The sequence below is a fragment of the Phyllopteryx taeniolatus genome, chromosome 5, assembly GCF_024500385.1.
Source record: "Phyllopteryx taeniolatus isolate TA_2022b chromosome 5, UOR_Ptae_1.2, whole genome shotgun sequence".
In the NCBI taxonomy this organism is placed as follows: domain Eukaryota; kingdom Metazoa; phylum Chordata; class Actinopteri; order Syngnathiformes; family Syngnathidae; genus Phyllopteryx; species Phyllopteryx taeniolatus.
The window spans coordinates 15,505,958-15,576,459 of NC_084506.1; the positions used below are offsets into that span (position 1 = coordinate 15,505,958).

Here is a 70,502-nt window from a genome sequence, read left to right on the forward strand (position 1 = left end):
AAAACCTTTATTCATTGCACAGGCACATTTTAAGTAACATTCTAACATATTTAACGACTATATACACGTAAAAAAAAAAACAATTAAAGATAAAAAATTGTGACCTAGTGGTTAGCATGTCTGCCTCACAGCTTTCAGGTTTGAGGTTCGAATGTTGCCGTTACGCGTTCGCACCTTGCTCACGTGAGTTTTCTCTTCCTATATTCTAAAAACATCCATGTTGCTGTTGTAATGGCATGGCGCACTGTTGTTTCATTAAGTGTATTATGAAAATAATGAAGACAATGGAGTGTAAAATTAAATTAACCACTTAACAATAAAGGGTCAAATATGAACCTTAAACGTATTGTCCTAACCTGTCCATGTGAACCTGTTCTATTTGATATCATCCTGACTGTCTTTAAGCACAATGTAATGATCCAAATAATGTTTTATCATTCACCCCAGCGCTAACAGGCACACATCTGCATATCGTAAGTTGCCTGTTCTCTCGACGCTAGCTGGTTCCGAATGCCCCCCCACCCCCCCCGGGCCGAGGCGAACATGCCGAAAAGCCCGATGATCAAAGCGGCCCGTTTGTTTGAACACGCCGAGACAGAGTCATTTGAAATGCATATTACGCGACAGCTATTGCATATTAACATGGCCGGGCGGCCAATTAATCATTAACTCATCAATATCTCATTTGCATGAAATTATTCTCTTTAAAGAGCCCATGTCTGAGGTGACGGGGTGAGCTCATCGATAATGCTAATGCCCACGAGAGCCTGAAGTGTGTGTGTGTGTGTGTGTCTGGGGGGGGGGGGGGGGGGGGGTCGTTTAACACCTCTCTGCAAAAACATATTTACTTTTTAGGTGTTGCATCCAAGCAGGAGTTTTGCTGATGACGTGATATGAAAGCAACGCGTGTCACATATGCAAACACACACACACATACACATTCACGTACACACACACACACACACATTGACACACACAAGACACTATTGGCAAGGCCAGAGCAGCGTGTCTCAAGGTTGCCTAAGGCTCAGGGCTCTTATAGATCGCCGCTGAAGTGTGTGTGTGTGTGTGTGTGTGTGTGTGTGTGGGGGGGGGTGTGTGTGTGTGGGTGTGTGTGTGCCCGGACCATACCTCAGTGTGTGCCAATGCGTGTGTGTGCATGTCGATGGTGCGCGCGGATGGAAATGGCAGCGGCCGGGAACGATTGTGTCAGCCCCTCGCTATAGAAGAAGGTGAGACGTGCCACGCTTGTTATCCATCAAGACATTGATTGTTCACATGGAATGAAAAGTATGAGAAGAAACAAGGGAAGCTCAGAGCACAGTGGCCAAAAAGCACAATGAGTAAAAGAAGCCAACAGAATCTGGATCCAATCTGAGCTGCTATCACTATCAGTTTTTATGAGTTTTTACAGTACACTTATTGTAGCTGCTGTCGGCCACGGCTCACACCCAGACGCTCACGCGCAGGCTTGCCAACGTCACCCCAACAGGCCCCGCCTCTTAAAGGCACGCGGCGGTAGACGGACACTCCAATATGTATCGTACAGTATTTTTTATACATTTTTCTGCTTGCAATTTGTTTTGGATGTAAAAAATAGGCTAACAATGTGTCAAAAAAGCTATACGTAATAAATAAAGTAAAACTTTATTATTATTTAAGTTTTTTGCTTTTATTTTATGTGCACACTTGTGCAACCACAGTTCAGTTGTTTATTTTACTTCCCATCACAAAATGTTTTTTTTTTTGTGTGTGTAAATTTATTGAGTTGTACAGGTTATAGGTCATCAATCCCCGGCCCCGCCTGTGTGGAGTTTGCATGTTCTCCCCGTGCCTGCGTGGGTTTTCTCCGGGCACTCCGGTTTCCTCCCACATCCCAAAAACATGCATGGTAGGTTAATTGAAGTCTCTAAATTGCCCCGACGTGTGAATGTGAGTGCGTATGGTTGTTTGTTTGTATGTGCCCTGCGATTGGCTGGCAACCAGTTCAGGGTGTACCCCGCCACCTGCCCGATGATAGCTGGGATAGGCTCCAGCACTCCCGTGACCCTTGTGACTAGAAGCGGCTCAGAAAATGGATGGATGGATGAAGGTTATAGGTCACATTAATGCTGGGAAAAGTTTTGAAGTGAGTTGTCTTGTTGTATTTATTTATATATTGAATTTTTTGAATATCACAAGAACCTCACATTTGAATTGGGGTGTGTTGACTTTTTAATAGATGAGATTTTGTGCTGCGCTGTGCTTGGCCAGGCTACGTTGGGGGCCGGGGGGGCAAAGTTTTCAAAGAGTCTTCCGGAAGGATCTTTCTTGTCCTCCTGTGTTCTCCTTTAGTTTGTCATCTCCTTCCGCAGCAGCGCTGATTACCAAAACACGAAGAGGCGTGCCCCAAGTTCAAGCCTCTCTATTGATTATCAACCACACTGCAGGCCCTCTCATTGTCAATCCACTCACCACTTTTCCTCTCTTCTCCGGCTACGTTAACTGTGGTCATCACACTGCCGTTTAAGCGTGTGTGTGTGTCTGTGTGTGTGTATTCAAGTTCCCGTCAAGTGTGAAGACTCGCACCAGGCCCAATTAGAGCCCTCACGGCTTCAATGGGAGCCTTCTAATGGCGCATAATGCAAAACGGCAACATTCGTCCGCCATAAAGGCAACATTGATTAATGAAGAGCACTTTGCGATAGCGTGTAAAAAGATGATGTATTAATCCTCTGCCCTTACAGATGGCTCAACCCTCCTGACGGCCGCTATTCTGTCGAGACACTGTTAGCTCGCATAATTATGCTAATTAAGACCTAATTAAGCGCTAATTCTTTGGAGAGCCGCTTTCTTTGGCTGGAATTTAGCGCGACTCAGCATTTAGGACTTCTTAAGGAATCTCACCCCCGCCACGATTCATTTGTAGTCCTCCTTTTGGTTTGTTATATGGTGTGGATACAGTACAGTCACGGTGGTCAAACAATGATGTAAAAAAAAAAAAAACAGACCAGAGTTGAGGGAGAATGGGCCTGGAGCCAAATATTAAAAAAAGAAGAAAAGAAAAAAATGAGAGATGGAACTGCGGTGCATTAGCTTGGATGACGAGGTAAAGGAAATAAATGATGAATTGAAATAAATGAAAAATGCTTCATTGCGAATATTTTGGACGGGTTAACTGTTGCATCACTGACTCATTTCTTTAAATTCGGGACAATATGTGATAAAGGTATTTTTGATCCATGACTTTAAGTAAAAGTAAAGGAAAATTAATAATTAACGGGCAACATCTGTAAGCCTTTTGTTTTTAAAGTAATGTAAGAGGAATTTGAAATGATATTCAAGTGTTTTGTGATCATAATTTGTAGTATATTTACAGTTCCATTTGTTCTGTAACCATTCTTGTTTCTCAAAACACTTAAATCATCTTTCCCCACCGAAATGAATGGAAATGCAATTAATCCGTTCCGGCCTCCCCCCAAGATAATTGTAATATGTTTTTTTTAATAAGAAAACAAAATAGCATTTTATAATTATTGTACTCTATGAAAAACATACAGTAATGACATAATTAAATAAAATATAAGGAATTAAATAGTTTCTGCCACATTTTTTTCACTTCAATTCAATGGATACTGTGCTGCTCCTTCGGGTGTGTGCGCTTTGGACACGTGGGGGCAGAATAATACAGACCTAGAGTGTAGATGAAGCCGGTCAAAGCCAAAACTCCTCAGTAAGTTATTTGCAGAGGCTAAAGAATATATGCCTGTGAGTATTATTTGTGTTCAAATATCCGTTGCTTAAAGAGTTATAAGCCGATGTTATTCGTTAGAGTCTTTATGGCGTTTCGTCTTTTTTGTTAGCATTAACCTCTCAGACTTTCCAAAGGTAAATGTGGTTGTTTTAAAAATTCACCATTCTCTTGGTTTGATGTTTTCTTTGACATTAAACATCAAATGTGAGGGGAAATAAACAGCTTGAAGTCTTTTTTTTAAGGATCTGCTGCACTGCTGCTTGTTGTGACGTGAGTTGAGTTGCGTTCACTGCCTATAGTGTCTATAGTGCTTATATCTGAAATTTTTGCTCATGTCAAAAATTCAATCAGTCATGTTCGGCCACCTTCGGGGTATTCCAGCAAGCAGGTTAAACATACTCTTAACTTAAAACTGAGTTCTGACTTGACATCCCCTGAACAGCATGACCACAAATCCTGTGTGTGTGATTCAAGAAATATGGCCAGAGAATGTAACGGTGATACATGACTAAGCATGTAAAGCAATACTTTTTGATAAGAAATTATTCTGGAAATGTCAGCATATCATTTAAGAGTCAGTTGTGCCTCAATATCGATGAGAAATGCTTCAGGTGGGAGTAGACCGGTAAAAAGTCAGGATTTAGCATTTAAACCCTGCTAGCGAGCAGCTTAGGTTCACGGAGCCTGTTACCACGGTGACTGAGTCGGAATTTCTCTTTGAAACGGATAGTCAGGCTTTCCCTCATCTCAGGATCAACATCCTCTGAGTTTTCACATGACCTGCTCGCTGGAACACCCCTCTGACGCGCCCTGGCGCCTGTTGCTGACAAACGTTACGACAAGGTCGATTCAAATGAAAGCTGAACGTCTACACTGCAATAAAAAAAAAAACAGCAAGCGTATTAAGATGATGATGTGGTCGCTGTAGAAGGTAACTGGTGGAAGTTCGGCTATCACAACATGTGAGGACGCAGTGGGGGGGGGTGAATGACAGACAGGTTTGCGTGTTGCGTCACAGACAAGAGACACTGATCCGGTGTGTGTGTGCGTGTGTGTGTGTGTGACTCACGGCTCATTAAAAGACACCCATTACAAACTTGACATGACATCTGTCACCAGGGCCATCATCACAGGTCAGGACTCTTGACCCTTCCCCCCCACCCCGCCCCTCATGGGGGCGTGTAGCCATCAGAGCAAATGCTGCTGGATGGTCGCACGCAGCCACCAGCACAAAGCTGTTTCTTAACGTCCTCACATGTAACGTGTGGACCTTATTTCAAAATGCACCAATTAATAAAACAATATATGCGCCCAACCCATAATAGACAGTGAAGCCACGTTATATTGCGGTTCATCTGCAAAACCCTAACCCTGAATTATAACCCTAACCCAGTCTTGAAACCCTAATTAGAAAACCCATGCCTTGTTTAAAACCATAATCTATACCCATATTTAAAACCTTAACTCGGGCTTGAAATCTTAATTTGAAACCCTAACTGAGGCTTGAAACTGTGACTGGGGTTTGAACCCCAAACCATGACTTAAAACCCTACTTTGAAACCATAACCCATGGCTCAAACCCCAAATCCAGGCTCAAAACCCTGATTTGAATTCCCAACCATGGAAATGGTATTCTAAAACCCTAACAAGTGTTTAAATACCTTACGCAAACTTGAAACAATAATTTGAAACCCTACCCCATGTTTAAAATCATAACCCAGGCTTGAAACCTTAGTTTGATTTGTTTTGCTATGACACACTTTACACCATATTTAGTCATTTTTATATTTGTATTTTTTGACATCATTGTAGATGGCACGGTGGACGACTGATTAGCACATCTGCCTCACAGTTCTGAGGACCAGGGTTCAAATCCTGGCCTTGCCTGTATGGAGTTTGCATGTTCTCCCCGTGCCTGTGTGGGTTTTCTCCGGGTACTCCGGTTTCCTTCCACATCCCAAAAACATACATGGTAGGTTAATTGACAACTCTAAATTGCGCGTAAGTGTGAATGTGTGTCCGAATGGTTGTTGTTTCTATGTGCCCTGCGATTGGCTGGTGGCCAGTTCAGGGTGTACCCCGCCGCTCGCCCAAAGATAGCTGGGATAGGCTCCAGCACCCCGCGACCCCAGTGATGATAAGCGGATCAGAAAATGGATGGATGGATGTACTGCTTTAATCCTTCTGTCAGGTTTCCGTCCTTTTATTGGGCAAAATGCGCTTTCATTGTTGTGTTTAAGTGCATAAAATTAAATCTGAATGAAAAACAATGTGCAGTATTTAAAATGGGAAAATATTTGTGTAAAAAGAAATTAAAATATACTCTCCAGCTCTGGTAAAAAATGAGAGACCAACATTTTTTTAATATATATTTTGACAATTTTTCATTTTGTGCAAATAAATGTTCCAAATGACAATATTTGGATTTGTAAATATTTGTAACATCAGAGTATTATTATTTTCACAATTAAAAAGTCCACGCTCAGATCCCATCCTTAATTTGAACCTGAAGCCGAAACCCAAGATTTCAACGCTTCGGGCTTGCTGATAGCAAAAAAAATTTAAATAAAAATACTGCAGCAGAGCAAACAGATGCAATTTTGTTGAGCTCGTGTATATATACGGCGCAGCAGTTTGTTTTGGGACACATAATGAAGTGCGAGGAAAGTGTACGGCGGGTTCCTGCCAACGCTGAATAAGAGATTCATCCGCTCTTATATATCACGCTTAGTGTGTGTCAACAAGCTGCCATGCATCAGCTGCTGCCACAAACAGCTTTATGGTGCAAACGCAGTGTGTGTGTGCGTGTGTGTGGAAATTAAAGACCAATAATTAATGGGAGGTGGGGAAGTTTAGCACCTCTTTCAGTCTTTGTTAATAATGACATCTCCCGGTGTGTGCGTGTGGGTGACATCAAGATACACAAAACAAGCGCAAATGTGGCCCTGACTCACTCGGATGTAATAAAGGACATAAATAGTGTACGGTCAACAAGTTAGGGAGCGCTGCATTCACTCACCAAGAGTAAACAGACCTCATTTAAAACCTTAACCCGCGCTTGAAACGTTACTTTGAAACCTTGTTAAGGTTAAGTTAGCAGACTGACTGTCGTTTAAAGAAATAACCTAGAATTAAAAGTGTTGGTTTAAACTGCACTTTGAACAGTGTTAGGGAGTAATATTACATGTAACGAGATTATAATTTAATGACAAAATGTATGTCATTTTAATCCATTATATTACTGGGAGAAAATGTGTAATTAAATGACAGTTGCTTTTGGAAATTTCCATGATTACAATTTTAGTTACATTTGAAAATTAGCCATACAAAAAAGAAAAAAAAAAATTTTTTTTCTTCTTTCATATCACTCCCTCCTTCTTAAACCGACGCTTGTGATTAGCTCTCTCTGGTCATGTGTCAATTTGCTGTCGTCTCAAACATGACATATTTTTCGAAATTTGACCTCGAAGCACCACCTTATGGTGCAATGTATTAGTTTGTCTGACATTTTGAAAAGGTTCGACTCATAGTTCGACTTTGGAACACATAAAAGAATTTTTGAAGTTTTCATCATGTTTTGTTAACAGTTTATTGTTTGTGTAAATTATTGCCTACGAATGAATGTGGTTGGATGTTTCATGGTGGTGGTCAGAGGGGTCGTAGGCACAGAATGGCAACCACACTTACCTGAGGAGCTGTAGGCCTACTATTGATTCATCAAATTTCAGAGAACACAATGACAGATAATTGTGAACACAAACCGTACTTTCCTTCTTTCTGCTGGACGTGTGGCACCAACTACTGCCAAGGAGGACTTGATGTCAGATTTTTTTTTGCAGCCTTCTCGAGTAGCCGATACCTTGAAAGCAAGGCTGGTGTCGGCCCGATATCAATACCTGGTATCGGTACTCGCGTCCATCTCTACTTTTTGTACGCAATGCCACTAAAAAATACACTTTAAAACATTGCTTCCTTGGAAGTTTTCTACTGTGCCGCAGTCTCAAATGCAGCATTAAAGCTCACGACTGATTTGGTCGAGTGTAGCAGAAGCTCCTGATAGGAGAACCTGCTGGAAACTTATGAAGGCAGACAGGCATCAAGTGAAGGAATGTGTTAAATGTGAAGTAGTCTGCGTTGTCTGTAAAGTGCTGTCGTGCGCAACAAGAGCCCGCGTCTGATTCCAAAGTCAACTTGACCAAAAAAAGCGCATTGTTTCCTGCCCCCCCCCCCTTAAAAAAGTCACAATGCATGTCACTCATCGAGGATCTCCGCTCAGCATTTCCGCTGACTTTTTCTGTCGGCCTTGCGAAAACAAAACATCTTCTAATGTCTGTCGGAGCAAGCATGACCGCCACACCCCCTCACCCCCCACCACCCACACGATCCCTCCCCCTTTCCGTCCCTGTCACAGTTGCTCATCTGCAGCTGGCGTCAGAAGGGATGAGCAGGGATGCGCGTCTCTCCGAGAGGAAGGGCCGAGCACCCGAGGGCAGCGTGGTAACGTGGGACGAGACTGGCGGAGGGGGTCGGCGGGGGTGCGGGAGTGAGTGGGCGCTCATGTTCCATCATCTAAAGTGTGTTTTCCACTCATCTGCCTTCACTTGCCATTCTCTTCCTTCCACGTTGGGCCTGCCTGGTCTGGCCGATGCGTGCTGACAGGCGCGAGCTGCGTGCATGCGTACATGCTGACTGACTGACTGCTCTTTTTGACTTTGGGAAAGTGTGTGTGTGTGTGTGTTTGTGTGTGTGTGTGTGTGTGTAATAGCACTCTATTGTATCAAAACATAATAATAGAGAATATAATGAAATACAGTGATCCCCTGCTATATTGCACTTCAATTGCAGGTTCAGTGCACCGTGGATTTTTATTATATTTTTAAGGGTTACACATATTCACAGTCATAATTACCATGATGAAGAATGAGTAGACAATGACCCCAAGTGGACAAAAATAATACTTGCACCTCACATGCATGTACTGTATTGTCTATTGGTGATGACGAGTATACATGAAACTTTAAAAGCTCGGTAAATAATAAAATAAACACTTGGTCACTACTTCGCAGATTTCATCTATTGCGGGGGTGGCCTGCAATGTAACCCCCGCGATAAAGGATTACAGTCAACTGGTTTCATAACATGCAATTGCTGTACATACTTTAGTATTTGCATGTTGGATGTATGCCTTTAAGGAGCGTGACCTAGTTTATGATGTTAGTAGCTGGAGTCGGGTTCGCTGTTTATAGTGGTGCGAGCGTCTGGGTGTGAGTTGTGGCCTACAGCAGCACCTTGCAAGTGTTTTCAGTTCAAATTTTGACTCGCAAAAATTAAAAAGTCAAGCAAGTGACGGCTCGTAACTTGAAAAATTTAGAAGTTGGGCCACTTGTAAGTCAAGGTATCACTCTTTTAAACATACTATTTTAAGCGATGACTACCATCTGCTTTTTCAAGTTAGCCATAAAATGATAAATTTATACTCATTAGCATTACATTTCATAGAAAATGCCATTAAATTATTAGAATGCTTGTTTAAACATTCTCTTTTAAAAAATGACAAATATGTACGCAAATGTTCTACAAAATGAAGTTGGTTCATTGGGTAAAACGTAAATAAAAACACAATACAATGATTTGCAACCTACAGTATATTCGATTGAATACATCTACAAAGACAAGATACTTCATGTTCAAATTGATGAAGGTTATAGGTTTTTCTTTTCAAGATATTCTCTCATTTTGAATTTGATGCCTGCAACACATTCCAAAAATGCTGGGGAAAAAAAACTATTTGGAAAATTTGGTATTCTATCATCTACGGTCCATATTATCATCAAAAGATTCAGAGACTCTCGGGAAATCCCTGCATGTAAGCGGCAAAGACGAAAACAAGTATTAAATGCCTGTGACCTTCGATCCTTCAGTCGGCACTGCATTAAAAACTGGCATCATTGTGTAAAGGATATTGCCTTGTGGGCTGAGGAACACTTCAGAAAACCATTGTCAGTTAACACATTTTGGTGCTACAGCTAGAAATGAAAGTTAAAACTCTACTATGCAAAGCCAAAGTCATATATCAACAACACCCAGAAACGCCGCGTAGGATTCTCTGGCCCCGAGCTCATCTGACATGGACTGACGCAAAATGGAAAAGTGTGCTGTGGTCTGACGAGTCCACATTACAAATTGTTTTTGGAAATCATGGATGTCGTGTCCTACAGAACAAAGAAGAAAAGGAACATATGCTGCCATCCAAGTAACATCTTTTTCAGAGACGTCGACAAGACAATTCCAAGCCACATTCTGCACGTATTACAACGGCATGGCTTTGTAGTAAAAGAGTGCGAGTATTATACAGGCATATTATAAAACGCAAATACAATTAGTATGACTTTTTTTTTTTTTTTACATAATGCAACATTTTTTTCTGTCTCTCCCCTAACATCTGCCTTCACTTGCCATTCTCTTCCTTCCACATTGGGCCTGCCTGGTCCGGCCGATGCGTGCTGACAAGCCCGCGCTGCGTGCGTACCCCGCTGACTGACTGACTGCTCTTTTTGACTTTGGGAATGTGTTTGTGTGCGCGTGTGTCCTATGCGGCCGGGCTTTGAGAGGGCTCTGATTTTTGTGGCAGGCCTGTCAGATCTCTCCTCCCTCCACGCCAGATCAATGCCAGCGCCGGGCAAGTGGCGGCGCGTGATGAGAGCCACCCGCCCCCTCTGACGGGTGCCCGCCAACGACAGGGAATATGTTCTTTCCGAGGAGCAAGCTGGTAGCGGCTGAGTGACGGACACACACACACACACACACACACAAACACACACACACTTTAGTGACAAACTAGAAACAGGAAGTACTTCACTCACTCGATACAAATGCTTCATACAGTAAGTACATACACTCATTGGCCACAAGTTTACACTCAGTATAAGTTCTCTAATTACATTAAAAATTAGGGCTGCAACTAACGATTATTTTAATCATTGATTAATCAGTTTTTCCAGTAATCAATGAATCGTATTATAAAAAAATATTTTAATTTCCATCCTTTTATTCAATAACAGGAAATTATTTCCAATTGACAGTGAAGAAAATGCAGAAGCATAAATCGATTACAATCCAGTTACTGGATTGGTCTGTAACATGTCAGAAAATCAGCAAAAATGTTGATCGTCTTTTTCCAAAGTAAAACCAGATGTTTGCGAATGTCTTATTTTAATTGAAAACACAGATAATCCATCTGCTTTCATGGAGAACTAAAGAAATCTCACAAAATCTTAACTGTTGAGAGACTGAAGTCAGAAGATTTGGACAATTTAAAGTTAAATGATGTCTCCAAATGATTAATCAATTATCAAAATACTGTAGTTGTCAATTAATTTGATGATTGATTAGCTGGCGATTAATCGATTTATTTTTGTACCTCTATTAATAAAGCACAGTGCTGCCTTGAGATATCAGTTTAATTCATTCTGTGACCATCCTCGTAACTTAAATCACTCTTATCCTAAATCAGTTTTCCCCTTTGTTTGGAATGGCAATTGGATTAATCTGTTCCATCCCCCCAAAAAGCACTGACATTTTTTTCAGTCCTCCCCTCTGTACTTTCCTTGTAAACTGATGGTGGCCGGATGTTGTCAAATTCGCAGCTACTGTCCAGAAGCTCACTCATAAGTCAAAATATTGCTTGCGGCACAAAGGGAAAAAAATTACCGTAACTCGAAAAACTCTCTAGTTGGGGCACTCATAAATTAAGATCAAAAAGTTAATGAGCATTACTTTTTTTGGAGGAAATCTTACTAGATTTTTAGAATGCTTTTTGCTAAAACTCTTTTGGAATTGCATTAGAATCATTATTGGGAGGGGGGGGGGGGACATTTAGTTAAGACAAAAATGTCAGTTTTCTATGAATTAGCATTACTGTTTGCACAAAATGACTTACCTTTTCAAGCAAAAAAAAAAGTATTAATAATTGATTTGATTGATTGATTACTTGCAGACAAAAGTATTTTTATACATTACTATACATAATCACATTCCATTTTTACATCGCTTCACCTTTCTGGTACCCATATTACACTATACAGTAGGTAAATGCCAAACATGCACACAAGCCAGCACTTTCTCCTGCTCACATGAGTACCATTTTTCTTTTCCGCCGCAACAGAATATACTTGCGCTGTCAGAATGCTGCTTTTATTAAAAAAAAAAAAAAAAAAAAAAAAAAAACAGCACTTTCTGCATGATAGTAGCTCATGCTGATGGAATGAAAGCCACGCAATAAATTCTTTGGTGACACATTTTTCACAGGGTGGGGAAACCAGATGCAGGCAGGACGGCAACAGGGCGACGCAGTTAATGCATGGCACCAAAAAGCCATAACACTAAGTAGACGCTGCCCACTTAAATCTTTACATACTTCATTCACTTTAGCTCACCAAACACGACAGTCCCTGTAGGCAAGTAATGAATAATCATTAACGAAAGGTCCACAAATTATTGATGTAAAATAAGCAATGATTCTTTTTTTTTATTTTTTTTGGGTGGCGCAATTTATAGCCATTAACAAGTAACTTGCAATCCAATAAATGTCAGCACGGCTTTCAGTTAATTAAAGGGAAAGATATTATACAGTAATGCAGGGTGGCGTTTATATCTCGATTTCCACAGACTGCAATTTACTGCCCGGGCCTTTATTTGAAGGGAGCCACAAATAATGGCCATTAAGCCGTCACAAGACGGACGGGGGGAATCACATTAATGAAATTAGATAAGGTGGGACAGCGATACGCCACTGGAGGCTCTCTGGAGACATGAACACATGTGAGTGCTACTTTTGTGTATGGGCTGATCTGCTCGACTTGTGTGTTCACCTTCTCTTGCACTTTGTCCAAACACCGGCAGGAGTCCACTTAGGTGTGCAACATGAAGGTCTGCCACATCATCAGTCCAACTGGGCAGCAATACAGTCGGTGGACCCGTCAACACACACACACACGGGCAGAGTGGCATGTCTTCCCCGCTAGCAGGGAGGTGTCACTCGGGGAGGCAGCTGCAGTCGCTGGAGTGACGGCTCGCCTCAAATCAGGGACCCTCGTCCCTGTCAACGGCAACTTGGCCCCCAGGCTACCGGTGACACACAGCTTCCCCTTATGATGACCCCCCCCCCCACAACACAATACACACTCACTCTTGAGGAGGAGAAGGAGGTGGCTTGTTTTAATATGGAGGGCTGATTTGGACTGTATGGTTATTAAAAAAAAAAAAAAAAAAAAGGTGATTTAAAGTCTACACATCCCTGTCCAAATGCCTTTTTTTTTTTTTTAATGAGACAAAGATAAATCATTTCAAAACATTCTCCACCATTAATGTGACCTATAAACTGTACAATTCAGTTACAAAAAAAAAATAGATCAATCTTTTCGAGAGGGAACTAGAAATAAACAACTGCGATATTGTGATTGCACAAGTGCGCACACTCTAATAACTGGGAATGTGGCTGTGTTCGAAATGAACCAATCACATTCAAGCTCTTATTAAATAGGAGTCGGCACACGCCTGTCGCCATTTAAAGTGCCTCTGATAAAAACGCCAAATAAAGTTCAGATGTTCTAGTAGGCTTTCTTTTTTTTGCTTTCAAGAAGCTTGAAGGTTTTGTGCTCACACTGACTGCTAAATGGAACTGTTCATAAAATCTTCCAGCCCCGAAGCATGACGCTGCCACCAGTATGCTTCAGTGTAGGTCTGGTTTTATTTTGGTGATGAACAGTGTTATTTGCGCCAAACCTTGTGCAATTATGAACAAAAAGTTCAAACTTGGTGTCGTCAGACCATAGCAAAATCTCCCAAACACACAACACATACAATGTTGAGTGTACATGTTAGAGGTCACAATAGCAGATCACAAAAACCTGGCATTTGAACAGGGGTGTGTAAACCTTTTATATCCACTGTATATACTCTCGTGTAATATTATTATTTTTTTAAAGATACAGGTGCTATAAAGTTTGTGTACCGAGGCTGTTCCAGTTAAAATTTGATCCATGTCTACAATAATGGGTTTTAGATTTACCAGCATGTTAAACTTAAGGAAAATGGTGGGAATCTTGAAATTGTACATGTCATAAATGTGTATATATTTTTTTAGGCAACAGTGGTAACAGAGGTCAATAGGGAGATTGAAACAGTCCCTTGAACAGTTTATGTTCTCACCACATTCGCACTTGTTCCTGCTGTAACATGCACACGTTAGTCTTTGAAGCATCACCGGGCAATCTCAAAACATTGAAAGAGTAAAACAGCATATTAAACAAAAGGAAAATAAGTCAAAGAGGTCAGAGGTCACCTGCACCTGAAAAAAAACAAGCGCCTGTAATTTAGCACAATAAAAATAAACAAAATATTAATTGATAGTTGATGTTTTTAAATCCTAAAAACTACACTTGCCCTTTTCACTGAAACATTGATTCAGATTAATCATCCATTTATTAATGTCAGATAGGCTTTTAATAGATTTTGAAAAGATCTGTACTTTAGTTCGTAATTTCATATAGACAATTATTATGAGGATATTTTTGGCCAGAGTCAAAATTGAAGATGAGCTGCATGTAAGGGTTAAAATGAATGACATTCATGATATCATTAATCGCTTTCTTTGTATGTTTACGGCCTGCTTCCGCAGGCAGCAAAGACGAGGAGCCCCTTGGCGTACATCGGACAAGGTGCTGCTATCCAAGTCATGTGACAGTGACTTCCTGTCTGCGTGCCAGACGGCGAGTGACGGCCCGCACGCCGTGCCGGCGTCCTCCGCTCTCGTCTCCTCAACCTCAAACGAGTAGAGGAAGGACGAGAACAACATCTTCATTCATGGTGCCCGCTTTGTTCATAATAAGTTGAGTGTTAAGGGCCAAGATTAGAATGACATACATCTTATTGACTAATTCATAGTCTATTTACCTCTCTTTTTATATTTTGGATTTGCTTTTTGGAGCCTTTGTTGGGTCACGATATTTCTGCCACCTCACTTTTCCAAGCCAATTAGCAAAAAGAAAACAATTAAAAAAAGATAATTATATTATATATTTCTAATGTAATAGTAAAAAAAAAAGTACCCTTATAAATAAATCTAAACTTAATTACAAAGGGCCATTGTAAGTAGGTTTTGGCTCTGTATTGGACAACTTGAAACTACTGCCCCATTGTCTAATTTTGTTCAGTTTCTGATCCTGCTGCATAAATAATAATAATCAGGTCCAACCATTTATAATAAAGGGGCAAAGTGGAAGGCTCACTATTTGGCAATGTCAAGTCTTAACAAAACGTGTTTAACACCCCCGTCATAAACTAGTTATTATTTTAAAAACGGAATTCTTATTCTTAAAATAATTCGAAAATATTTTTTTTCATTCCAGTATTGTCATTTTTTTCTTTGTATGTATTTTGTAATGTCTGTGCTCGATAAAGTTTTTAGTCGATTGATTGAGTGGGTTAAGAATGAGGAAGCTTTTTATAGGCAAACACTGCCCTCCTGTGGAAGGATGAAACATGTACTAGGCACTCGTTTTTACTGCAGGGAACGCCCAGTCCAAGAAATGTTCAACTTCCTTTTTAGAGTCGCAAACTTATGCCATATTTGAGTCTCTTGCGCCAAATAAGTGCAAAGCATTTAAATCTCACTATGCATTCCGTCCACTTAACATTTGCCATTGATCTCAGCCCGCGGTCCCCTTTGGCCAGTCTAATTTATTTACAACTTGTCACACAACATTGATTAAGTTGTCCTTCACCTCCCTTCCTCCACTGCCGTTAATTATATGCAAGATAAAAGATATTGTCATTATTGCGTCTAATCCAATGACAGGCCTTGTAGTAGTTCAGAGGTGAGCACCGTTGACCCAGGCGGGTCAAGCTGGCCCGTGAATCAGGAGGCCTTTTTAATTTACTGTGACAAATAGTTTTGGATGGGTACACTTTCTATTTGTCTGTTAAATTGACGTTAAAGGTGCAACACGGAAACAACAACCATTTGGTGGCCCGTCCCAGCCTTGTGCAGATCTAGAATCTTGTCCCTGACAAGATTGGACAGTAAGAAATTTATTCCTAGAACAGGTAAGCTTAATACACTTGACCCGTATTGATATTTGGTTGATCATGCACATCCTTGTGCCACAAAAAAAAACGTAACTTTTTTTTCATGCTGGAACTATAGTGTGTGCATTTACACTGACAGCAGCAGAATTGCTCCCTTTGTTTTAACTGTAAATGTATCAATAAATATATATGAACTAGATGCTGGTTGATTATGATGCTGCTAGGTTCAATATTCATCTGTGATGTATGTTCAGCCTATTGCAAGAGCGACATGTCATTTAGTCACTGGGTACTAGTCATAAGCACCACTAGAGAGCAGCAATGTATTGTCATATGGAAAGTACTGAACATCGTGGGGGACACAAAAAGAGACTTCGGAGGTTAAAAAACATTTTAAACCCTCAATTGGTTATGACACTAATTAAATTCAGATTAAAATTGTTCTCTATGTCGTAGTTATGAAGTCAAATGATTGAGATTTTTTATTCATTAAAAATACAAACCGATATAAGGATTTCATTTAATTCACTACATATTAAAAACATTTTTATTACATTAATATGACATCACCTTTATTGGCACAGGATTATTTACATAAAAATCAGTCTTACCTTAAAGCATACTTTTTTTTTTTTTAATCAAAATACCCAGAGAATCAAGAATGACAGAACGTTTCACCCTTTTTTGAGCCTCGCTGAAAATCAGCCAATTTTGAAAGGGCAGTCCTGTCTCTCCTAGCCCCCTCAATTGCGGGGTGTGTTGATGCTATAGTTGTTGGGTGACTGAAACTCGGCCACCCTCATCGTGTTTTTGGAGCAAATTTTCGTTTCGTTTCTAAAGACCCACAAGTCATTTTTACATATGACAATGGAAACAGTCCAAAACACAAAAATATCCTTTAATTAACTGAAAGCCGTGCTGACATTTATTGGATTGCAAGTTACTTGCGGTTTTAAGTGAGTTGCTGTTGATATCTACTCATTGGTATCGGCGTTACCTTCTCTCTGCGACCACTAGGAGTGCACTGTCCATGGGAGCATCCCGTTGTCAGGCATACATGGACTCAGTCAGGCCCGTATGCTTGAAGGCGCGGGCCACTTGTCTGGAGTGCTGCATCTTGGCCGTGAGGGCCTCCAGGACGTCGTGCTGGTCCACGGCCGTGGCCGTGCGGTAGATGAATGTGCCCATGGACTCCAGGCCTCGCAGGCCCAGATTCACCCCGCAACCTGGAGGACACAACACAGAGATGATAATGCTCAAGTTGGAGAGCTATACCGAATCACTATACAGGGGAACCTCGATTTAACGGACTAATAGGGGGTAGGGGTCATCCGTTCAATAATTATGTCTGTTAAATTGATGCACTTTTTTTATGGCTTAAAAACACCAGTACAGTCCAAAAAACACCTAGTAGTGTATATAATTATTGTAAATAAATATAAAAAAGCCTTAAAATGTTTGAAAAGTTTTAAATTTTAGCCAAACTTATCTCACTGGTGCATGAAAGGGGTGGTTTTGAGTTCCAACTGGACACTAGTTTCTGTCCGTTAAATCCGAAGTCCGTTAAATCGGGGTCTGTTGAATCAAGGTTCCACTACATTGGGATTTATTTTATTTTTGTATATAGTGGTCTATACTATTACGGCGGCACGGTGGCCGACTGGTTAGAGCGTCAGCCTCACAGCCTCTGAGGACATGCATGGTAGGTTAATTTAAAACTCTAAATTGCCCGTAGGTGTGAATGTGAGTGTGAATGGTTGTTTGTTTGTATGTGCCCTGCGATTGGCTGGCAACCAGTTTAGGGTGTACCCCGCCTCCTGCCCGATGATAGCTGGGATAGGCTCCAGCACGCCCTAGTGAGGAGAAGCGTCTCAGAAAATGGATGGATGGACTATACTATTACTAATAGTTTTGGAACACTACTCAGGCACACCGTTAATTACATCGTTGGTGTCACATTATTACAATGTATCTGATCGTCAGCTGGTGGACCTAAATACTGAACACAATAATAAAATTAAAATAACATTAGTTTTAAGATGAATGCATTTTTTTAAATAATACAAAGAAAGCACTATATCCATCCTTCCAATTGTGTGTAGTCTATAGCATACAATGACTTAAATTAAATTAAATTAAATCAAAATCCCTCTGGCCACTGGATTTAAAGTGTCATCAGCAGGTTAAAACAGATATACAGAGACACTGAAAGAGTCACAAAAAGGCATAGAGTTGGGCGTACTTGGAAATTTCATGGATCAAACCGCTGTTGTGAATTTTGCCTTTCAGCTTTTTGTTAGAGAACAGCAAATTGAACAAAAAGTAGTGAAATATTGAACAGTTGGCTGCACATGGCGCACATGCCAGACTTGTGCATTCAAAAGTTTACAGAAGGTCTAATAAAGTTAAACTGTAAAGATTCTTGTGCATTTTCAATTCATCCTGAAATCTCACCAGAAAGCCAACGTTTTTATGAGTAGGAAATGACTTTTAAGGGCACGATGGCGTGGAGTTACCAGTGTCAAAGTTAAGAACGCGGGCCGCCTCTCCCTCCACGGTGACGGCGACGTTGTCCCCCTCGATGTAGGCGGCACTGACGCGTCTGTGCGACAGCTCGATCTCGAAGAGGCGCCGGCTGCACTGCATGTGGTAGAGCGTCACGTCGTTCAGCCGCGGCTCAACATCCGTTTTGTATGCGTTGAAGGACTGATGGAAGATGTTCTTCATAATCTGAATGGCATTAGTGTAAAATATTCATTCATTTTCCAGTTTGTTTGCACTGGTTGTACAATTATAACAACCCTATATATTCAAACCCTTTGCTCAGTATTTAGTAGAAGCACCTTTTGAACTAATACAGCCATGAGTCTTTTTGGGAATGATGCAACAAGTTTTTCACACCTGGATTTGTGGATCCTCTGCCATTGCAGATCCTCTCCAGTTTTGTCAGATTGGATGGTGAACGTTGGTGGACAGCCATTTTCAGGTCTCTCCAGAGATGCTCAATTGTGTTCAAGTCAGGGCAGTCACGGAGTTGTTCTGAAGCCACTCCTTTGTTATTTTAGCTGTGTGCTTAGGGTCATTGTCTTGTTGGAAGGTGAACCTTTGGCCCAGTCTGAGGTCCTGAGCACTCTGGAGAAGGTTTTCGTCCAGGATATCCCTGGACTTGGCTGCATTCATCTTTCCTTCGATTGCAACCAGTTGTCCTACCCCTGCAGCTGAAAAACACCCCGACAACATGATGCTGCCACCACCATGCTTCACTGTTGGGACTGTATTGGACAGGTGATGAGCAGTGCCTGGTTTTCTCCACACATACCACTTACAATTAAGGCCAAAAAGCTCTATCTTGGTCTCATCAGACCAGAGAATCTTATTTCTCACCATCTTGGAGTCCTTCAGGTGTTTTTTTTAGCAAATTCCATGCGGGCTTTCATGTGTCTTGCACTGAGGAGAGGCTTCCGTCTGCCATAAAGCCCCGACTGGTGGAGGGCTGCAGTGATGGTTGACTTTCTAGAACGTTCTCCACTCTCCCGACTGCATCTCTGGAGCTCAGCCACAGTGATCTTTGGGTTCTTCTTTATCTCTCTCACAGAGGCTCTTCTCCCCCGATTGCTCAGTTTGGACGGACGGCCAGCTCTAGGAAGGGTTCTGGTCTTCCCAAACATCTTCCATTTAAGGATTATGGAGGCCACTGTGCTCTTAGGAACATTGAGTGCAGCAGAATTTTTTTGTAACCTTGGCCAGATCTGTGCCTTGCCACAATTTTATCTCTGAGCTCTTCAGCCATTTCCTTTGACCTCATGATTCTCATTTGCTCTGACGTGCACTGTGAGCTGTAAGGTCTTATATAGACAGGTGTGTGGCTTTCCTAATCAAGTCAGTATAATCAAACACAGCTGGACTCCAATGAATGTGTATAACCATCTTAAGGATGATCAGAAGAAATGGAAAGCACCCGAGTTAAATATATGAGTGTCACAGAAAAGGGTCTGAATACTTATGGCTGTGTGATATTTTCTTTTTTAATAAATCTGCAAAAATTTCAACAATTCCCTTTTTTTCTGTCAATATGAGGTGCTGTGTGTACATTAACGAGGGGGAAAAAAATAAACTATATTTCACTCTTTGTTATATTGCAGCCATTTGCTAATTATTTTAGCAAATGGCTGCAATATAACAAAGAGTGAAATATTTAAGGGGGTCTGAATACTTTCCATACCCACTGTATATATATATATATATATATATATATATATATATATATATATATATATATATATATATATTTAATTTATTTATATATATCAGTACCACCTTTTTTCTTATATTGCTAATTGTAGCCTTGGAAGAGCCAGCAGAGGGTATCCCCACTTCTTAAAACCGGCAATCTATCATACATTTACTCCGTTGGAGCGCAGTAAGTCATTAAATGCTTCTTTCGTAAATTAAGAATATTATATGAAATTGGTACCTGGTCCAAAGGTTGATATATGATGTGCAACGTGAACATAATGAACAATAATTTTTATGCGTTGAGTCTCGAACAAAACCCATTTTACAACTCGATCCATCAAATAACAAGCAATTCAAAATCTTAGTTTTCATGTTTTAGTTGGCCAATAGTGGCCACAAAATAGCCAAAATGTACAATTTGTATATTATTGATCTATTTAAAACTGCCAGCCCTCCCAGTCAATATGAATATTTGACTTCAAAAGCCGTCAATGGCAGTGAATGAGTTCAAGAGCTGAAGTTGGAAATGAAAAAAAAACATGTGACAAAAATCCACCTGGGAAGTTTCATTACATTTGCAATAACAAAGCTAAAATAGTTCAAAAAGGGAAGGGGAGGTAGACACGCATAGAGCCCAGTGGATTAATTATGATTTAGATAGATTGACTTTTTTTAATGACTCGGAATCAGTGGGGAGTCGTTCAGGTCGGCCAAGCTCTGAAGAGGAGCGCATTTTCCATTCAAGAGGAATGGCAGTGCCAACCGAGCCTCACTCTGTCTCCTCCTGTTTAGTGACGCTTGTGATCTTTAGACTCATCCTGGCGCAGGCGTCTGTTACCAAGTAACACTCCACGCCAATGTGAACGGACGACCACGTAGCAACAAGGGCAGCCTAGCCACATACTCGAGTGCGCGTGTTCTAGGGCCACAAAAAGAAGTAGTTGTTAACACGCACGCACAACATTCTTTTTGTCAGACGCACTCGAGTGCATCCACAGACTTGAACATGCACACACACACACACACACAAAAGTGCACATGCAAACACACACACACTAATGGCCTCTGACATTAGCGTGGTCCATCTGCTGAGTGCGAGGTGGTGAATACCGAGAGCATGTACTGTAAACACAGCTCGCATGTTGGCTGGATGCATTTGAAAAGTGTGAATTTGACAAATTTCTACTATTTCCTGAGCTAGACAGTCTTAGGGCGCCACAGGCAAACGTCCTGTGTTGGCTTAATAGGAAGTCCACCCCTGTGCAGTACACCACTAGTTGACATCTGTGCGCAGTAGGTACTACTAGTGACACACTATTAACTAGTAGAATTTTATAATGTCACTGTTAACATGCAGTTGTCAACCAGGGCAAGGTTTTGCCTCACTTGTAACATGTAGTTGTCCTACTAGCATGCCAAAAATGTCCCAGTAGTGAGGACAGAGTCCCCAGTGGAAGACAGTAGTGGGAAAAAAAAACATTACTAGTATACTTTGTCCTCATTATTAAGACAACTAGTATGCCAAAGTTGACCTACTAGTGTGGCTATAGAGCGTACAAGTACTTTCTATAAAGCCGTTTGAGCATTTATTCGATCTCCTTGATATCAAACTGAAGGTCCATACTCGTACGTTTTTTTGTCCTCACTTGTAAAACAATTCAACACACTAGTAGAAGGACTAGGGTGAACTAGTTGTACAACTGTGTCTTACTGGTAATATTCTTCTCCACTATTAGTGCCTAGTGGAAGGCAGTAGTGGTGAAAAAATATTACTAGTTAACGCTTTGTCCTAATTTGTAAGACAATTCAACACACTAGTAGAATTGCGCTGAATTTTCTTCCTAGTAAGGACACACGGCGAATTAGTAACTCACCGAGGAATTGGCGGTGTGTCTGAGGAAGCGGACCATCTTGGCGTCGGAGGCGGGACAGGCGAGGGCCATGTAGCGGTTACGGAAGGTGCCGTAGATCTTCACGTGGAATCCCGGCTTGGCCGAGGGGTTGCGGTGCTCCCTCAGGGCTTCCACCCCATACGCTGACAGGTCGAAGTAGAGCATGTGGGCGCGGATCTCTGGGGTGGGCACCTGATGGGAAGACGGTGACACCATAAAGGCAAGTCGCACAAAATCCCAACGCTGGAATTGAAATCTTTGTAAGTTTTGTGCTGTGAACAGTGGGGCTAATTTACATAATTCTGCCCCTGTACTGAATTTCCTTGCCCATGACTTGATGAGCTAGGCAGGGCGAAGATCCAGAGTCACTTTCACTTGTGATGCCCCTGCCATCACGTTGAGCCAAAAGGTTAGCTGAGCTGCATCGAGTTTTGTTGGATGATTAGCATTAGCGTCTGATAAGCAGCACATCCGTATTTTATTGCTCGGTAAAGTTGATGACTCGGTGAAGTTAGTGGTTGCTATTTACAGTTACAAGTGCGGTCACTGAATGACTAGAGCACACATGATACAAGCTTCACAATCTGTGCTCATGACAGATGCCTCTCAGTCCTCACTCGAGCCGGAATTGATTCATCTCCCTTGTAGTGACATAAAGCAGCCGAGTGGGATCAAACAGCATTTAGCGGCTGGCGAGAGGGAGATGATGGGGACGGGGAAGGGGAAGGACGGCGAGCGAGGCTGAGCGGGTCGTATCCTGAGAGGCAAATTCAATCAGAACAGGAAACAAGGCAGGTTGGGGTGGGTGGTCAAAACAAGAGCAGACACACGACTTCTGTGCGTGGAGGACGTGACGGGAATAGTTACGATGGCAACAAATAGCAGGAGAGACTGTGGATCAACATGTACAGTGGATATAAAAAGTCTGCACACACCCCTATTCAAACGATGGGTTTTTGCGATATAAAATAATGACACCAAGACAAATAATTGTAAAACTTTTTCCACCATTAATGTGAACTATAAGCTGTAGAACTCAACTGAAAACTTATCTTTATGAAATGGGAGGTAACCGGGCATGTAGCTACAAAGTTCAACTTTGGATTGATTGGCTTATAACACGTTTGAGATATATTTTTTTTGGTCCGATGAAAAGAAGGTTGAACTTTTTGGCCATAATTCCAAAAGGTATGATTGGTGCAAACACAACACTGTTCCTCACCAAAAGAACAGCATAGCTACATTGAAGCATGGTGGTGGCAGCATCATGCTTTGGGGCTGTTTTACTTCAGTTGGAACTGGGGCCGCAGACAAGATGGAAGGAATTATGAACAGTTCGAAATGTCAGTCCATGTTAGCACAAAATCTACAGGCTTCTGCTAGAAATCAAAATAAAAAATGTTAGGAAAAGCCTACCAGAACAGCTGAACATTATTCGGCATTTTCCAGAGGCACTTTAAATGGTGGCAGTTGTGCGTTGACTCCCATTTAAGATGAGTTTGAATATGATCAGCTAATAGTGAACACGGCCACATCCCGTTATATAAGGGTGAGCACACTTGTGCAACTACATTATCTCAGTTGTTTATTTTTACTTACTATTGAAAATATATAATTCTTTTACTGAAATGAGTACAGGTTATGGGTCACATCAATGGTGGAAAAAGTTGTAAAATTATATATCTTGGGCTCGTTTTTTAAAACACAAAAACCCTGGCATTTGAACAGGGGTGTGTAGACTTTTCATATCCACTGTATAATAATTTCCATGAAGATACTGTAGTGTAGAACCCACACAGCGATACAAAATAATGACACCAAGACTGCATGGACCTGTGAATGTGGTGATGTTCTTCAGCCCAAATAATGTAAGTTGAAAATCAATATATTGGCGTCTGTATGTGAATTCCATATTACAGTACATTGACTGGGAACTACTGTACATGATGACAATTGCAAATAAAAAGCATCATCTGCCTCCATCAGAACAGCTCTTGTCAAAAAGTCTAATCTTTCTGGCGACATGCCGACAGGACTGTTAACACATTCACTGCCATTGACGGCTTTAGAAGTCAAATATCCATGTTAACTGGGAAGGTTGGCAGTGTTAATATTCGTCACCTCTTTTGTTGGAGCCTATTTGCTCAATTTGTGGTCTCTTTAATGTCCTGCAATATCCTATTTCTGCGCCTATCGCTCTGTACACTTCACCATGTTTGCGTGTGTGCGCGTTTATTGCACCTGTCTTTGGTCCAGCCTCTCGATGCAGGCGTTGGCTCCGTAGGCGTGGCACGACTCTATGGCGTAGTCGGAGCTGAGGCCCAGCACAGAGCAGGAGTCGCCACACGAGCCGTCGGCCACCACAATCACTCGTGGCCACTCGCCAGCCGGGATGCGCCGCAGGTAATCCTCTGTGAACTACAGAAGAAATTCCACATTGGTATAAACACAGTGGAACCTCCGAAGTCAAAATCATGACACCAGTTGACTTCCAGAAAATCCACCTCTTAATATCACCGCTATCATGTTGCAATTATTTAAACTATAAATACTATACAAAAACGCAAAATAATAACGATACAACTGAGCCACGTACATCATCTAGAGTAGCACATAATTAATATTTATATAACAACATGAAACATTTACATCATACCAGAAATGCTGATGATTAAAATACATTTACATGTGAAGAGCTCTACAGTTTTGCTAGTCGAATTCAGCTGTAACATGTTTTGCTCTGACCAACCAATCAGAGGATGGAAAAATGCTGTCATGAAGAACAAGAACATTCACACGCAGCCACGACTCTCTCAATCCCTTTCTAATGATAAAGAGCTAATTGACATTCATAACCTCTCACGTCAATGTTTATCGGCAAAATCCTTGAAGACCTGAGAATGTCTACACAAGTAGGTGCAAATTCTGCATAAAAACGCTAATGATTTGCGTGTCACGATACGCCCCACCTCCAAGAAATGCCACCCTGTGAGGCCCCACATATTGTGCATGCCAAAAACTGGCACTGGATTAAAGAAACAGCCCAATTTCTCATATTGTTTAAGTTATATGAGCCGGGGGTACTGATTCTTCAGGCCCAGGGTAGATTACATTGGCATGGCAACACATAGACGCTGAAATATGATTGGACAAAAATAATCTAACATATACATACACGTACTAGAAGCAGTGCAGCCAATAGAAACACTACAAAATGAAAAGAATATACTGTGGGAAATGGGTTAGAGTTAGTGCCATCACTAGTACCTTTCTGGGGCAGCACAAAAAAAAAACACTTAAGTTACTCAGTGAGATGAAACTTCACAATATTTAGCGGCCAGAGAAGAAATTGTTTGACTTTTGATTAAAATCCAAATTTGACTGGATGGCCCGCCTTCAGCAGTTAAGTAAAGCTAGTCATGCTAACCATGATGCTCCACACAGCAAAGGAGAGACGTTTCATCACGGCCGCATATGCAACAGTGGCCTTGGGTAAAATAGCAAGCAGGTGCTCGTGTAGGGAAGGAGAAAGCAAGGGACAAAAGGAGTGTGAGGCTGAGAGGGAGAAAGAAAGACAAGCGGCAGAGCTACAGTGTGTTAAAAGCATTCAAGCCATTAAGAGGGGGGATGCTTTAAAAGGCACACTGACAGGCCAAGAGTAAAATAAATAATCATCAGTTACGTAACTTAATCAGTAAATGGAATACAGTGTTACCCAGCTATATTGCGGTTCATCATTCTTGCCCTTGCTATATAACTTTTTTTAAACAATATTTTTTTTTTTTTTTTTTTACCGTTATGCGGAATATGGACTGAGCCCTGACTGCCCATAGATGCCACAGGAGTACTTTTTTTTCTATATGAAGTGCTTCAACTCACTTCAGCAGTTCACAGGTGTCAAACTCAAAGCCCACTTATTCTTAAAGGCACACGCATGTACACAGACAATATGTCCAGTATCTTCTAAACGTTTTATGCTTGCAATTGTTTTTTGTGTGTGTTAAATTATGAATAACGTGTTTTAAAAAGTGTATTCGATAAGTTTAAATTAATAAAACTATTTTAAAAACATATTTTATATTGTCTCTCAACAGTATATCACACATTTTCATGTATTGCAGGTGGGTCTGCAACATAGCCCTGCGCTTAACTCTAGGGATAATGAAACCTAACTATTTTTTCTTTTTTTTAGTGAAAGTCTGTTTCTCAACCTTGCAAAGTCATCATCGGCGCCAAGGTGGAATGTGGACGTGTGGACGTTCAACAAGGTCACGTGCGGGTTTAGATTGCAAGCATCGCTGTTTAATGAGGCGGAGAAGAGAACAAAAACAAATCGTCTCTGGTGCGCAGCCATGACACAAATATTCAGTGAGCATTCAGTCTCTCTTTGCACACAGTGTGTTTACATACAAGCCTCCTCTTCCCACGTTTCTTATTTCTTTGGCGATGCAGGACAAGCTGCGGCTGGGGGGAAAGGGACGAGGTGTCCCCATGTCGTCATTCTCACAATAGTGTGCGTGTGTGTGCGTGCGAGTGTGTGTGCGTGCGTGTGTGTGTATGTGTGTGTGTGTGTGTGTGTGTTTGTGTGTGTGTGTGTATCCTGCTTAGTGTCAGGAAAATTCAGTATGAAATACTGCAAAAAGTTGAGCACAATATTAGGTTCAATCAACAGTTTAGTATGAAAGCTAAGCACTATGTCCAATTTGCAATTTTAGGAGAAAAATGCACAAAAAAGGGAAATTACGTACACACTTGGCAAACATTCACAAGAATCTAGTAGGAAATGTTATGAAAAGTAATTTATATTATGTACGACATATGGTATCTATGAGTAGAATCACATGAAAAGTTTAGTAGTATGTCCAACCAGTTTTGAGATTTTAGTACAAACACGTAATAAAACGGAAACACTTAGCACATACATCCGCAGGAATTTGGTAGAAAATACAATTTATATTCAAGCATGACGTTTTAGAGATTTTAGTAGGAATTAGTACAAAAAAGTGTATTACATTAGGTTCCAGCATAACATATCCATGTGTAGAATAGCATACGAATAGTTAAGCACTGCCTTATTTGAGCAAAAACCTGTACAAAGTTTAATTATGCACAAATAAGGATTTTGTATGAAAAGTAATTTGTTAATTACGACATATTTTCTTAATAAAACAGCATAAGAACTTTTCAACCAGTGGGGGGGGAAAAAAATTCAAAAGGGGAAGTAAAAATTAAAACAACTGAAATTATGTTGTTGCACAAGTGTGCACACCCTCTTATTACTGGGATGCATTCGTGTTTACTGGACAATAACGCATTTTCCCACATGCATATAGATTTTGATATGCTCCGATGAAACCCCAGTTGAACTTCTGAGCCAAAAATTTCCAGTTGTTTGGCGAAAACCAAACAGTGCTCTTGACCAAAAGAACAACAGACCAATAGTGAAGCATGTTTGTTTTTCTTCAGATGGAACGGGGTCCTTCGAGAATGTGGAAGGAACTGTGAACTGTTCCAAATAGCAATCAATGTTAGTACAAAACCTTCAGGCTTCTGCTAGAAAGAAAATAATTGTCAGGAAAAGCCTACTAGAAAATCTGAAATGTATTTGTGGTTAATAAGAGGCACTTTAAATGTGGCAGGTGTGTGCTGACTCCCATTTAACATGAGTTTGAATGCGATGTGGTTAATTCTGAACACAGCCAGACACTAGTTATGAGGGCGTGCATACCACATTATCCAAGTTGTTTTATGTTCACCTCGCCTCTTGAACAGGTTAGATGTCACCTTTGGGCAGTCTTGCAATCTTCGCTGTACAACTATTAACAACATCCACTCAATTTATCCTCCTCACACACAGGGTTCTGCATGATTGATTTTTGATTTTATTTATTTTTTTTACTATATCTGCAACCTTTTTTTTTTACCATGGTGCCTTTTTTTCTTTAAACTATCACTATTAAAAGCCATAGGTATATAAAAAAAAAAATGTACTTGCAAAAGTGCGTGTGGTTCAAATACCTTGGTACCGAGCTGCACCCTGACGTTCACCTCCTGCTTCTTCTGCTCCAGGATGCTGAGCAGGTACTCCTGGAACACGCCCATCCTGGTGAAGAAGTGTTCGTCGTTCCAGCATCCCTCCATGTTGTCAAAGTCCACGCCGAGTCCCAGCAGAAAGTCCACGCTGCGTGGGTCCAGGGCGATCTGCTGCGGCCGGCAGAGCAGCGCGCTCCGGTTGCGCTCGTCCAGCACGGTCAGCTTCAGCACCTTACCCGAGCGGACAGCGACCAGGGCGGCCGTCAGCCCCACGGGACCCGAGCCCACCACGAGCACCGCGATGCGGGCGCGCCACCGCCGGACGCCGTCCAGGCCGGCTTTGAGCGCCACGTACACGGCTACGGCCACCAGCGTGCTCAACGCCGTGTCGTAGGCGAGGGCGCGGAACGTGTTGTCAGCCTCCTCCACGCCGACGTGCTGCGACGCCACGCCGTCCATGACCCGTGGAGGAGGAGGTGGATGCGTCTGTCTGGAGGAGAGCTGTCTCCCTTTGCTTTCGTCCGCCGGTGGGAGGGAGAAGGCTGTCCCACGGGCTCAACGCTGGCCGGCTGCGTCCTCACTCTTCCCTCCCCTCATCTCTCTCTCTTTCGGAGTAACACGACCGAATACCAAAAGTACTCACAAACTCTACTTAACCCTTACATACTCTTTTTACTCAGATTTGACCCGTTTTGACATTTGATAGCAATACAAACAACAACAACAACAAAAATACCTAAATGTTATACAGTTCTCCTAAAATGACACAAAATACACGCCTTAAAATGTTCTATATGAAAAACGTTTGTATACCAAGGCTATTCCGGGCCAAATTTGACCCGTTTCTACTAAAATTGATTTTTAATTTGCCAGTGTGTTACATCAAGGAAAACGATGGGAATCTTGAAACTCTACATGCCATAAATGTGCACACTTTTTTTTTTTTTTACTTTTTCACTCACTCACTCACTCACTCGCTCGCTCGGGTCAGATTTACCAAACATCGGATTAAATGGTGGCCGACTGGTTAGAGCGTCAGCCTCACAGTTCTAAATTTTTAAACCATCTGTTGCGCAAGAGACAGTGTTCACGTTTGTAACAGTCCAGTGAACTGTTTGTGTCCCCGCACAAACATGCACCAGTTGATTTTTGAAGGATCATGGAGGAATCTTGAAAAAAATCTTAACTATTTCTCTCTTTCTGTGTACACTTAAAGCTTCCTCTCAAATATTGTTAAAAAATCAGTTGTTTTTAAATATCTGCCTCACAGTTCTGAGGACCGGGGTTCAAATCCCGGCCTCGCCTGTGTGGAGTTTGCATGTTCTCTCCGTGCCTGCGTGGGTTTTCTCTGGGTACTCCAGTTTCCTTCCACATCCCTAAAACATGCATGGTAGCTTAATTGAAGACTCTACATTGCCCGTAGGTGTGAATGTGAGTGCGAATGGTTGTTTGTTTCTATGTGCCCTGCGACTGGCTGGCGACCAGTTCAGGGTGTACCCCGCCTCTCACCCGAAGATAGCTGGGATAGGCTTCAACACGCCCGCGACCCTAGTGAGGAGAAGCGGTACAGAAAATGGATGGATGGAACTTCTACATGGGCATATTGAAGTTGATGAGTATCACAGCTTTGCGTGACATTATCTTTATTGTTGCACATGATGGCGAAAGTGAGACGAGAGGACTTCAATTTCATAGCATCTGTGGAAGCCTTATGCCGTTAATTGCCTTTTGCATTCAATTGACAAACCGCATATATGTCAACATCCAACCATGACGCAGACTCATTTTGACCTATTTTATGCATAGAACAGTAGAAATAAAATGCTACTTGAAAATAAATAATATTCCACGCATGGGTGGCGCGTGAAGTCAGTGAGTCTGAGAGTGAATGTCTGGCAGCTATTGCATGACTGTCACTTAGTGTCCTAATGTTTTTTACGGTTCTCTTGTCATTCAATAAAACTGCATCGGTGATTGTGGCTCTCCTCGTTCCCACATGCGAGAGGGCATTACAAGTGAATATAGTCAACACTCGCACAAAAAAGTTCGCAATTGACTTAACCATTGGGCAGCCTTGGCCCAATGGTTAAGATAATCGCCTGCCACCGTGGGGGACCTAGGTTCAAAACCCCGACTGGACCATCCGCCAACATCCCCCGGACTCACGGCTGTGGTGTCCTTGAGCAAGACACTGATACCCCGAAATGCTCCCTGGGTACTTCAGCTGCCCCCTGCTCCAGTGTGTTCCACTAACATGTGTATGTGTTCACTGTGATGGGTTAAATGCAGAGAACAGATTCCGTGTGCATGCATGCATGTTCATGACAATAAAAGATGATTCTTCTTCTTCTTCTTCTTCTTCTAGACATCACAAGATGGCAGCAAACACTTTTTTATTTTTTATTTTTTTTTTAAATCAGACAAAGCTATGGTGTGACAAAATGAAGCTCCTCCCCTCAGTCCAACACAGATTCGTAGCATCAAGACGCCACCAGATGGCACCTAAGCAATATTTTTATATGAGACATGGCTTTGGCCTATAGCAAATACTTTGGTAAATAAAGGACAGGTTCCCCCCAAAATATCCGCAAATAGGCAAATTCCTGAATGCCAAACCGCAATTATCCCGGGGATTCATTGTATTGTAAAAACACAATAAAACAGTCGCCATAAATTAGAGGTTTCCGCAATTTAGCCTAATTTAAAACTGAGAGACGGACGGGTCAGCTCATTCGTAGATTAGGTGAAAAATGAAACAGAAAACTTGTTAAACTGTGTAGTTAAAATATGTAAGTTAGTTTGAAAAAAATATTCTCATTGCTTTATTATAGCCATTATTTATTTGTCATTAACCAATATATACATTTCAAATGTACGTGTTATTTTTTCTTTTAGCATATTCATCCCATCCATCCCTTTTCTGAGCCGCTTCTCCTCACTAGCGTCGCGGGTGTGCTGGAGCCTATCTCAGCTATCATCGGGAAGGAGGCGGGGTGCACCATGAACTGGTTGCCAGCCAATCGCAGGGCACATACAAACAAACAACCATTCGCACTCACATTCACACCTTCGGGCAATTTAGAGTCTCCAATTCATGCATGTTTTTGGGATGTGGGAGGAAACCGGAGTGCCCGGAGAAAACCCACGCAGGCACGGGGAGAACATGCAAACTCCACACAGGCGGGTCCGTGGATTGAACCCCGGTCCTCAGAACTGCGAGGCAGACGCTCTAAACAGTCGGCCACCTCTTTTAGCGTGTTACATTTTTTAATTGGTATTTACAATTAATCAATTAACCAATTATGTCAGAGGACAAATGAATACATACGTATTTTAATTAGATAATTTTAGGAAAGGGTTTAATTAATCCAACAAATACTACTTTGTCCACCACCTATGCTAACTGCAAGGCATGGCGGATGACCTCTGATAAGCAAAACTGTTTTTAAATCTTTCTCCAAATAAGTGGCAAAGTGTCAAATAGATGGCTTGAAGCAAACCATGTGTCACTCTCAGTTGACGTTTATTGTCAAACTGACACATAAAATAAAAGAGCATTAAACATTGTATATTCAAACACAAAAATGTCCGCTAGCTTAATGCAAAATGCCATAAAGGGGCTAATGTTAGCATATTTGTTAAGTATCAACCTTCAAACACTTGCTACAGTACTTTAACAGACACATGGAGCAGCAACATGTACAAACAGAATACTCTTATGTTTACTCTCAGTTTTGTACGATACTCTCTCTGCCCTGTGGCAAAACCAACGATTACTGAAGCCTAGTTGGGGACCTTCTGTCTTGTTTTTGCTGTTAATGACGCTGCACATCTTCCAGTTAACCTCAGTGCTGCCTGGCATGTTTGTGTAACTCTAAATTTGGACTTGCCTGAATAACGTAAAAACAATAGCTTAAACATCTGCAATGTAGCGGGCCACATTGTCAACTGAATGTCTGGCTTGTAATTGAAAGAATTCACAAGCATGCTGTTGCCTGCGTCAGCAAGCAGACGCAATTAAGCAGCAGCAGGTCACGGAGATCGTGGTTCTACGAAAGATTTGAATACGTAAACGGCACCCTGCTTTCTTCTTCTCTTCATACAATCATCCTCCCCGAACAAAAGGAGCACAGAAAGCAGCTTTTTAATCAGCTTGGCCACATCCCCATCAGAGGAAAAATACCAGTAGGGCTTCACTGTTGCCATGGTGTATGACATTAAAGTAGTGAATGCGATGCAAAGTAGGATGCATTGGTTGCTCGGATTAAGAAAACAAGACCAAGATACTGTCACTGGAGCAAAACTACAAATCTATCCCATCGGCGGTGGTGGGAAGAAGAAACAAAAGTACAAATACTTGCTTACTGTATGTCTGTGTACATTCTCAGTCATCCAGCTCATGGTAATTTGCTTCTGTACTTCAGATTTTTCAAGCATCTGTACTTTACTTGAGCATTTATATTTCTGACAACTTTTTTTTTTTTTACTTTTACTCCCTGCATTTGAAAACAGCAACTTGTACTTTCTACTTCGTTGTCAAAATAAAGCTTAACTAGGTAAGTCAACAAAAGATGAAAATATTTTTTTTGCAGTTGTTTTCTTTCGTTGCACCGTGTTATCAAAACGACTATTTGAGGTATGTGTGTCTTGACATGCAAGTTTTTTGAGATACGAGCCGTCGCTTGGCTGATTTTTATGTCTGGAGATTAGAGCAGAATTTTGAGACAAGTGCGCTTCAGACCTGCTAGACGACAGCAGCAAACTTCACAACATCCTGCTACCATCGAGTCACATTGGTTTCTGTGCAATGGAAGGACAATACCACTTGGTGGCGCTAATGCATCATTAAGCTGGTTTGTCGTCCACCATTGAAGCCCACAGAACACGGAAGGACAAAACATTAGGTACAGTCGTGTCTCGTGCTCACATTTTCACGTAGTTGCGGGTTATGTAGAGAGAAAATATTTTTACAGTGTTTTTGTACAGTAAAATAGTTGAGTGCAACTTTGCTTTTGAAAAAAAATATGTTTAAAAATTTTTTTTGTGGGGCTGGAAGTCAATTCATTTGAATGGGGAAATATGACTTGGGATATGAGTGTTTGGAGATACGATTGTGGGCATGGAACAAATTAAACGAGTTAAATCAGTACTTCTACCAAAGTCTTATTTTCACAAGTATTTGTACTTTTACTTAAGTACAGAGTATAATACATTTGCCACCTCTTCACACAGGACATCTCCAGTTGTATATGATACCGAGGAGCATCCAAATCTCAACACCCTAAAGGGGTGCCAATTTACTATATTTTTATTATGTTTCTCATATCAGTGATTCCCAGTGTAATCTGCTGCAGGAAATCATCCAAGTTCACTTAATTGTTTTGAAAAATCTTTTACAAGAAATAATGTCTGTGTTCTACTATTCCCGCGACTGACAGGCAGAGTTAACTGCTCTTCCGATAATTAACCCATGCATCAACTTTTTATGAGATTTCTTTTTAATATGTGCCTGGCCACAAATGTTAGGAAATTGTGTTTCACATACAATACTTTTTTTTTTTTAATGAAAAAACAGTAACAAAAAAATGTGATGTCTTAAGTGGCTGGAACGGCTTACCAGCATTTCAATTCATTTCAATGGGGAAATTGGATTTCAAACACCTTACGTGTAAATTAACATGGAACAATTAAAAACCCGTAAATCAAGCTAGCACTGTAGAACGTCTGGACTGCACAATGAATGTCTTTGGTATGCTTTTGGCAGTTTGAAGTAAGATAACACAGGCAATTGTGTGTGCCATGGCCGTTCCAGTTCAGGGTTCTTTTGCACACGTCACGCAGCCTCACTGGAGCACAGCCAAAATATTTCGGTTACTTAACTCAAGGCCGGATAAATTCCACCATGGCTGAACAAACACAATGATCTCACTCACTGTGCGCAAACATTTCAGCATCCCGCTGTTAGAATAAATCGTCTTTGGACGTCAGCGGAAGAAAATCCGACACCGGCAATTTGCCCGTCAACCTACCCCTGCTCAGCCTGGCAAGTAATGACGTGCGGAACAGACGAGGTCGGAGCTGCGATGACGTGCGCACGTACTGCCGACCAGACGAGTTGGAACATCAGGAGCACTGAATTGCCATGGTTACATACACCGTGTAATAAGGTCAGAGAGTGAGAGACGTCGGATGCTACCATCTCGACAAAGACCTGAAGCGTGTCCATCTGTGATCGGCAATAACATCGCTGCATGGGATTAGCATGACAACATACTTTTTTAAAACACGTAATGGAATAATATTTTTTTACATTTGTGGATTTTTTATCTGCTGGTGGCTCAAGATGATAGCAAGTCTCAAAAAGTACATTTGTTTTTGTAAGAAAAAAAAGGTGCAATAGAAAAGTAAGATAAAAGACGCTAATCTCGTCAGCGTTTAGGATGAGTTTGTACAAAAAAACCACATATATTACATTGTTTCCTAGAAAGTGTTCATTTGTTTTGAAAAAAGAAATTAGGAAAAATTATCATGAAAATGAGAAATCTGGTGCGAGACAAACCTCAAAATAATTTATATAACAATGAATGACATAATTTGGAAATAGAGACAAGAGCCTAAAGCCGTGAGAATTTAGTACTACGATCTACAAAAACAAAACACTAATTAATAGAATACATGGCAATTTTGTGTTTCATCAAGTTGTTTTTAATTACAGTAGTAGAATAGATGACATAATTTGGAATTTGCTATTGAAAAAAGGTAAGAGCCTCATGCCGTGAGAATCTAATTTGATTTTGTATATAAAAATCCACAATGCTGTGAGAATTCCGTATGATTTTGTACAAAAAAAACCTGCTTCAATTAGTAGAATACTAATACTCAGGTTTCAGGACCCGCGGCCTCGCCTATTTGCTGATTCCCCACCCCCCCCTTTTTTTTTTTTCTTTTTTTGGGGGGAACCAACCCCAAAAATGGTTATTGGCAGTGTATCCCTGCTTATTCAAGAGTTTGGTGGTTTTAAATTTTTTATATAAAAAAACAATTAATGCAAAATAAGACATGATTTGAAGTTACCGAGAAAGTGTTGGTTTAAAAAAAATTCAGGAGAAAAAATTGTGAAAACATCTCAGCTGGATAGGATTAGCATCTGGCAGAGCGCATCACAACAACTGAAAACACTTTGATGGAATAATTGTTTTGTACAGATCGTTTTGCTGGTGGCTAAGGACAGCAGCAAAGGTCTCAACCAGTACACATTTATTTAGTAAGAACAATATGATGTAACAGAGAAATCAGACAAAAGAGCCTAATCTCTGAGAATTTAGCAGGATTGTGTACAAAGACACACATTAATTAGCATAATTTATTACAAATATCTGGATTTCTTTAATGTTTTGAGAATAAAATTCATAAGGGGAAAAAAATGCCAGCAATCTGATAAGAGCCCAATCTCATTATTTAGTAGGATTTTGGACCAAAAAATGCATTAATTAGCAGAATATATCAGATACTTTCTTTAAAAAAAATAAAAATAAAATAAAAAACATTGCTTTGAAAATGACATTTGTCAGAAAAAAATAATGTCACAGAGAAACCAGATAAGAGCCCAATCTCATGAGCATTCAGTAGACTTTTGTATGAAAAATGTACTAATTAGTGTGTAATTCAATGTGACATACATGGCGCACAAATTAAAAAAAAAAAAAACAGCTTGTAAATTACAACAAATAATAGTATTTTAACAAAACAAAAAACCTGACTTTAGAGTACGTTACATTAAGTTTACAATTTTATATGACTTCCTACTAAATTCTCCTGAGCTTATTGGCTTAAAACACCAAACTCAACAAAAGATACACACACCTGATTCTGCAGTGGTTGGTGGGTGTAATAAAACTTACACTACAGGATCTTCCACTTTACACAGCATCGTGGCTCACAGTAAAAGCATAATAGTAAATGTTTCCTGAAAGAAGAAAGAAATCTGCAGAGGATTCATCATTATACATGCATGCTCTCAAAAGACCAAATGGCTGTTTTTTTACTATTGAAAATGAGATGTTGCGCAAACCCATGAGCGTCGTGACGCATCTGAAGATAAACGTGCACAAGTGGCTTCGTGTAATCTCCGTCAGTCAATTCTGCAACAAGCTGGTGTCTTGACATGATCCAGCTGCTTGGAAATTCCCAATGTTTACTTGCAGCAGGACATTAAAGAGCGTTGTACTCCACACACTTCGATGGATCCGTCGTAAAGTGTTTTTGGCAGATGGTCATCAGCCTCTTTAGTCCCTGTGGGGGTGGAAGGAAATCGTGTCATTTGGCAAGTGGTGAGTGAAACAAAATGTATGCAGCCACAATGAAGGCTAAAACCTCTTCATTAGGGCGAAACCAAAAGAAGCAATGTTTCAATCAGATTCTTTAAGGGCACGTTATGGAAATTTTACTTTTTAATTATTTGTTTGTGGAATGTCTGCCCACCCATCAAGTGTGCAATTAGACAAGCAAGTAAATCTTTTGTGAGCTGCCTATTTCTGAAAATGTGATTGAGCCGTTCTGGATTCAGCCAGATTGTGACATAACAGCTGAGCGAACTTGTGTGATAAAGTAGCAGTTGTTTGAAGGTTAAAAATTAACATTACATCTATGCTAATTTACGTTAGATCCATCTATGGCATTTCGCATTATATACTAGATATTACATATCATTTTGTCTGACGTAAATCTGTTATTTTAGGACTTACCATATACGGTTTGGTGGGGAGGGGGCACACGCACGCACGCACGCACACACACGCACACACAGACAGGTTAGCACATCTGCCTCACAGTTTCTCTGGACCGGGGTTCAAATCCCGGCCCCGCCTGTGTGGAGTTTGCTTGTTCTTCCCGTGCCTGGGTGGGTTTTCTCTGGGCACTCCGGTTTCCTCCCACATCCCAAAAACATGCGTGGTAGGTTGATTGAAGACTCTAATCTGGCCGTAGGTGTGAATGTGAGTGTGAATGGTTGTTTGTTTCTATGTGCCCTGAGATTGGCTGGTGACCAGTTCAGGATGTATACCCTGCCTCCCGACTGAAGATAGCTGGGATAGGCTCCAGCAGCCCGCGACCCTAGTGAGGATAAGCGGTAAAGAAGATGGATGTATATGTGTGTGTGTGTGTATATATCTATATCTATATATATATATATATATATATATATATATATATATATAGATATCTATATCTATATCTATCTATATCTATATAGATCTATATCTATATAGATCTATATCTATATCTATATAGATCTATATATATATATAGATCTATATCTATATATATATAGATATCGATCTATATATATATACACACATATATCTATATATCGATATATAAAAAAAAATATATATATATATATATATATATATATATAGAGAGAGAGAGAGAGAGAGAGATAGATATATAGATATCTAGATATATATATATCTATATATATATATATATATATATAGTTTAATGTGTTTTATGTGCAAGTTTTACCGTAAACTGTCAACTGAAGTGACAAACGAATTGAGGCAAGCATGCATTGCCTCTTATGTGGAGAACTGTGAGAGCAAGAGTGACAATAAGCTAAGAAATACTTTTAAAAGTTTGTTATAATAGGTTAATGTGTGTTAGAATAAGTTTAAAGCATGTAGGAGGGGGAAAACTATTTTTTAAAAGTCTGCTATGGCCTCTATTTCGTGGATGGATCTGGAATCTATCCTCTTGCAATAATCAAGGATTTACTGTAATATGTGCTGATGAAGTAGCACAGTGAACTAGTGGTTAGCACATCTGCCTCCCACTTCTAAAGTCTCATGATTAGAATCTTGGCTCCGACTTTCCTGTGTGGAGTTTGCATGTTCTCCCCGTGTTTGTGCAGGTTTTCTTAAGGTACTCCGACTTCCTCACACATTCCAAGAACATGCATATAAGATTAACTGAAGACTAAATTGTCCATTAGCGTCAATGTGAGTGTGACCGTTTGTCTCTATGTGCTCTGGGATTGGCTGGCGACTAGGCCAAGCTGTACCCTGCCTCTCCAAATCACCCACGACCGACATGAGGACAAGCGTGATAGAATGAATGTTATGACTACGAACTCCAAAAGAGTTTATTTATTTTGGCTGTTTGTAAACCCGACCTGTACGATAACTTGTATCTGTCCTTAGTCTTGCCACCCCTTGTCTCACCTGAATATACTTCCTCTGGGTTTCATCGTTGAGGACGTGGGCCACGTGCTTGGAGAAGATCTTCTCTCGGCCCGTACGGGCGTGGATACCCACCATGGTCACGCCGATAGGCCAGGGTGCGTTTCCGATGGCCATCTGGAGATACGCATCATTTGCCTTGATGTAGAAGAAACGCAAAAATGTGTTATGAGGTGTAATGCTGCATGATCACACATCAAGAAACTAACATAAGAAAAGCAAACCTTAACATATTCCCTCTCCAGCATGAATTTGATGATGTCAGTGATGGATTCTTTGATATCAGCCGGCAAATTCTGAAATAAAACAACAAGAAAGGTTCAACTGAATGTGAATGCTGTGACTACGATGTAGGCTAATAGCGTCGCAAAATCCAGGAATTTCCAAAGTCAGAAACTTTGGGAATACACTTGGATTTTACTGAATTGAAGGTTGGCTATTAATAGGGATCTTAAACATAGGTGTGGAATATACTGTATACCACACAAGGCAATATTAGATGTTGATGGTTTATTGTCAGCATACACATGACCAAAAAGCCACAACTGCAACACCAACCTTCTTCCTGAGCTTCCTGAAGAGAGGTTTGAGGTACGACTCGGTCTGCGAGTGGGTGGCACTGGCCAGCTTCCCCTGAACGCTGCGCTTCACATGATCCTCGCGACTGTTCAGATCTTTCGCCCAAACGCCGAGAAGGAACTGGAAAGGAAACACAAATGACAATGAGGTCCACAGAGCGGGAGCTTGGCGGCAATACCTGAGCTGCGATTGGCTTCATTAGTCTTACACTCAGGAACTTGTCGATAACATCCTGGTCTCTGTCGTCGTCTCCTTTGCCCAGAGTTTTGCCAAGTGCCTGGATTGGCAGCAAAATATGCATCAGACAACATGAAGTATGGAGCTCTGAGTACAAGTAAAGGGCATATTTCTACATTATCCCTTGTGAATTAATCAAGTATTCAACCAGCTATCAATCTATATACTGTACTGTTTTTACAGAACACATTAAAATGCTAAGTTACTGGAAAATGTTAAGACCTTGTAAGACATTCATAAGGTCACTTGAATCGTATTCAGGAACACTTGTTCATTAATGTGGGCTCAATATTGTAAATTCATTCATTATGTTCCTTGAAGGAAAATTCAATAATGCATTGAATCAGTTATCAATACATTCCAGAACCACCCACAATAGGTGAAAATCAACAATCAAGACATAGACAATGTTTTTTTATATAGTTTGACGTTAGCACATCCCTGTGCTGTACACAACCACTACCATACTTAGGACCCTTCTAGTTACGAATATTTGGACATACAAACAGAATTCCGGGTTAGGAAAAATTTTGTTTCCAATATTTCTACAAGTCCTAGTCTGGTAACGTGTTCGCTTGTATGTTAGCTGCTCGTAAAGTTTATGTTTTGTGTTTTTTTTGTGCTAAAATACCAAGCTCCGGTCAAGTGAGCATATTCCAGGGGTGGGCATATTCCAGGGGTACGGGGCCAACGAAAGCACGACTCTTCCAGCAAAATAACCTAACAATAGCATGTTGGGACGTAAATAATTTGAAAATAGGGTATCCTCTGTACATTAAATATTTAAAATGACAGAAGACTAACAAATCTATTCTTTACAACGTTGTCAAAGAAAATATAGCAATTCTGTTTGTGTTCATTTTTAAGACCTTTGAACGACCGTCATTTTTTTTAGTATTATTAACGCTTTAACTTAAGACTTTTTAAGGCTACCCTGGTATAAGGTCCATAAAACTATCAGGTTTGAATAATAATGAAAACCGTTAACTGACGTTTGAAAGGCATTGAATCCATTGAGGCAAAAAATGTTGTCAAAAGGAGATAGCCAGACAGCATGACTCAAGTCTATCCAACCATGTGATGAGGCTCATGGAATTATTGAGCAGTCTTGATTTGAGGGTCACCTCTTTTTAAGCTCCAAAGAGACTGCCTCCATTTTGTGTAAAATTTTCTCCGATGTGACAACTTACCTCCAGTTCTTCTATTGTGGTGTTTTCTTCGTGCACTTTGAGGTCAAGCTGCGTGTCGAGTTCTCCCGGCTCTGTCCCGCCGACAATTTCATTCAGGTATTGCTGGTCAATCTTGTCCATGGCCGCCTTAAGGTCATTCCTCAAACCCTACGCCACATGGATCGTGGACAATATAAGCATGATGTCATAAACACAGCTTCTAAAAGAGAATCTCTGTCCAGTACAAGAGCTATACAGTATGCATCACTCAAGTGTTTCAAGGACTTTGTCAGACCAACACTAATTTACACATAGGTTGGAATTTCTTAATTTGTCATACTGCTCTAGTGTTGCATCTATGCTGTGAGTGTGAAGTGTACCGTAAAGTTCACAATGTAGAACTGTTTTCTTTTCTTTTTTTTTTTTAAAGTAATCTGAAATACAGAGGTACCTTGGCTTACGTTTGATTTGTTCTGTGAAACAAGTTCATTTTCCCCACTAAAATGAACTGAAATGCCGTTAATCCGTCCAAAACCCCCCAAAAACAATTTTTTTATTGTTTTATTCAACCGTTCAATAATCTTTCTCTTCAAATTAGACAAATAATACCTGATCAGTCCAACACATACTTGGTATAAACCCAAACATGATACATATATGTATAACTATACAAACATACAGATGTATACAAATATGCACTACCTAAACACACATGCATTTGTACCCGCATACGTACACACACACACACACACACATCTGAACCCAAAATCATTAATATATACAGGTTAGACTTTACGCCGATCTGAATATAAAGTAATGTAATTACATTAAGTTAGGACCCATTATTTCTGTCATGCAATGTTGATTTGACCTAAACTTATGTCAGTGGTCAATCCTTGAATGCCCCCGAGAGGTCATTGGTGTTTTAACTTGTGTCTAAAATGCTGGAGAATAATTTGAGCTGGGACGGCTCCAGCATGCCACAGATAATGGGTGGATGGATAACGTATACAAGTATATACAATAAATGAACAAGTCATTTAAATAGACACATTGCTCCATCTTGTGATCGGATCGGTTATCGTTTTTTTTTTTATCTTGCTAATCGGCCCCAAAAATCCTGATCGTGTAAAGCCTAATACAGGTACATACATTACTTATGTCCTGTTGAAAACAGCAACACAAAATCTATTTATGTAATATTTTATACTTAAAAAAAATCATTTTCGTATTTAGTTTTTAAATGGACAATATTTTTACTGTCTTTAATGTCCAATGCTAGATTATTCCACATCTACATCGTTAGCATCATATATGATTTAGCTATTTCTGCCTGGTCATCCTGGTGGGGGATCCCTCTACTGTGATCCCTTCCCAAAGTTTCTACCTTTTTTTCTCCAAATGGCTTTGAGTATTGAACGGAGGGCTTGTGAAGTTGTTTGAGGCTCTTTTGTTATTGAGGGCTTTATAAATGCGCTTGACTTGAGTAGCAGCCTATCTAACTTTGGCTTGCAACACAAAGCAAAAAACAAAAATAAGGCCAAGCGACGGCCTGCAACTAGAACTAGGTATCACTGTATTCTATTAAATTCCACCACAAAGGGCATAACGCCATACCTTGTTTACTTCTGGAGTCAGAATCTCAATCTTGCGGAGTCTCTGGAAGGCGTCATAGTCGGACTCTCCGAACAGACGGATTGGCTCGCCTCGTTCCCTCAGCCGCCGGATGACCTACTCACGCAGACCAATATGAAAGACAAATTCAGTGATCAATGAGTGTCTCACTGATATTTTGTTTGTGATTCTACTCTTAACTTCTACTTCACTTGATTATGAAGACATGCTGCATGCACCTCCCAGGTTTTCTTTCAGCCTCTCAAAATAGCTCAATGAAGTCTACACCCTGACTGGCATTACTAAGGAAACATGCTCTTATTACTGATTGTGAATAAAAGTGAAATGGACTCGGGTGAACTCGCCTCCTGCCGCGACAGCGTCATGGGTAGCTTTTCTTCAGTTAGTTCCAGCTCCAACACTGGATTAGCTGAGGTGGAAACTTCATCTTCTTTTTTGTCAATCTTCAGGCGAGAGAGAGAGAGAAGAAAAAAATAAAAAATAAATACACACACAGGTTAGTTTGACAATCAAAAAGCTGTTTAAATCTTACATGCAATGCAGATTCAATTAAGGTAATTTGAGGTGGCAAGGACATTTGGATCTCAGGATTCAAGAGGATGACAGCACAGACTTCCATGCATATGTTACCTGCAATTCCTAAAAAAATAAAACGTAATGTAGCCTCAAATTGACTGCAAGTGGTTGCTATGTTTCATCTTCTTAAAAGATAAAATACTGGACTTCATCATGCTTTTATAGGCACATGCATCACTGCTCTTTAAGCTGGTCGTTATCAGGTTTAACAAACACAATCTGGTGGGGAAAGACAAGCCTTCCAAACAATAGCCCCTTTCACACTGAGCCTCAGAGCCGGCTTTTTGACAGTTTGCTGTGTCCTTTGCGTAAGGAAGGGGCGTTATAGTCAACCTGCAAAATTTGACAGCTTTAGACTTAGTATTAGAGGCATAACAGAAGCAGAATGCAGCATGTGAAGCCACTTACACATTGGTCACCTAAGCAGACTTACTGTCCTGTGTATAAGGCACCAAACGGGATGGGGGTGTTGAAGTCGAACCACAAATTTGCAGTCTTCCATGGTAATATCAGAGGCGTAACAGAATGTTCCGAGTGCATAAGGGACTGGAGTGTGACATTAGCAAATTGTTTCTCGCCCTGCCCTACTCCCCACCCCACCTACTTACCCAGAGGGAAGTTGGTGCAGTGCAATGCTTCATTTCATTAAACAGATTATCATGCTGTTTAAACTAACATTGTGTAGCATCACATCCATCCATCCATTTTCTTTACCGCTTATCCTCACTAGGGTCGCTGGCTGCTGGAGCCCATCCCAGCCATCTTTGAGCGGGAGGCAGGGTACACCCTGAACTGGTCGCCAGCCAATCGCAGGTGTCATTTAATATTGCCCATTTATCCTCCATCAGATCATACCAACAGTCAAACATGGTGGTGGTGGTGTGATGGTCTGGGGCTGATTTTCTACTTCAGGACCTGGACAACTCGCTGTGATTGATGGAGCCATGCTCTTTAACAGAAAATCCTAAAGGAGAATGTTCGGCAATCTGTGACCTCAAGTTGAAGCGCACTTGGGTTCTGCAGCAGAAGAACAATCCAAAATACACCACCAAGTCAACTTCTGAACGACTTAAAAAAACAAAATTAAGGTTTGGGATTGACTTAGTCAAAGTCTGGACTTGAACCCGATTGCAATCCTGTGGCATGACCTTAAAAAGGCTGTTCATGCTTGAAAACCCTTCATTTTTGCTGAATTAAAACAATTCTGAAAGGAACAGTGGGCCAAAATATCTCCACAGAGATATGAAAAATTCATTACCAGTTATAGAAAATGCTTGATTTCAGTTTTTGCTGCTGTGGGTGGCCCAACCAGCCATTACTTTTTCACACAGGGCTGGTAGCTTTGACTACTTTTTTTTGTCCTTAATAAATTAAAATGACCATTTAAAAACAGCATTTTATGTTTAATTGGGTTATTTTTGTGTGATAGTCACATTTGTTTGATGATCTTATATATTAAAGTGGGGAACATATGCAAAAAAAAGAAACAAAAGAAATTTGAGGGAGGGGGGCCAATATTATTTCATGGCACTGGGTGAGAATAAATCAACTTCACTTGACTTGATGTTTAACACCAGAGATGCACAGTCCATGCCCATTTGTGTTGAAAGCAACATTTGTGCTGACATCATCAGGCATCTACTTCTCTTAATGTGTCAATCTCCCGCAAAACCAGTGTGAAAGGGGCTATGACCATTTAGATAAATCAGTGAGCACAAATTAAAAAAGGAAAGCAACAGAAAAAAGCTGTTGCCAATAACAGAGTTACAGTCAAAGTATAAAACCCAAAAAGTCATTTTGTAACATAAATATGTCCAATTTCAAATCAGCACCCATGCGGAAAAGCACAATGATGAGCTGCCCTGATTTGACGCTGTCGCTTCTGTTCCTTGTTAACTTTTAAGAATTCCACTAAACAAGTCCAGGAAGTAATAGGAGCAGACCAAATTATTGTGATCACAAAACCCTGTGGAGAACGATATCAGTCATTGGAGATGAAAAAAAGGTACCAAGGAAGTAGAAGCAGCAGGACACACTGTGTGTTTAACAAAAGAAAAATCACTCTTAATCATGCATCCTGTCGGCTACTTCCTCTGTCCAGACCCATACCTGACTGTCAGGAGTCTCTCTCTGAACCTACAGATGCAGGTGGCAAGTTGAGGAGAAACAGCACAGTGAAGACAAATACAAACACTAAATGCACACCTGAATGTGTCACTTTCCTGGTGTGTGTGTGTGTGTGTGTGTGTGTGTGTGTGAAGGCGAAGCGACTGAATCCAAACACTGAACAGATGTGAGATATATTCGTATGTTAAAATACAGTCAACAATCCACCTTATAGCCACATCTCTGGAAGTAGTCCTCCTGCTCCTTGCGTGTGAGATCTGCCCTTTTGAAGAACTTTTTGGAGTCCTGGGAACAAGAAAAAAGGGAGTCTAGTGACTTATTTCTGCTGCCGAGGCAACGTAGATATGAGACACTTTATTAGGTACACATGAACACACTTCCTAAGTGCTTTAAAAAAAAGGAAAAAAAAGGTTACATAGAAACAGCGAGTCTGAAGTATGGGGTACTGGACACAGAAACCAAGAATGGGCCCGAATTTGACCATTTTTTCCTCTTCATATCAAAGTTGGTAAAGGCAAGAAAGCCTCATTATCAGATGTCTCCCCCCACACAAAATGTACAATTTACATAGTTATATGCTTAGACAAGAAAATGGATGGATGGATGGATGGAACTATTAATTGTGCATTTATAAAAAACTACAGGACAAATACTACAAATACTTGTTTGTTGCTCAACATTTGTCAACTTATTCCAATTCGTAACATTTTATCTCTTCCAAAGGTATTTACCGTTAAAAATGACAATTTTAGCTACGAGACAGATAGACGTTATACACGAAAACAGGAAGAGCTGCTTTTAGAGAGACCGTAAAAGAAAGAATAAAATAAAAAAAAACATAACAGTTAGCACTAGCAAAGGAGCTAACGAGCTAGCAAGTGCCCAGTCTCCACACTCACGTCAACAAGTTGTTTCTCCTCGATGAGTTTCCTCTTCCTCTCGATCTCAGCTTTAAGTATATCCATCCTGGCTATATAAAAACAATCACAATTTATTTTATTCCCCCCAAAAAGGCATTCTAGTCGAACCAATCAAACGCCTACAGTAGCAGACTAGCAGTGGTTGTCACCCGGAAGTAAAACGGAAGGGTTAGTGGGATTTCAGTATAAGAGTTACCATTCGGATAGTCACGTGAATATTTCAAAATAAAAGTGTAAACAATTGAAGGTAGAGTCGATGATTGTTACACTTTATTTCCCCATAAATTTTGCTACATTCTAATAAGAATTAGAATATCCTGTTGAGACCCAGCCTATTCATTTGTGTCCACTGTAGTAGACATTTGGTTTTGGTCTATAACTTTTGACTAATTTGAACTACCCTACTAAGTCCTGGTGTGCGTAGTAGAGAACATCCTGGCCTTTCCAATGATATATCATGTGTTTGGGTGGGTTCTAAGTAATTGTGCTTTCTTCCTGAGACAAAATGGAGAATGCAGCAAAACACAAATGCCAGGAAAAGAGAAAAGTTAGATATAGTAGGAATAGTTAAATATTATTAATGTTTTTCACCAAAAGCAATCATATATCTTTTGTTTATGAACATGTTATGAGTCATAATTTTGAGTCAGAGTTTAGTTGAACTTTTTGTTCGGAAAAATAATAGCCCTTTTATAAATGTCTACTGTAATGGACATGAGGATGATTTGATAGTGTTAGCTAATAGCTAAATAGCTTTCAAGTTCTTTGTTTACCTTCCATTTTCTGCCCCAAAATACATTTCTTTGTGGGGTAATAGACATGCTGAATGTATTCTCTGTAAAAAATAATGATAGATCGATAGATCGATAGATCGATCGATAAGGTTATAATTATATATTTCAACCTCTTTAATCTTGACACTATTGTAGGAGGCAGAAGTAAGGCAAATTTTGTACTAAATAATTTAAGAAAATTAAGTTCTGGAATTGTCAGATGAAGAAAATGCAAACAATGAGCTTGCTTATGCTGGAGAAGAGAGAGAATGCTCAGAAGAAGAGGCAGGAGACTCATCAGATGATCTGACAGACACACAAACCGTCGTCCTCTGTGGGCCAAGACCAGCACATATAATAACTCAATAGATGGATATTTAAGATAGGTAATAGTAAGTAATAAGATAAGTAATAATAAGCCAAAAAAAATGACAAGGAACAGGTTCTTTAAGTTGAGAAACTCACTGAAGATTGTCAATGACCTGGATGTAACAGAGGAAACAAAGAAGACATTCTCTGGAGAGTCAGGCCTTTTCTGGACAGAGTAAGGCAAGGCTGCCTTAGCCTCCTGAAACCAGGAAAAGTCTACATCGATGAGCAAATTATCTCTTTTACAGGCCGCTGTCCCCTCAGGCAATTTGCTCCATGTAAGCCATACCCTACAGGCTTAAAGGTATGTCCTTGCTTCTCCTGATGGTCTCATGTTGGACTTTGTAGTACCGTATATTCAGGGAAGAATACATTTGCTGGTCAAACGTTGAAACTGTTCCCACAGGAAGTCCGCTGTACTTCGACCGCTACTTCACGTCAATTAACCTCATGGATGAATTGCTGGCCAAGGGCCTTCCAGCAACTGGGACCTTAACAAAAAAATGTGTCCCAAAGCCATGTCAGTTGCCTGATGACAAAAAAAATTGAAAAGAGGAGGGAGGGGATTGTCAGTGATGACAGTCAGGAGAAGTCCAGAGTTGGCAATCACAAAATGGTTTGACAACAAACCAGTTTTGATGGATTCCACTGCACACAGGAAAAATCATGAAGATGTCTGCATCAGATGGTCGAATAAAGACAAAGTCCAGATCCAGGTCCAAGTGAGAAGACCCGCAGTCATTAGGGAGTACAATGACAACATGGGTGGTGGACCTCTGTGACCGAATGTTGAGCTTTTATCGCATGGAAAGCAGAACCAAGAAATGGACCATGCGTGTGATTACGCATTTCTTTGATGTTGCCACCACAAATTCCTGGATCCAGTAAAAGTCTGATCCTGGACTTCAAACTGCATCAGCCAAATGACCTGCTGAACTACCTAGATCCTGACGACACTGTCAAGAGGGTAGAGGAGAGTGAGGTAAGTGAAGAAGAGTAAGAGCATGTTAAAGCTCAAGTCTGTACGATATAATAGCCTTTTTGTTTAGCAGTTTAACAGAAACACAGGCCAACTGTTCTGTTTTATTTAAAAAAAAATGATATTTTTGTTTTCATGTCAGCCTGTTATAATTTTTTTGGGTTATGGTAAAATCGTTCTGCGGTCAACTACAGTAGATATGCTGTAAAATCAAAATTAAAAATATGTTTTAAAAACTCTAAATTGTGAGTTGTTGTTTTAGCTCCAAGGAGGCAGGAAATCACAGAAATAAATAAATTGAAAGACACTTTTTTTCCTTGGTTCCCAGGAGGATATGATAGGTCTAAATCTATCTAGACTTAGATGATTAATTACTCCCTCAGCAATACAAGTAATAAGAAAACATTTTCAAGCTTGAAAATCTTTTCTTCTTTTCTCTACTCCCCATATTGATCATTTCTTACTTAATAATGTATTACTTTCTAATTAGTTCAATGATAAATTAATTCTTATCCAGCTGTCTATCTCTCGTAGTTTTCTCTTTTGCAAAGTCCTCTACTGTGGGACAAATAAAGGTTATCTTACCTAATCTATCTACCCATCTATCTTCTTGTAGTGGCTATTTTCAGCCTGGGCCGTATGTCATGCTGTGAGGGCCATACTGTACTGTAGGTCATATTACTGTACACTGTTGCCTCTATATTGGTTGTTTACACACACACACACACACACACACACACACACAAACATATATAAATAAATAAATAAATATATATATATATATATATATATATACACAAATCAGATGTCATTGACAATTGTGGCAAGCAAATATTTAAGTATGAAACTATTGTTCAATTCATGTTAAGAAGCGATTTGGTAAGGGGAATACATTGTCATAAACATTAAAAGTGAATTAAAAACTACAATTTCAGCATGTATTTTCTGTAGCGATAAACAGAACAAATCCACTTCACACACACAAAACAAACAAACATGAAGTGGGCCAAATATTTGGTGGGCCAGATCTGGCCCCCGGACCTTGAGTTTGACACCTGTGTAATATTAAACAATGGGGGGCAGTAAGTACGGCGGTAACTGAGCGTGCATTCTTGTGCCACACGTGAAGAGGCACCGTTCGTAACCTCGCAGCGTCGTAAACCAAGTTACCACCTGCAAAATATAGGAAGTCTAAATCCATTTCAGCGTCACGTGATGATAATAATGATTAGTGGTGATGATGATGGCGCAGCCCCGACGAATGAATAAAGCGGCGGCACACGAGCTGAATCTTTGCAGTACACACTTGCTACTCTACGGATTCCTGCCGCACACCCACCGAAGATCAAAATGGACATTGGGGAGAGGAGGAAGAGGAGGAGGAAGTCAAAGAGCTTCAAACTCGTCACGGATGAAGGTGAGCCTGCCAGCCATGTGTGTGTCTGCGTGACAATCAACAAGATAATATGCACCCAATTCTTGCATTGAAACGCATGTGTCATTATTTCCTTACAAATCATTTTACCAAATGCATATACACAGGGAAGTGCCTCAGCAATCATATATCTATATATATATTTTTTAAACCGCATAATTTGTCGTTTTTTGGTGACACAATAAGATCTACGTCACCTTTTGTGTCTGTCTGCACCATGTAGTTCATGCATCAATCACCCACAGGTGGTGGTTAGTGGGTTGTTCGTGGCGATGGAGGGAGAAGGGGGTGCTAATTGCATTTTTCCTTTTTACAAAATGCATTCAGAACCATATATTTGCACATTATTATACACATTTTTTTAAATTGAATTCCAGAATTTGGACCCTCAAATGTGACTAATTCCAGCAGCAAGGACGCTAGTGAAGAACAAGATGCGGCTGTTCCAGATGGTATGTGTCATATGGAATTATACTTGAGTCACTTTATTATAATTATGTTGGGCGGCACGGTGGACGACTTGTTAGAGCGTCAGCCTCACAGTTCTGAGGACCGGGGTTCAATCCCCGGCCCCGCTTATGTGGAGTTTGCATGTTTTCCCCGTGCCTGTGTGGGTTTTCTCCAGGCACTCCGGTTCCTCCCACATCCCATAAACATGCATTAATTAGACTCTAAATTGCCTGTAGGTGTGACTGTGAGTGCGAATGGTTGTTTGTTTGTATGTGCCCTGCGATTGGCTGGCAACCAGTTCAGGGTGTACCCCACCTCCTGCCCGTGACCTGAGTGAGGAGAAGCGGCTCAGAAAATTGATGGATGGATGGATAATTATGTTTTTAACCTAGCCCTGGAGAAAGTATTTTTAATGTAAATCATTATTTAATAAAATAACATTAACAATGTTTCAAAATTCAACAATACCCTTGTTAAAAAAATCATTTCTAAATATACTATTTTTATTTATTTCATCGACTATACAAATGTGTAGTACTTATTTTCTTGTTTATTCATTTATGTAACAGTAAACAGCCTTGTTAATACAGTTCTCAAAAAAAACAATATACCATTTCTAAAAATAATGTAACATTTGATATATTATTTTTCATTTTTTGAAATGGTTACTATACAATATACAACCCCAATTCCAATGAAGTTGGGATGTTGTGTTAAACATAAATAAAAACAGAATACAATGATTTGCAAATCATGTTCAACCTATATTTAATTGAATACACGACAAAGACAAGATATTTAATGTTCAAACTGATAAACTTGATTGTTTTGAGCAAGTAATCATTAAATTTGAATTTTATGGCTGTAACATGTTCCAAAAAAGCTGGGAGAGGGTCATGTTTACCACTGTGTTACATCAAATCAGCATTTCTTTTCTCAAAAGTCCGGGGTCTCCGTTGTTGTATTTTACGCTTCATAATCCGGCACACATTTTCAATGGGAGACAGGTGTGGACTCCAGGCAGGCCAGTATAGTACCCACACTCTTTTCCTACGAACCCACGCTGTTGTAGCACGTGCAGAATGTGGTTTGGCATTGTCTTGCTGAAATAAGCAGGGACGCCCATGAAAAAGACATGGCTTGGATGGCAGCATATGTTTCTCCTTTCAGCATTAATGGTGCCTTCACAGATGTGTAAGTTACCCATACCATTGGCACTGACACACCCCCATACCATCACAGATGCTGGCTTTTGAACTTTGCCTCCATAACAGTCCGGATGGTTCTTTTCCTCTTTGGTCCGGAGGACACAACGTCCAGAATTTCCAAAAACAACTTGAAATGTGGACTCGTCGGACCACAGAACACTTTTCCACTTCGCATCAGTCCATCTTAGATGAGCTCGGGCCCAGAGAAGCTGGCGGCGTTTCTGGGTGTTGTTGATAAATGGCTTTTGCTTTGCATAGTAGAGTTTCAAGTTGCACTTACGGATGTAGCGCCGAACTGTGTTTACTGACATTGGTTTTCTGAAGTATTCCTGAGCCGATGTGGTGATATCCTTTAAACATTGATGTCGGTTTTTGATGCAGTGCCGCCTGAGGGATCGGAGGTCACAGGCATTCAATGTTGGTTTTCGGCCTTGCCGCTTACATGCAGTGATTTCTCCAGATTCTCTGAACCTTTTGATGATATTATGGACCGTAGATGATAAAATCCCTAAATTCCTTCCAATTGTACGTTGAGGAACATTGTCCTTAAACTGTTCGACTATTTCCTCATGCACTTGTTCACAAAGAGGTGAACCTCGCCCCATCTTTGGTTGTGAATGACTGAGCAATTCAGGGAAGCTCCTTTTATACCCAATCATGGCACCCACCTGTTCCCAATTAGCCTGTTCACCTGTGGGATGTTGCAAACAGGTGTTTGATGAACATTCCTCCACTTTCTCAGTCTTTTTTGCCACCTGTCCCAGCTTTTTTGGAACGTGTTGCAGCCATAAAATTAAAAGTTAATGATTATTTGCTAAAAACAATCAAGTTTATCAGTTTGAACATTGAATGTCTTGTCTTTGTAGTGTATTCAATTAAATATAGGTTGAACATGATTTGCAAATAATTGTATTCTGTTTTTTATTTATGTTTAACACAACGTCCCAACTTCATTGGAATTGGGGTTGTCGAACGTGAACACCCCCTGTTAAAATAAAAAGGTAAGGTAAAACTCTTTCACCTCAGATTTACAGTATAAAAACATATAGAAGAATATTGTGGCCTATAATCTGTAAAATTATTTTTGTCCTTTTTCTTTATTTTGTTTGCCAATGTAACTAAAGTTGCTTACTTACATGTGTGTTTAAAGACGTAAAATAAACTAAAAAAAACCGTAAACAAAAAAAATTGTTAAAATATATAAGGCTGCACAGTTCCTAGTAACCAATCGCCTACCATGGCACCTTATACCTTTCCATTAAATTATCAAAATTCCCAGTTAATGTCCATAAATTACCAAAGTTCCAAGTAGGAATATTTCCTCAACACAACCTAAGTTGTGAGTTGATATTATAACAGAGTTTGTGTCCACTCTCCACTTTCTATATGTCCACTGTGTCTCGGCAGTTTGGCTGGGGGATGACAGAATGGAGATCAAGAGGCAGATCACGGGGATGATGTGGCTTCTGGGGGACAGGACGGGCAGGGTGTATCAACGTGCGGAAAAAGAGCGGGACAGCTCATCGACGACGGACGACACGACCCGCCGACAGTCCGCACCTTCCACGCCGCTCCAGAGTGGTCCCACCTGCGGCACGCTCTCCAAAGACTCCAGAACCGTCAACAACACCCAGGATGTGTTCAAAGTGGATGACGCTCCCGGTATGAACGTTTTATGTCCCTGACATCGTCATGGTTGAATTTTTCAAGTTACAAATCACACAGACGCGGTGCCGGAACCAGTCGCACCAGGGCCCCCCCGCTGCATGTGCAACTGCGAGGGCACTTTGCGGGCCATATTACGGGAGCTGCGTGCCATGCGGCGGCTGATGCAGACTCGGAGAGGTGAGCGAGGGAGTGATACTAACCTACTGCAAAAGTGAGAGAAAATAAAGGAAAAATCAGTGGCAACCCATAAATTTGCAGCTCCGGGCTTCAGTGATTACCACTGCTGTCACACCGCAATTGGGGAAACCATCATTATTACACAGAAATGCAAGACAAAAACACACAACTGTGCCACATACCTCTCATCTGGAGCAGTAGCATCTCATTTATTATTATTTATTTACAGTTAAAACCGTCTTTATGACCTGACAGCAGAATACAGTATTATTAAAACAATATTTTGAAAAAGCATCCCTCTCTGGTCCCATCAAACGCCTCTAATTTAATTTTACTTATTATTTTACAACTGGGCATGGCGGGACAAGAATAGCCAATCAGCGGGTGTATATAGACCGGAGGCGTGACTGAATAGTCTGTCAATCATTTGCTCACACAGGTGGACAAGCAGCCTCATGCAAAAGGAAGGTTAAAGTAGTTTCTTGGCCGGATTATTTAACTCAAACCAAAGTTAAAAAAGAATGAGCTGGGCAGCTCTCTACTTCAAATCAAGGGTAAACATATATAACGTTGATGTCCTATACGCGGACAACTGCATATTGCTGGGCTTCGAAAACCACTGGTGTCGACATACGGATAAACTGTGAAGTCACCGAGTCGTCAGGTAAGTTGATCACTTCTCATATTTTAACTGATTGTACATTCCAAAAAATAACATAAAACCGGCAACATTTTGTGGAACGTTGGTGCCTGCATTGCATTCCCAGTGAGTCAACCGCAGTACAATACTGTATTTTTTTTTTTTTTTTTTAAACTAAAAAATACATTACAAAATATTGGAGTGTGTTGAGGGGCTGGTATGGATTTAATGGCATTTGCATTCATTTCAATGCGGAAAGTTTTGAACATGGTCAAAACTTCTGATTGTGTTTAGGCCAGGAGAGAAGGACCTGCCTGCCACCACTGGTAAAAATAGACAATTTTTTAATTCTAGCGTCACCACAGCAGCCCTGCCAACCTCGCCTGGGGCCCGTCCTCGCTGCTAATCACAGACCCCGGAAGAGGAGATCGGTGTTGAAAGCGGCAAGAAAGGCGGCTCCTTCCCCTGCGGAGACAACGCCACTCACTGCTAAACCCGCAGAAGCTGGAAAAGAGGAAGACTCAGGGAATCCTTTTCTCCTACCCGACGACTCCTCTGCGAGCTCTGTGCGGCAAACTCAGAGTAACGCAGGAAGTGCCAACAGCACAAGCCCAACGAAGGCACTGAAGGCTATTGACATACAGGTAATTTGTGTGATTTTCATATATTGTCGATCAGTGGTGAAAAAATAGTTTTTGTCACATACTGGATCACAGTTCCGGTTGGATAGGTGGATGTATTTTACAATAAAACTTAACTATACTTAACTTATAATTTTATCTGTACCTGAGGCTAGAAAGCGAAGTGGGGAGAGTCTCTTTAGCTGAAATGCACAATTGCAGTCAGTCATAGATCATTGTCAAGAGCCTCTAAAAATATCCACACGCTCTCCTTTATTCTCGCCGTTTCCTGTCTTTGTGGCAATCTGCTTCTTCCTTGAAAATCGCGTCATGTTTTTGTGGTTCACCATTAAAGAAAAATTACAGTACGTGGAGCCTCAAAAGTCGATACAGGGTCGCAGTTTTTCTGTTACAGTGCCCTGGTAGACGTGCGCTGCTCAATCGCTTGATGTGCAGCGAAGAGTTTTTTTCCCCACGATGGGCACCTTTTGTTGCGTTTAAGTACACGCTTTCGTTCACATTGGGTACAGTAAGAAATTGCGAAACAAACTCCTTTTGTTTTGTGTAAACCGGTACAGATTTAATCATCATCATATTAAAAAATAGGTTCTGCATTTAGTCATTGATATTTTTTTGGGCGAGTTTAGAACAGAAATCAAGGTAAAATTGTGGCAGGCTACATAAAATTAAGTGGAGGGTTTTGAGTATGATACCTGTGCTTCATCGATTTGTCTTTCCAGTCGGAAGTGCGTCTTGCCGAGGATTACGACGTGTTTATCTCCAAGGCGCAGCTAGACTCCATCCTGGTCAACTATACACGCTCCGGAAGCCTCCTCTTCCGGAAACTGGTGCAATGTTTTTCATGAGTGGCTCTGACACAAGTCATAATGTGAGCGTTTTGTGTTTTAAATATTTTTAATTGTTTACCAGGTGTGTGCCTTCTTTGATGATGCTACCCTGGCTAACTCCTTGCCAAATGGGAGAAGGAAGAGAGGAGTTAATGACAACAGGAAAGGCCTGGACCAGAATATCGTTGGTGCCATTAAAGGTAAAGTAAATTGAGGAAAAAATGGTAAAAAGTCAAAGTCAACAAGACGTCAACTAGATATAGGTTAGATATACCTTCCATACCGATTGGAAGAAACAATTCTCCATCGACCAATCAACAGACAACAGCGTGTCGAGATCCACCCCTAAACGGGTATTGGTACAGATGAAGCCATCCTCTCTGCCGGATACTACACGTTTACATTTATGATATTTTATACTATTTAAAATAATGTATATTCGTGTGCAGTTTTTACAGAGAAATACTGCAGCGAGCACAGAATAGAGAAGCTGCCCGGTCCACGAGACTGGGTTCAGATCCTTCAGGATCAAATCAAACTTGCCAGGCGGAGGCTGAAAAGGGGTAGCGTTATACTTTTCCCATATACCTGTATCGTTATGTCTTGTCGGCCAAGTTAGGGCATTTGAAAAGTCACTTACTATGATGTCTAATAGCTGTTTATCCACCTTGGTTCCCCCACAGACGCTGCACAAGAAGCTGTAAACGGACCCTCATCAAGTATGGTTGACTTTAAATGTACAATTTAATATAAAATTGTGTAATGATTTCCAGTTTTTTTTTTTTTAAGGTGCGACATCAGCATGCAAACAAGAGTGGGAGGGGCACTGATGGACATGACCAGACCGTGACCACTGACTGTTTACATTAGTTTTTGTACTTCATTACGAATTCACCGACCAACAAAAGTCAAAGTTGCATTGTTAGATCGTGCCTTTTTTTAATGACCTGTACAAGTGGGCGTGATGTACAGTATAGTGTTGCATCCACGTTCATTGTAAATATCATAAAAAAGGGGTGGCAAAATGCCAAACTGCACATGCAGGAGGGCAGAGTAGTAATGTCAAACTGGTAAAATGGTATCAGTGTTGTAGTATCTGTACAGTATTGGCATCCATAGCTATCCAGAAGATGAGCTGCACTGTGTTTGTTAACACACCGGGCTTTTAGCAGTTGCACTTCTTCCCCTTACCTAATATGTTCTATAGACTATATCCTAACCATCGCCCTGTCATATTGCATAGTTATGCCAGTCAAGGAAAAATTGTGGCAAGCTTTCGCTGGTCCAATAGACTGATGTGGAGGGCTGGATCTGGCCCACGAGCCTCAAGTTTGGCACCTGTGATGTAAACGTTAATATAGTTCATGTCTACTATCAGATTTTTCGCAGTTTAAAGTGACTCAATTGGTTGAATTTATCCTATTCATGTCAGTATATTGTACTTGCTGACAGCATCACATATCAGTGCTCTTGTTGTCTATAATGAAAACAAATTGTACATCTTACTGTCCACCTCGAATTATCAATAAAGCTGAATCATTGACACTTTTGGAGTTATATTTTGTAAATTGTATGAGGAATAATGTGGTTAAATTAGCAGATTTAGTCCAGAAAGCATGCTTTTTACAACATATTAGTAAGAAATTTAATGCAAGTGGTTAGCACATCTGCCTCACAGTCCTGAGGTTTGGTCTTCGAATCTGGGCTCCGGGCTTCCCGTGTTTGCGTTGGTTTTCCTCGGGTGCTCTGGGTTACTCCCACATTCCAAAAATATTCATATTAGGTTCACTGAAGACTCAGAATTCTCATTTGTCTATATGTGCCCTTTGATTGGCTGGTGAGGAAAAGTGCTATTTAAAAAAAAAAAATAAAACAATTAAAAAAAAAGGACTAGCCATGACATCTGTTTACTAGAAGCTGAGCTGCACTGTTTGTTTGCAGACTAGGCACATCGGTAGAGTGCGAGGCAGTTACACTTTCTGCCCTTTACCCAATATGTTTTGTGTGAAACCCTAATAATCACATGACATAATTTCCCCTGCATTTCATTATTATAATTCTATGGGTCTGGCTGACCTGCAGGCCTTTGCATTTTACACTTGTGATCTTAACCTTAATATAGTTCACGTGTCTACTATGAGATTTTTTCCATTTAATGTGACTCAGTTGGTCAAATTTGTCGTCTTTATATCAGCAGATTCAATATTAAACGTTATTTGGGGCATTGCAGCTACTGACAACGTCACATATCAGTGCCGGCGGTGTCTATAAAGTTGTACATAATCACCTGCAATTGTCAAAGTTTGACAATTTGGAGTAATTTTTTAAAAAAATTAAGTGGTTTACGAAATAACATGGATAAATTAGCATTTTTAGTACAAAATAGTGTTTTGGCTAATAAATAGGATGACACGGCTTACATTTGGAAGCGTAACGCTGTCGGTTCAATTGGAGGGAAAAACATGAAATTAAAGGTACACTCCATTGTAGAGATTCACTTGCCAGACTCGGCAGCTTGTTAAAGGGGATGTTGAAGCCGCCACAGTGCAGACAAAGGACCCATGGCGATCGCAATTATTTCCCATTTTTATTTTAAGACAAATATTTTCCCGAAGAAAATTAATCACTAAGATATTATTTTTAGTCACAATATATGGCGTTTTATATGTAATTACACACGTATTTCCCCCGAAGAGTCTCTAAAATAAACAAAAGTGTCTCATTTACTATCAGGCTTTATCCGAGGCCGCCTAACTGAAGGCCCGATGCAAGCCGCCGTCGTGCCCGCTCTTGTGTCGGGATCTGGCGCTGACTTGAAGCTGGTAAGGATCAACCGGACGCTTCAATTAAAGGGGAAACATGACGCGAATATAACTCCGCTTCGGGCCTCAAATTGCAAACGTGGGCGTTGTAAGCACCCGTGGCGCACGGCGGCGTTACCGGCGTCGCGCTCGTCGCACGCCGGGCGCCGTTTTAATGCGGGGCGAACTGATGTGGCGCACGTCGCATGGCGTTTGGACAGCAAAGGGTTAATTTTTTCCACCGCCGACATTTTTGTTGGGCGCTCTAATGGCAACTTTTAAACTTTTTTAAAAATTATTATTTCGTGCGCAGCAGGCGTGCTCCTCACACCTTATACTCGCCTTGTACATTCAAAACCACCATTTTCATGGGCATGGCGTTTTAGGTTTACGTGTGCTCGTAAAATACAGCCACAGGTTTTAACACACAATGCGCACATCACTTCATGCACTGGTCGTCGGCTAACCAGAGCTAGCACTCAATTACAATCAGTACTGTAACACACGCTAAATTGCTTTTAACACACAACTCATGCAAAATAAGTTATACTTAACTGATTAATAAAGTGAATTATCGCCCAAGAGATCTTAACCTGGCTGGTTGTTTTAGGGTTGAATGAACTTTGGCAGCGTTTTGCTTCTTGAACGCTCCCCGACTCAGATGACATGGTTTAAAAACTCACCTGGCGAGTGTGTGGTTAATGGCGGAATGTTTTTTTTATTTTTTTTTAAATGTATTTATTTATGTGCAGACGTTTTAATACTGTCGTGCTTGTGAGAAAATACCATTGTCACCTCCTGACCTGTAACACTTGGCATAGTGGTGCGAAGTAACGAAGTACAAATACGTCATCACTGTATTTAAGTAGATTATTAGGTATATTTACCATCAGTTGACTATTAATTTTTCTGATCACTTTTTACTTAATGGAACAGAAGCTGTACTTTCTGAGTACTTCTGCACAGGACACAATATTAGGGGTGTGTTCAAGGATACCGTACTCCCTTTGCAATCATACAGATTTTTTTTCCTTTCTGTCAATAAGTGACAATAGTATTAGAATTAGAAAACGTTATGTATTTCTGTAGTTCAATACAAAAACTCATAGATTCACTGCAGGGTAACCTATTTTATGATTTATTTTTTAATTTATTTTGGGTGATTTTGGCTTACAGCTAATGAAAACTCACCTTTTATCATTTCCAAGAAATTACAATATTACATAAGAAACAGTGAAAAAGATTTTACTATGGAAATTAGGTTGTAATTGGCCTTCTGGAAATAATTTTATTGTGCTTAATGAATGTGTATAATTTTACAAGTTTCGCTGTGGGTATTGTAATGCTGAAATACAATGATTTCTCCTACACTCATTTATTAAGATAAAAAATGTGTTTTGGGGGCAATGTCCAGCTTCACTAAATTGCTAAATACAGTAGTGTCCCCAAAATTGGATTTAAGGAGGAAAATGTATGAGTTTTGAGCTGTCAGATGTTTTATTCTAACAATTAATTAATTTTAAATTTGGATAAAAGTGTTTTCTCAGCTTCAGTCTCACAGTGGGGACAATACTCTATTTCATTTCCCTCATTGGAACAATATTTATTTGGGGGTGTTTACATTTGTTCCTATGCAGCAAAAACTTGCCATTTAGGTTTTGGCATTGACAATAAAAATTGGCATCGTATCATGAGATTTGTCACAGAAAAAGATTGCATTGAAAATGAAATGCACATGGAAAAAAATACACTTTTAGATTATTTAAAAAAAAAATATATATATATTGTTTTACAATGTCAGTCTTCAGCTGTCCCCTCCATGTCCATCTTTTTCACTTGTTCCCCCACCCCCAATGTCAGCTTCCTGCTTTTCTCATTCAAGTTTGTTTTGGCCCAGAGTATCTTCAGACATGTCGGTGAGGGAGTCCTTCAATCCCGAAAGCTACGAGCTGGACAAGAACTTCCGGCTCACGCGCTTCGCAGAGCTCAAGGGAACGGGTTGCAAGGTCGGAGCTTTCCTCGACAGTCAACGTTTGAAATAATTGCATCTCCTAGTCCATAATTCATTCCAGCACGGTAGCTCATAAAAATGTTGGTTTGTTTGTCACAGGTGCCCCAAGAGGTTTTACAGAAGCTTTTAGAGAATCTACAAGAGAACCACTATCAAGAAGATGAACAGTTCCTGGGTGCAGTCATGCCTCGATTAGGTCACTCAAACACTCAATACTTTCAAAGGGGGGAAATCAAATGGATACAAATAATAATATGTAGTGATAGTACGACTCGAATAAGCATCTTTTTATTTTCCAGGTATCGGTATGGACACCTGCGTGATCCCGCTACGACATGGAGGCCTTTCACTCGTCCAGACAACAGACTACATCTACCCTATAGTGGACGACCCCTACATGATGGTATGAATCTCATCATGACGAGTACCAAATATTTCATTTCAGAAACACAGCAGAACTAACAGTTGCATACAGAAGCAAAATCATATTATTGAAATGCTACACGGGAAGTACTCTACATCTGTATTCGTACTCGGAAAAAAATGCTCCGCTGCTAGACACTAGTACCACGTTACTAGCCTGGAATATAACGTGCGGGCATGTGGAGCAGGAGTCAGCCGTGTGGTGACACTTTAATATAAACAAGGTTGACAACTCTTTTTTCGCATAGTGCAAATTATGTTCTGCAAAATGGATGTCGAGTAAAGGGGTGTGATAACATATTCAGTTTTCCTTTCATTTATTATTATTTTTTTTACTTCTCAAGTAGCTGTCTCGTGTTTTTTTTATATTCACTTTATTTTGTAGTTAACCCTGAGGTAACATGGCATCCATATTCCTACTTGTATGTCCACCAGACTCTACGTTCATGTCTTTTTAAAAAATAATGTTTTTATCTACTGTATGCACTCCTTTTAAATAGTGCCTCCTAGTGTTTGGATGGAGACACCACATAACTTAAATGCCTTGCGTTACTTATGTTTTAAGTGAAATGTGCGACAAAGACTTACAAAAACAAGCAGTTGGATGGAAGAATGTCAGTAATGACAAGTTGTTGCTCTAAAACATGTTATATTAAAGTGAAACGTGTGCCATGCGCAAGAAACGCACTTTGTGCTTTGGAACAATATTGGATTCAAATCTAATACATTTGCATCACAATTGCAAGACATAATGGCATTATCAAGTATCTGTACTCACCATTGGTGAGTGCTCAAATGTCTCTGTCTGGAAAAAGTGATCATTGAAAACAGCAGAAAAACTGAAATCGGTTTTACCAAGATCAGTCTTAGTCTGGGGAACTTTGAACAGTAAACATTCACTTGAACGTGTCGAGTGGTTATTTTGAGACCTTTTTTTCTAAGCGCTGATGTAGTTTCAAGACTTCATAAATGAAGACGAGCCAGTGCGTTCTCATCGTACAGATAAAGGTTGCCATTCCACCTTCTGATAGAATGTGCAGTAATGTGTGGATTGTGGAGTAAGTAGTCAATCTAAGTGCAGAACAATGAAAAACAGAGTGCCATAATTTTAGTGTGGTGACAAAGGCATGTCTGTACATAACGTCACCATAATCCAGAACTAATAAAGATGGCTTCTATCAGCCTGTTTCCTGCAGTGTATGGGGGAAGTTTATTTTGTTCTGGTATAAATAACCAATTATCTGGTTTAGTTCACTTGAAATTGTAGCTATATGAGTTTTAAATGTATGTTTTTGGCACAGATCTATTCAGTGACTTTTTAAAATATGATGGCCTGAAGAACATAATTTTTACGTGCCGCCTTGTTTTCAGGGTCGCGTCGCATGCGCAAACGTTCTCAGTGACCTGTACGCGATGGGGGTGACGGAATGCGACAACATGTTGATGCTGCTGGGCGTCAGCAACAAAATGTCGGAGAAGGTGAGCGGCCACATCCCGAGCAAAAACGTTTGTCGCGGTACACCTTACCTTATTATGGCCTCCGTTTGGTATTACAGGAGAGGGACAAAGTCATGCCACTCATCATGCAGGGCTTCAAAGACGCAGCGGAGGAGGCGGGCACGTCCGTGACGGGAGGACAGACGGTGCTCAACCCTTGGGTGGTCTTGGGCGGTGTTGCTACCACCGTGTGCCAGCCCAATGAATTCATCATGTGAGTTATTTGGCACCAGCTTTGCTAAAACGAGGTACAATGGTAGGGATCAAAGGCCTGCCGCGAAGAGAGAAAATCTGAATAATTTGACGAACCGCCCTAAAAGGGGGTTGTAATTGCATATATATGCCACAAGATGGGCTGGTATTCCCATTTGGCGTGATTTCCTTACGATGGTATGGAACAGGTATGTAACAATCAGCAGCGTATTAAGGCCATGCATCTAGCATGTACACAATCATGAACCCATGTTACATAAACGACTATTCAGTAGTTAAATTATTCAACACCAACGAGGTTGGTATTAGCTAGCATGCTAGCCTAAAAAAAATAAAAATAAAAAAAATTCACTCTTTATACGCACCACGCCACAGAATAATCGTTTAAGATATCTTTCAGAGACTACCGATAACCGAGCTGAAACTGCTCCAGTTCGGTCCGTTTGTCACAATGCTTGTACCCTGCTTAAGGATTTTCCCTTGTAAATATTTAACAGGCTTAACATTTACGATTGTAAGCCCCGACCGTTTTCCCAAGCAGATCGGTGATGAGAAATCGCTCTGTACGCAACACGCGCCGCGGATATTTTTTTCAACATAATTGGACAATCGGGTCTTTGCTCATGTTGATCGCAAGTGTGGGAAAATGTTCAAATCCGGCCCAATTGTTGGTATTTGCGAACTTTGCTGAAGTGTGTTTTGTTGCATAAGGAACATGTTGTGTGACGCCCCGCAGGCCAGACAACGCGGTGCCGGGAGACGTGCTGGTGCTAACGAAGCCGCTAGGGACGCAAGTGGCCGTGGCCGTGCACCAGTGGCTGGATATCGTACGTTTGACCAAATGTGCCGACGCACGTCCTTAAGAAGTCGCTAAACTCCGTCACTTGTATTCTTCCATCTCACAGCCGGAGAAGTGGAATAAGATTAAGTTGGTGGTCACGCAGGAAGACGTCGAGCTGGCCTACCACGAAGCAATGATGAACATGGCTCGCCTCAACAGGACAGGTAAGGGATAGATCATCATTTGAGGAACTTCTCCGGAAAGTATCCATCTACCCATGACTTTTGTTCATAAAATACAACTAAAAATACAACAGTCTCTGTGTATGCTTTTGTTCCCCGCAGCCGCCAGCCTCATGCACACGTTCAACGCGCACGCCGCCACAGACATCACGGGCTTCGGCATCCTGGGCCACGCCCAGACGCTGGCCAAGCAACAGAGGAGCGAAGTGTCCTTCGTCATTCACAACCTTCCCGTGCTCGCCAAGATGGCCGCTGTGTCCAAGGCGTGCGGCAACATGTTCGGCCTCATGCACGGCACCTGCCCCGAGACGTCGGGTACGCTAAGTCGCAGCCATGCTAAAATACAAAGATGTCAACAGTCAATAAGCTTTTCAACAAAATCCTATTTCCAGAATTTGTATAATTTTTACAATTTAGGCCAAAATGTCTTCTGCTGGCCTTTTTCTTTTCTTTTATATATTTACATTTTATGTATTTCGATTATTAAACATGCAGCAGCGTTAAGCCTCCTGCTATACACATGACTCTAATTTACTCATACAAATCTATATTTTTATTTTAGGCTAAAACCTCTGAAGCTGGTTGTATCTTTTCTTTTTTATATATTTTATTATATATATATGTATAAAAAAATATAAATTCATATACGTTGAATTAATACAAAAAAAAATTAAGGAATTTTTTAAATTCCTTGTTGAAATAAAAAAAATGTATGGCTGATGTCTTTGGCCAAAAGTTAAAATACATTTAAAGTATTTCATTTATTTATACAAATATATGCTATATATACACAAATAAAGTCTAAACATTGGATATTGTAATCATTGGTGGCTGTGTGATGACATCTTGTGTTAAAAAAAGAGATTGTAGACATTTAAGTTCCTACGGGTGCAATGTCTTGTCCCCCTTCGCCATTCACCCGAGCAAGGAGAAAGTGCTTCAACCTGTTTTGCCGAATGCGGAAGGAAGTAGGTTGCGCATATACCGAATTAAACGTTCATATAAAAAAGAAAAAATTAAAACAAAAGTACAATTCAATTCATGGCATGCTTTTGAGAGAATACTCAAGTTAAACTCTTAAGTACCCTTTTTTTTTTTTCATCCACGTCCAGGGGGGCTGCTCATCTGCCTGCCCCGCGAGCAGGCGGCTCGCTTCTGCGCCGAGATCAAGTCGCCCAAGTACGGCGAGGGCCACCAGGCGTGGATCATCGGCATCGTGGAGAAGGGCAACCGCACGGCGCGCATCATCGACAAGCCGCGAATCATTGAGGTGGCGCCGCAGGCCGCCGCGCAGAGCGTCAACCCCACGCCCGGCGCCACGTCTTAATCCCGCCCACCACCATCATCCCGCATCCGACAGTGATTTCGTTTTCAAACACAAGCAACTACAGAACCATGTTAAAGTGTCCAATAGTTTAAGCAATGGGCTGGCGTGTACGTGACAAACAGCTCCACCCAGTGGCCCTGGGTGGTATTGCGTCAACCCAATGGACTCCACCTATGAAAAAAGAAATTGCTCATTTGTTTGCCTTTTGTATTTTTTCCGTACTCTGAAGACGACAGAAGACAACAGTCTGACACTGCTCGTCATTCTTGTGAGAACTTTGCTGTCATCCAGCAAGCAGGCCCATGTCTCGTTGTTTCGTTTGTCCACTTTTGTACAGTTATAAACTTCTTTGCTGAAACCGATGCCTTGAAAGAAAGTGTTAGCAGTGTGTTTTTTCATTTGACTTTTTGTATTCACCCCATCGGAATGAATAAATACTCAAATACTATGAGCTGCTTTATTTCGGCACCCAGACTTCCCTCCACGCATCATGATGACATGAGTATATTAATATGCACTCCAGGTGTTGACCTTAAGTTAGGGCAGAACATTTCCACTTCCATATGAAAAGCAGCAACTTGTTTTTTAAGCCACCTGTTATACACTGAGCTGTACAAATTGATTTTATTTTTTGAGTCAAAAAAAAAATTATGTTTACCTGTTTTTTCCCCCCTTTCTGATAAATGAAAAAATATTTATATTCTTGATTTTGATGATTAAACATGCAGCAAAGGAATTATACAGTACACATTAGCTTGCTGTTATATTGTGAGTCAATTTGACCTGTACAAATCCTAAATGTATTTTTTTTTACAATTTTAGGATAAAATTTATACTGACTTTATTTTTCTTTTTTTTTTAAATTTTCATATTGTTTGAACTCATTTTTCACAGCGTCGCCCCAAGCTTGACGTTTAAAACACTGTCAAAATAAGATATGCTTGTTCTTTTTATTAGATACTTTATATATATATATTTTTTCATTTACATGATATACTAGATACTGTATATTTAATGTAAATTATGTGCAAAGTTTGGTGAATAAAAATAAAAGTAGAATGATTAAAAAAAAATGGAAAAAAACATTTAAAGTACTAAAAACTAAATTAAAATTAATAAACTTATTCATTACATTTTGTTGAGGGGAAAAAAACATTTACACTGCGTTTGAATAGGGATAGACAGCGAAAACTAGCTAGCTCAGCTGGTCCCCCCAAGATATACAAAATGGATGGAAGGCTACTTTGATGTAGAACTGTACCGCGTCATACTGAGAGCTGTTGCTAATATTTTGGCTACCTCGAAACAGTGCATTCGAAGCAGGATCAAATAAGTGTGGGTGATTTATTTACAAAGTTCCTATTCACAAAAGCACAATATACAGAGCAATAACTTACAGGGCCATACATTGTGTGTGTGGAATGAGCAGCTTGTATGATGGCATCAACAGTGAGAACTATGACATCATTACCTGCATGCAAAACATCTTACACACACACCCTCACGTACGCTGGTGTGCTAGACGTGCTTCTTGCCGTTGTTGAGCTCCATCACCGACTCTGCTGTTGTCCTCTTGTCGTTTGTGGCCTGGAAAAGTGTTTGGATGTCCATCATGGCTTTGTCGATGTTCTGGCCGAATCTGCACGAATCCTGCGCGGACCACACGAGGAGCCAGAGGTGGGAGATTAACAGTGGTGGAAAGCGGAAATGCGACAGACGGCTGACATTGGCCCGTAGCGACGACAAAACAACAGCTCTATTTTGACGCTGTAAATGTGTCAGAAATTCCCCCCCCCCCCTCACCCCCTCCCATTGCTGTCCTATATTTAAGTGCAGTGTTAATGTTCAGCTGTCCATAATGTTACAGTAGCTGATCATAACATTAAATATACTTTAGGAATAAAATTTTGTCTTGTTTTTGATGACCACTTAGGCCTTCTATGCTATTGTATCTCATGTCGGTCATGATGTACTTGGAGGGATAACAATTTTTTTTTAGGTGGTACTTGGGTGTTTAAAAAAAATATATATATTAAAATTAAAATTAAGAAAAACTGCCGTAAATGCAAGTCATAGAAAGTGTGTGTGTTGTGTGGTGGCACATTGCGGACGTTTACCGTGTCCGGGCTGGAGAACTTGCAGGAGATGTGGAATGTGATGAGGTTTTCTCCAACAATGATGTAAGACACTCCGTAACCGTCATCGGCCACCTACAAAATGAGGAGGCAAAAATAATAGAAATTCTTTATTATAATACACACACAAAATACTGTCTTCAGGTAACAGAGCTGCATATATTGTTTGATTTTAGCTGCATATATTGTTTGATTTTATTTTACTTTACATGTATATTAAAATATACATTGCTTTTCATTTATAATATCGGTACTTAAAAAAATTATTCTGGGATTTATTTTATTACTATGCTATTTTTTGACAGGTATTTGAGTCTCATGTTTTAAAAAACAATTATAATTTCTTTAAATTTTGTTTAATTGGGTGCTGGAACGGAAAAAATGTCTATGAATAAAATAATTTAAATTCATATTCAAATATATGCACTGAATTTGTCATATTGATATTTATGAATGTATGTTTTTTACTTTATAGGAATTTATTAGTATACATTTTTTTGTCCCGAATTTGTGTCTTGGTTTGTGATATTTTATTTCATGTATTTCGGTGCTTGAAAAATACTAGTTTTATTTATAGTACATTATATCCAATAAACAGTTATGCACAAAATATTTATCATTTTAAAATATAAAAATCATGTTGTTTGATTTTATGTACAATAAAGTACTAAAAGTACTAGTAAATTGTTAAATCTATTTGGGTGGATGAAAAGAGAAGTTCTTGATTTTCTATTTTTTTCTATATATAAAACCATATCTACTAAATTATGCTCAAATTATGTCTTGTTTGAGTATATGAATAATATAAAATGTATTTTTTTATTTTAGTATTTGTATTAATGTAAAATACATCAGGAGAGGATCATTTAATTAAATATTAAATTACATTAAATTGGTTGCTTTAAAAGAAGCGATTTCTTTGTTTATATTTTTATTATATTATAATTTGTAGGTCAAGTTATTTATTTTGTTTTACCTGTATTTTACTGTTATGTATTTTTTGGACAGGCATTAGAGTCTTAAAATAAAAACTATGTCCCTTTGTATTTTGTTAATATGGATTTCTTCTCATTCCACTTGTGACAAATGTCTTGTCTATTTCTGGAGTTTCACTCACTGGGCCGAATCCCCCTCCAGCCCCGACATATTTGGGGAACTTATTGATATCCACCAAGTTGAGCTGTTGCTGAGGAGTCTGACTGGTGGACAACTTCCACGGTTCCGAAAGAACCTGCAAGCGAGGAACTGTTAGCCACGTTAGCGTACCACTGGAGCGTGCTTGCGCGTTCTCGCCTGCTTTAGGAATGGCGAGTCCACGCCCAGGTACTTGGACACGATGTAGAGACAGAAGAGGTGTCGGTCGATGCCGGAACCGGTCATTGCCAGACGGTACATGTTCTGATGCTTGTCGGCCGCTTTGCGAAACAGCGCCAGCCTCTGCATGTTCTGTTACGTACACAAAGAGGACAAAGGTTGGAAATTAAAAGTGGTGGGAGGTGACAAAGTATAAATACTTAATTACTGTAGGTGAGTAATGTTTTTTATGAAAATTCTACAAATAAATGGGTGTGTGCAAAGATGGGAGTTGCAGCAAGGAAATCATGAGATTACTTCCTGGCCAGATGTGAAGCTTGAGTGTCCTCTAATGACAATTTAGTATGATTTTGTACAAAAAATACACTGTTTTAGTAGAAAAACATACATACAGGGTGAGAGGGAAATGGAAAAAGTGTACTTTATGCTACAAATAAATCTCATTACAAATATAACCTCACTACTTTTTTAATTCTAAGTCATTACTTTGGTAATAATTTGTACAAATATACACTACTTAGTCCAGAAAACATATATATTTTTGAGCGGGGGTGGTCAGTTAAAATATTTTTTGTACTAATGGATGTCAGAAAAATGCTCAAATTACATATACGGAAATTTCCGCCTCATCTAATGACAATTTAGTAGGATTCTGTACAAAAATACAATGTAATTGGAAGAAAAGATATAATGAAAATATTGTGATTATTTTTTACAAACAAGTACTTTGAATTCAAAGTAATTTTTTGTCGGATTTGTGACATTTGAGATTCGACTCATGAGAATTCAGTGGTATTTTGAACAAAAATAGACTAATTCATAGAAAACATATTTAACATCTAAACATGATGGTTAATTTTTAAAAAGTACAATTTCAGCCAAGAATTTAGTGTGATCCTTATACAAAATGGTGAATTTATTACAATAGAATCATAAATATAAAAAAAAAAAATGGGGGGGTGACCTAAAATGTACCTAATTGAACGAATTTAGCTTTAAAAGCTTTAATAGTGTTAAAAATGATAGCAAAAGCGTGCATGTCAATTTTGTGGCATTTTTCGCATGTTATATGTACTGCACAGACACAACATGACTTTTAGACTTGACTTTCTTGGTCTTGATTTGTCGTTCTTACCGTCGCTTGTCGGTCCTCCATGGATCTGACGAAGGCGACGGCCTCAGAGGTGCACGAACGCACCGTCTCCGTGCGACCGTCCCTGAACATCCGCGTCATGGACGATTCGTACGTCAGACAGAACTCTCTCTGGTCCTGGTGGGCAGACTAAAAATAATCACTAACGAATGCAATTTGTATAGAAATCGTGTGTGTGCGCTGACCAGCTGAAGCGGAGCCAAGATTTTTGGTAATGTGGAAAACAGTTCCCAGGATAACCTGAATGTGCTGAATATTGAAGTTGGAATGGTTTGAATCATCCAAGAAATGTGGACGGAGGTATATGTGTAAAATTCCATTGTGGAAAAGTGTAGAATTTTGTGCATGTGGAAAATAATTCCCACTATGTTCTGAATGAGCTAAACAGTTTGAAGTAGAAATGTGAACGATAGGAGAACTTTTTTTGTTGAATGTTTCATTCACTTGAGTTTTTTTTGTGTGTGTGGTGAACATGTGGAATTCTGGGGAAAGTGGGAATTTGGGGAATGTAGAAAACAGTTGCCCAGATGCCCTGAATAAATATGCTGAGGTTGGAATGGTTAGAATTGGTGGAGAAATGTGGAAGGAGTATGGCGGTGGAAATGGGCGAAATAACAATGAAAATTTTCAGTGTCAACTTTTACAAATGGTGATAGGAGGCGTACCCTGAACTTGGCCAGCTGCAGGGCCAACTGGATGAAAGCATCCGGGCTGGTCCTGCACTTTTTAATCAGGCCTTTGCCAAAGGCGCTAAACAGGTGGCCGTGGAAGTCCACGTCGTCCGCTATCTTTAACGCAGACAGGTAGGATATCTCGATCGCTTTTTGGCACTGGACAAAGAAAGAACACAGACATTGATACATATTATTGTGTTCCCCCACCGTATCGGAGTTCACCGTTCGCCCTGTCTGTATGTGTTGCTGTTCCGTGTGTTAAAGCAGCAGTTGCTTGAAGATTTATAATTACAGTACCATAAAATCTAAGCTAGTTTTCGTTAGCTAGACTATGGCATTTCACAGTATATGTTAGCATCAAGCTAGGGGACTTCCCCCACCATATCAAGGTTAATCTTTTGCTGTTTGTATGTGTTGCTGTTCCGTGTATCAAAGCAGTAGTTGTTTTGAAGGTTTATAATTACCATAAAAAAACTAAGCTAATTTTCATAAAATGGACTATGGGATTTCACATTATATGTTAGCATCAAGCTAGCGGAATTCCCCCACCATATCAAGGTTCACCATTTGCTACAGATGCTATTCATTAGCCTTAACAATAAGCTAGCAGACTTAAAAGTTATGGAGTTATTTTAAATACACAACGTGTAATTCTCTGTTTTATTATTAGTTTGGCAGTAAACTTCAACGGGGAGCATTCACTAGAGTTCCGGGGCCCCTCAAACATCTCATAAAAACTGAGAAATAAGCTTTCTTCATTTCCAAGCAATTCAAGTATTATTCTTTTAGTCCTAATTCACACGCTAAAAAAACGTCAAAATGCTTAATCTTATCATTATTGTTTTGACTGCCCCCCTCCTTTCTTCTCATGCAATGGACTATTCCATCTTTACACTGCCATTTGCAAACTTGTAGCTTTTAATATATTATATATTAACTTATATATTCTACCTCCTTGGGAATTTGCCACTGGAGTCGAGAGGGATGAGGGAGGCCTTTGTTCACATCCCCTTTGCAGTGGCCCTCTTCCGTGTAGCCCAGATGAAAGCAGTCGGTGGCAAGAACATACTACACACACGTCTCATATTAATAAAGAGTATCAAAATAATGATTACCTGTCACGAAAGTGCGAATTACCTCCCACATGTGTCCCACGATGGGGGCATCAGCCCAGGAATGCTCAGCGTTTATTCCCATTTTGCCATTTGGGTAAGATATGAGGGTGAAAGATTTGTCAAACCACCTAAGAGAACCGAAAATCAATCTTGCCAATTCATTTGGTACATCTGCACAATTTCTGATGGA

At 40.3% G+C, this 70,502-nt stretch overlaps 5 protein-coding genes across 15 annotated transcripts in view; 2 read left to right on the forward strand and 3 right to left on the reverse strand.

The window, feature by feature from the left end:
- Positions 1-8,579: 8,579 nt before the first annotated feature.
- Positions 8,580-28,810, reverse strand: si:dkey-234i14.6 (uncharacterized). 3 transcript variants are annotated; one of them, XR_009788615.1, is made up of 6 exons: positions 27,967-28,810; positions 24,190-24,366; positions 21,931-22,140; positions 18,337-18,550; positions 16,818-17,046; positions 8,580-12,183 (listed from the first exon to the last, which is right to left on the reverse strand). XR_009788615.1 is itself a non-coding variant. In XM_061773924.1 (5 exons), the coding sequence occupies exons 1-5, from the start codon at positions 28,438-28,440 to the stop codon at positions 16,868-16,870; spliced, it is 1,254 nt and encodes a 417-aa protein (XP_061629908.1). In that variant the 5' UTR covers positions 28,441-28,809; the 3' UTR covers positions 16,701-16,867. The 3 variants fall into 3 exon arrangements, 1 of the variants encoding a protein (XP_061629908.1); XR_009788614.1 differs by having other exon boundaries at positions 8,580-10,509; positions 27,967-28,809; XM_061773924.1 differs by lacking the exon at positions 8,580-12,183 and having other exon boundaries at positions 16,701-17,046; positions 27,967-28,809.
- A 5,906-nt stretch (positions 28,811-34,716) lies between these two features.
- Positions 34,717-45,615, reverse strand: prpf18 (PRP18 pre-mRNA processing factor 18 homolog (yeast)). 5 transcript variants are annotated; one of them, XM_061773610.1, is made up of 11 exons: positions 45,439-45,615; positions 44,747-44,824; positions 44,522-44,548; positions 42,181-42,279; positions 41,819-41,932; positions 40,223-40,369; positions 39,004-39,072; positions 38,775-38,915; positions 38,441-38,512; positions 38,199-38,354; positions 34,717-36,273 (listed from the first exon to the last, which is right to left on the reverse strand). In XM_061773610.1, the coding sequence occupies exons 1-11, from the start codon at positions 45,502-45,504 to the stop codon at positions 36,193-36,195; spliced, it is 1,050 nt and encodes a 349-aa protein (XP_061629594.1). In that variant the 5' UTR covers positions 45,505-45,615; the 3' UTR covers positions 34,717-36,192. The 5 variants fall into 5 exon arrangements, with proteins under 5 accessions (XP_061629594.1, XP_061629592.1, XP_061629596.1 ...); XM_061773608.1 differs by having other exon boundaries at positions 38,974-39,072; XM_061773612.1 differs by lacking the exon at positions 44,522-44,548 and adding an exon at positions 42,369-42,475 and having other exon boundaries at positions 38,974-39,072; positions 45,439-45,473.
- Positions 45,616-48,667: 3,052 nt separating this feature from the next.
- bend7 (BEN domain containing 7) lies at positions 48,668-56,171 on the forward strand. 3 transcript variants are annotated; one of them, XM_061774832.1, is made up of 10 exons: positions 48,669-48,997; positions 49,393-49,467; positions 52,081-52,335; positions 52,399-52,518; positions 53,513-53,802; positions 54,519-54,626; positions 54,709-54,826; positions 55,076-55,189; positions 55,310-55,345; positions 55,416-56,171. In XM_061774832.1, the coding sequence occupies exons 1-10, from the start codon at positions 48,931-48,933 to the stop codon at positions 55,454-55,456; spliced, it is 1,224 nt and encodes a 407-aa protein (XP_061630816.1). In that variant the 5' UTR covers positions 48,669-48,930; the 3' UTR covers positions 55,457-56,171. The 3 variants fall into 3 exon arrangements, with proteins under 3 accessions (XP_061630817.1, XP_061630818.1, XP_061630816.1); XM_061774833.1 differs by lacking the exon at positions 55,076-55,189 and having other exon boundaries at positions 48,668-48,997; XM_061774834.1 differs by lacking the exon at positions 52,399-52,518 and having other exon boundaries at positions 48,668-48,997.
- A 1,126-nt stretch (positions 56,172-57,297) lies between these two features.
- Positions 57,298-64,369, forward strand: sephs1 (selenophosphate synthetase 1). Of its 2 annotated transcripts, none has more exons than XM_061773014.1 (10): positions 57,298-57,448; positions 59,325-59,433; positions 59,538-59,634; positions 59,738-59,841; positions 61,233-61,340; positions 61,418-61,572; positions 62,308-62,398; positions 62,477-62,576; positions 62,697-62,909; positions 63,707-64,369. In XM_061773014.1, the coding sequence occupies exons 2-10, from the start codon at positions 59,338-59,340 to the stop codon at positions 63,919-63,921; spliced, it is 1,179 nt and encodes a 392-aa protein (XP_061628998.1). In that variant the 5' UTR covers positions 57,298-57,448; positions 59,325-59,337; the 3' UTR covers positions 63,922-64,369. The 2 variants fall into 2 exon arrangements, with proteins under 2 accessions (XP_061628998.1, XP_061628999.1); XM_061773015.1 differs by lacking the exon at positions 57,298-57,448 and adding an exon at positions 57,549-57,654.
- An 877-nt stretch (positions 64,370-65,246) lies between these two features.
- Positions 65,247-70,502, reverse strand: part of cpt1b (carnitine palmitoyltransferase 1B (muscle)) — a 20,363-nt gene continuing 15,107 nt past the window's right edge. The window contains exons 12-19 of one of the 2 annotated variants that reach the window (XM_061773006.1): positions 70,335-70,440; positions 70,149-70,265; positions 69,189-69,353; positions 68,506-68,640; positions 67,350-67,502; positions 67,174-67,287; positions 66,039-66,131; positions 65,247-65,571 (exon numbers count right to left, since the gene is read on the reverse strand). In XM_061773006.1, coding sequence (XP_061628990.1) covers positions 65,440-65,571; positions 66,039-66,131; positions 67,174-67,287; positions 67,350-67,502; positions 68,506-68,640; positions 69,189-69,353; positions 70,149-70,265; positions 70,335-70,440 — 1,015 coding nt within the window. In that variant the 3' untranslated portion in view covers positions 65,247-65,439. Of the gene's footprint in view, positions 65,572-66,038; positions 66,132-67,173; positions 67,288-67,349; positions 67,503-68,505; positions 68,653-69,188; positions 69,354-70,148; positions 70,266-70,334; positions 70,441-70,502 lie in introns of both variants that reach the window. The other variant, XM_061773005.1, reaches the window with a different exon arrangement.

Bases quoted from the DNA above. Each gene is read 5' to 3' on its own strand.
- si:dkey-234i14.6 (XM_061773924.1), bottom strand. From the start codon at position 28,440: ATGGACGGCGTGGCGTCGCAGCACGTCGGCGTGGAGGAGGCTGACAAC. The intron at 18,551-21,930 runs GTGAGTTACTAA...AATGCCATTCAG, and splicing joins GACACACCGCCAATTCCTCG to ATTATGAAGAACATCTTCCA. The intron at 17,047-18,336 runs GTAACTCCACGC...TGTGTCCTCCAG, and splicing joins CGTTCTTAACTTTGACACTG to GTTGCGGGGTGAATCTGGGC.
- prpf18 (XM_061773608.1), bottom strand. From the start codon at position 45,504: ATGGATATACTTAAAGCTGAGATCGAGAGGAAGAGGAAACTCATCGAG. The intron at 40,370-41,818 runs GTATGGCGTTAT...CATGTGGCGTAG, and splicing joins TGACTCCAGAAGTAAACAAG to GGTTTGAGGAATGACCTTAA. The intron at 38,513-38,774 runs GTTGGTGTTGCA...GTTTTATTTCAG, and splicing joins TCAGGAAGCTCAGGAAGAAG to AATTTGCCGGCTGATATCAA.
- bend7 (XM_061774832.1), top strand. From the start codon at position 48,931: ATGGACATTGGGGAGAGGAGGAAGAGGAGGAGGAAGTCAAAGAGCTTC. The intron at 49,468-52,080 runs GTATGTGTCATA...GTGTCTCGGCAG, and splicing joins AGATGCGGCTGTTCCAGATG to TTTGGCTGGGGGATGACAGA. The intron at 54,827-55,075 runs GTAAAGTAAATT...ATTCGTGTGCAG, and splicing joins TATCGTTGGTGCCATTAAAG to TTTTTACAGAGAAATACTGC.
- sephs1 (XM_061773014.1), top strand. From the start codon at position 59,338: ATGTCGGTGAGGGAGTCCTTCAATCCCGAAAGCTACGAGCTGGACAAG. The intron at 61,341-61,417 runs GTGAGCGGCCAC...TTGGTATTACAG, and splicing joins GCAACAAAATGTCGGAGAAG to GAGAGGGACAAAGTCATGCC. The intron at 61,573-62,307 runs GTGAGTTATTTG...GACGCCCCGCAG, and splicing joins CAGCCCAATGAATTCATCAT to GCCAGACAACGCGGTGCCGG.